Genomic DNA, 72,089 nt, shown 5'->3' on the forward strand with positions numbered 1-72,089 from the left:
AAAATGTTGCTACTGGGGCTGGGGAAGACCTTAGGGCGGGGGGGGGGGGCAAGCAGTGGACCACCAGCTCTGGCTAACATAGCCCATTGTAAGGAATGAGGGAAGTAGTCATCTGAAACATCCGGAGAGCTTCTCCTTGTCCGTCTGCTTTGAAACCAAAGTTTTAGAGCAGAGGGTGCCATTCCCTGGAGGAACTTTCTTCAAGTCAGTGCCTTCCAGAAGTTTTGAACTTCAATTTCTATCAGCTCAAACTAGCATCGCCAATGGTCAGGAATCCTGGGAGTTGTAGTCCAAAACCTCTAGAGGGCATCAGGTTGGAGAAGATTGATCTAATTCAGCAATCCAGTTGTCAAGATGGCCTCTGGGAAGACCACATGCAGGGTATGAAGGCACCAATCCACCACTGGTGTTTGTCTCCAGCATGTGCTATTTTGAGATACACCACCTGTGAAAATGGGGGTCATCTATTGTCATTACTACCAGCCTTCCATACACACCATCTGTGAATGTATCCAGTCCTTAAAAAAAAGGCCAATGCCCTTTCAAATGACCAGTCCTTCACATTGTAAATGCCCAGGTTATGCGGACGAAAGGAGAAGTGGGGACTGTTAGGGATGCCTTGCCTCTATTCTGTAAGCCGTCTTGAGACATTTAGTGAAGGACGGGATAGAAAAGTTTTATTAAATTAAATTAAATAATTAAATTAAATTAAAACCTCTAGCTGTGTGAGTTGGGCCCATGTTTCAATGAATCCCAAATACATGGAGTACAAGCATTGGCCCATAGTGGGCCCAATATCTGTTTGCCATCTCAAGGAGCTAAGCAAGAAACAGTGGATTTGCTGAAGAATGGCTTTGGCCATTAAGACAAAGTGCACATGGTTAGCAGCTGTAAGCATGAGGACACAGCAAGCATATAAATTTCAGGTGCCTTTGCAATTGCTGAGAGGATGCTAGGGGACAGCTATAGCTCAGAGGAACATGAAGACATTTCAGTCTCTAGCATCTCCAGACACAGCTAAGAAAGATGTCCTATCAGTGCTGTCAGTGGAGCCATTGGTCCGTTTGAGGCACCAGCATGGAAGCCCCATCGGTGAGGCTTGTCATGCACATGGCAGACATGTCATGAGTGGAGCTGCCTGGAGCTGGGGGTCAGACTAGATGGCCCGGGAGGACCCTTCTGACTCACTCTGTTTCTATGAAGGCCTAAACTTTGGAAACTTCCTGCAGTATCTCTGGATTCTACACAGTGTCTTATTCAGCAGAAACCTTTGTCTCGTATCCACTGGGCACCACAATGTCCCTTTAATAAGGGATTGTCTAAGAAGGCCAATTCCAGGCAGAGTAATACTGCGAATGCTCCCTTTAAACCTGCATCTTGGCAGTTTCCCATTGTTGCTTCTTTAAGGAGGAGGTTATTATCTGGATAAATTTTGTAGAGGGACAGTCCTTAATATTCATGGATGTACATGCTTACTTAAATTGTTTAAAGGAAATGAAAAAAAGATCCATGTAAAGGGATCTGCTCCCCCTTCCCTGGCCTTAGCATAATTCGAAATCTGTGATGTGACATCATCGCACCCCAGTGAAGCAGAGCAGCATCAGAGAAATTCGGAACATCTCAACACTGCGTATCGTATTTGGTGCTGCTGGTTGTTGCCAGAGGAAGAGGGAGAACTGACTTGCACCATTTGGTGGTGGCCATGCCCCTCTTTCCAGCCTGAGTATTTGTGCCAGAATTTTTTAAAAAAGTAATTTCCTAGCACTTATTGCTCAAGGGGTAAATTATGGCCTAACAGCTAGGCAACCACTTTTAGGAACTGGCTGTAAAATAATTCCAGAAATGAAGACATGACTAATTGTGATGGCTGGTGTTTTGTTGTTGACATTCTTGTCTCATTCTATTTCCAAACTATTTACATACAGCCATGAATGCTTAGGATGCCGTCTCCCTTTGCCTTCGAGCAGGTGCGTATTCTCTACTCTCATCATTTTGCTGGACGCGAGTGGGACATGTCCTCTTTTCTGGAACAGTTTCAAATCTTCCCTCTCCCGCTTCCTCCTCTCCCCAGCATTCCAGCCACCTGTTTAGTGAGTTCATACTCCAAAGGAGATCTATGCAATTAGAAACAAGGAAATGAAAATAAATGACCTTGTTTGTTATTTATAACAAAGGGAGTCTGCAAAATTAATCCAGCTGAGCTTGACCTTATGACCCAGGAGAAACAGAGAGAGAAAAACTCAACCTATCCCTTTGTGCCAACCTAACAATAGTCCAGCCGCAAAGCACCGTTGAGCAGCTCTTGCTCTTTATAATGGATATTGGAGGAGCATATTCAAAATATTAAATGTTTGATGAGTTAGACTGGAGAATTTGCATGAAAAAGCATGTCCAGGCAAAGTCAAGTGAGCTGTGATACAGCTGATCATGAGGCCTAGAAAATATAGGTTAAGTAACCCCTGTTGATGCAATTTTATTATAATCTGGATCCTAGGAGAGTTATAGACAAACTGCAGAATAAAACCAAACTTGTTCAAACCAATCCACTCCATGCTCTAGAATGCATTGCCCAAGATGCCAGAAGAATGGAGATGAAATACTTATTTTTATTTCTGTATGAAAAAATGGGTGTGAAATTTGGAGGGGTGTATGGAAAAATGGGGGAAGACAAAAATGGGGGAAACACTCTCCTAAACCTTCCATTCTGATTGTGTGAGTCCAGAAAGTCTTTGGGTTTGGTCTGTCCTCCACACTGTGCTCTTCATTTCCCCTCTTGTATTGTTGTGTTAAGATCATTAGCAATGTATCATTAACCTTAGTAGAATTTCTGTAAATAAAAGCCATTAAATCATTATCACAGAATCATGGAATAGTAGAGTTGGAAGTAGTCAGAGTGCCATCAGGACCACCTCCCTTCTCAGCGCAGGACTCCAAGTTGGCCCATCCCTCTCAGAGGGCTACTCATTGTTCTTGTTCTTGTTACCTTTGTAATATTTCATTGCATGCCTAGACTATCCAATAACCAGAGATCCCTGTGCACTTGACTGGTAATTTAAAAATACAGAAGACAAAACCATAGGTGGTATTGAAAAAGAGCACATGATAAAGGGGTTAAAACCAGTAGTGAAGGGCATACCCTGCAGCACAGAAACCAAACTGTTAAAACCAGCAGTAGAATAAAAGTGTCAACATTTAGCAGCAGTTGCTTTAAAAGCATTGCCAGCAAGCCATCTGTTAAAGTAGCTCCGTTCAGTCCAGGTGTTTGCTGAATGCTCCGCCCTTCTACCAAACCGGTGTGAAGGTTTGACCTCTGCCACACCCTGGCACACCCCTGGCACACCTCGAACATGCTGGCTTGGATCCCTACCTAGATATCGATACTGTCCATACTATTGTGGATTCTCTCAGTGTGCCACACTGTAGCCTGGACTGAAGGGTTCTGCTCTGGGCCAGAACTTTAGCAGGGCCAAGCTTTTCAGCAAAGGAAGACAGAAAATCATCAGCACCATGGATAGCAGATCCTTTACCTGAATGGAAGAGGCCATGCTGTTAGAGGACAAAAGCTTGCCATGGACTAGAACCAATTCTTCCTCATACATTTGGCTGGTCTATGTCACCGTGAGAGGGCTTTGCCTGCAACAACAGTCTACAGATTCCCAAAATCAAAAGAATTAATAAGCATGGATTGGAATGTGCATTTTATTGAATATTTTGATGTATAGAAGGAAGCCTGAATTCTTGGGACATAGAAGGCACATCAATCTAATCTGGGAATGAAGAAGTATGAATGATCTTTTTCTCATGTCCTCCTTGAAGTGTTGTGTTGTAAGCTGCCCTGAGGCTTCGGCAAGGGGCGGCATAGAAATGTTCTGATAAATAAATAAAATAATAAATAAAGTGATCCAAGTTTTACTCTCCATGCCTCTCTGGAAATTCCTTTACCGAGTTGCTGCATATCCCCACTTCCTCCCCTGTATGTTTTCCAGGTCTCTGTAGGTCATGCTCCTTTGTTCTTTATTGGAGAGGAGCTCAACCAGCCTTGTAACATTTATCTTCTCAATTCCCTCTGGTGATCTCTCCATGTCTGAGATATGCCCTCTTAATTTCCTCTTTTCTAAAGAATACAGAACCGGTTTCTATAGCCACGTAAATAACCAAGAACCTTCTGCCCCAACCACTTTGAAGTGCCCCTCTCATTGCACCTTTTCTGTTTGTACACGATCTTTTCCATAATAAGGTAACCAAAACCTTATGATAGTCTTGTGCGCCCTGACAGAATACCATGTTGTGCTGATTCCATGCTATTTGGTACTTCTGTGCTCAGAAGTGTTTGGCTTTATTTCATTAAGAGCTGCACTAATGACTTTACGTTGTGTCCTCAGCCATCTTCACCTTCTCCTCATCTCTCTTTAAGCCGCTACAGGTTGTGCCGCTTTGAAAGATCTGCTTTATTTTACTTGTTTTCCTCTCTAAGCAGGATTTTCCTGCTGTTGCTCAATTCTCTCTCTGATTAATGTTTACAGTAGCTTTTCTGTTGCAGAAGTCAAGATTGCAGGCCTACAGTGTTTCAGATGTGCCTCCTATCTATTCTTAAGTAGAGGTTATTGCCAATCCACCTGTACAGTCCTTTTTTGCAGAAGGGTTAAACATAGTTATCATATCGGAATCCACATAGAATGCTGAAAGGTTTTTAATACTGAAGATTAAGCAGGACTATTCCATTCTACCAAAAATGCCCTAGACATGGCCACTGTCATTCACCACTGAAGCATAAAATCATAGTAGGTGGCAGAGTTGGAAGAGGCCTTCCAACCCCTGCTCGGTGCAGCACTCCAAGTTAAACCATCCTTCTCAGATGGCTGTCCAGTTACATCCAGAATGTCTCTAGTGTGGGAGAGCCCCCACCTCCCTAGGTCACTGGTTAGGGTTCTTCCTGATGTCCAGCTGGAATGTGGCTTCCTTCAATTTAAGACCGTTATTCCATGTCCTGCGCTCTGGGATGATCAGGAAGTGACCTGGTCTTCTTTGTGATGGTCTATCAGATACTTGTGGAGAGCTATCACATTTCCCCTCGGTCTTCTCTTCCCGAGGTCGAACATGCACAGTTGCTTCACTCTCTCCTCACAAGGCTTTGACTTCAGCCCATGGATCATCCTTGTTGCCCTTCTTTCCTGCAGGCCTCCTGTAGTCCAGACAGGAGAGTTGATCTCCTCATGAAAGACCATTTCTTTGCATGTTTCCCCCAGGAGGTTACAATCCATATAGTTGTGGATTTGGGGTTCCAGCTAGTAATTTCAGAATTTTCCCTGCATCAGGGCACAATCTGGTATAACAACACTTGAGCCTGTCAGCAAATAGTGCCACAATCTTTTCCCCAGTGGATTTCAGGTTCAGGGAGGGGTTTGCTCCTTTTCCTGGCAATTGAAACAAACTAAGGTGACCTGTTGTTAACCTCACTTTGTTCCTGAAATATTTGGGGTAAAAAAATGCCCCAGTGATCTATTGACATGCAGATTGGAGAGTCGCTTTTTCTCCCAGACTTGTTTGAGTTACAAGAAGAAAACTATGGAAGGCAAGTGGCTGAAATTTGGGTCATTATTTACTACCCAGGAGAAGATGATTACCTAGGACAATTTTAAGTCTATTTATGCATAAATTAGGTATAAAATGTGAACCTGGGGTAAGAAAGGAACCCCAAGTTGTGATCTCCATATTTTCTTGTCTGTTGTTTTGTGATTTTTTAAATTATTATACATGCCTATAAGTTTTGGGACATAACCCCATAAATGTATAGAAAGAAAAGAAGTTCTACCACACCAAGCATGGTATAAATAACCTTCAATCTTATTTTGAAAATCTAATAAATTTTAATATCAATTACCATAACAGCTCTCCCAATGTTGCAATGGAATGCTCCAAACAGAAATGTAATTATTAGGGAAAAGTGGATAGAAAAATATGTAAGTTATATATTATGTTTCTCAGCTGCCCAGTTGGTAGAACTTTTCTAGGTAGCCCACAGCAATTTCAATATAATTTTAAAACATAAAATACAACATAAACATTAAATGTTTAGCACAATAATATCAAACAGAAGTAGGAAAATAATGTTCATAGTTATTAGGAAAATAATGTGCAACATGTACTATATTGGGAAAATTACATGCAAAAATGTATTGATTAGACAGAATTTCATACCAAATGAATATTAATTTTGATACAGACACTTTAAAAATTCTAACACTTTGGGATTAACTAAATTTAAGACTGGAAAATGAGAGCTGATAAAAACCAGAACTTATAGATTCTTCCATCTGTACAAGTGATAGATCTACTTTGACTCATGTGTTAAGAGACAAATTTTGTGATTCCCCAATTTGACAGTGAGGAGGAGAAGGTGGAAGAAGGAAGCTGGCATGTGACCTCAAACAGATTAATTCCTCTGCCTTGATGGACAATCAATCTTCATTTCGAACCAGAGCAAAAACAGTTAACTTGGCAAACACAAGAAATGAAGTAGGGGGATGAGTCAGACCCCTGTGGAAACAAACCTCCTGTTTCCTGTTAGAGAAGAACCTTGGTTCAGAAACCACCCCAGCCTGCATGGGTTTAAGCCTCCACTTTTTCCTGGTCTGGTTTACAAATTTGCTCCTGGTTATACAGCAAGTGCATGTGATATAAAAGACTCTTCCCACAAAGCACTTGTTGTTGTTGTTGTCAGTCGTAAAGTCGTGTCCGACCCATCGCGACCCCATGGACAACACTCCTCCAGGCCTTCCTGTCCTCCACCATTCCCTGGAGTCCACCCAAGCTCACGCCGACTGCCTCAGTGACCCCATCCAGCCACCTCATCCTCTGCCGTCCCCTTCTTCTTTTGCCATCTCTTGTTCCCAGCATTAGGCTCTTCTCCAGGGAGTCCTTCCTTCTCATTAGGTGGCCAAAGTATTTGAGCTTCATCTTCAGTATCTGGCCTTCTAAAGAGCAGTCAGGGTTGATCTCCTCTAGGACTGACCGGTTTGATCTCCTTGCGGTCCAAGGGACTCGAGGAGTTTCCTCCAGCACCACAATTCAAAGGCCTCAATCCTTTGGCGCTCAGCCTTCCTTATGGTATCTGCTTAAAAATAATAATACATGGATATGATTCTTGGAAGGCCAAAAGAACTGGCCTAGAAGCCAGATCAATCCATATTCAATGTTCCTTGAGCAAGAAAATGGAGCACTGAAATGCACTGGCTGTGGATACATGTCTAGAAAACTCTCCGTGATGAACGACATAATATTTCCTCCTCCAGATTTCACCTCCATCAAAGTTGCTTATTTCTTTATAAGTCCCAGACATTCTTACCCATTGCCAACATTGTGTGAGCCCATTTTCCGCAAGGCCTTTTACTTTAATGGAACTGTCATGCATTTGAGTTTTCAGAGTGTTTTCTTTCTCCTAACCTTCCACAGAACTCACCTGGTCAAATGGACCTTTCCCTTCGAACATGGTGCCATTACTTCTGTTATGAATGTTGGCAGATAAGAATCGGTGTCCACTTGGGCTTATTTTGTCATACCACAGCTTTGGTGTTATCTTCTTGGCAGCGGACCCTTGAAGCTTTGGAAAGGCAGAAGCAGAAACAAGAATGCATGCACCAAGAAATGTGCATGCATTCACACCAATGTAAGACAGGTGTGCCTTCGGCATACCTGCCTCTGCTACAGCCCTCATTCATTCCAACAGGGGGTTCATCCATGCATTCGCACAATGAGCAGCCCAGATTAGGCACACGACATAATTTCCATTATGTTAATGCTGCTTTAAAATATATTGTGCAAAGTGCTGCAACAATCAAATTATCAATTATAATGTCTGCTCCAAGTAGAAAAAGTGTTGCAAAACAGAGGGCTGATTATGGCTTCACTACTTCCAATCTGCATACTCATTGTTTAGTACAGGGAAAACAAATTATCTTGCGTTGGCCTCAGTTCAAATTTAATTAAATGAGTGCAAAGCAATTATAATAAAGTACAATGGTGTAGTAATGAAAGGAAAATAACTCATTAACCTATTAATCTTTATTTATGTTCCTCTCAAGTAAGTATGTAATTTCTTTATCACCACATCCCATAAGAAATTGCTGGCTTTCCCAGCACTCACGGGGTCTGACTGTGCTAAAGATCATCGTACAACTCCATGGTTACTATTTATATACATTTGATTTTGTGCCTGAGGTTATTTTTTCCTCCTTCCTTCTTCAGTCTCTCCATTTAGCAAGTGTGCTTTCAATCCACTTCCAAGGTATCTCTGTGATGTAGATTACAAAACTGTTCATTTGCCATCCCGGTCCATTCTTCTTCTTTCTCTTCCTGACACTTGTCAGTTCTGAAAGGTAAATCACACTCCAAACATTGGTATGTCTCAGTCACTGCATAAGGGGAAAAAGCTCTCCCCAAGCATCTGCTATGTAAGATAGTGTTACATTAAGACATAGGATGAAAGCATATTATTTTTAAGAGGACTTGACATAGCTATCACTTTCTAATCTTTCTAAACTGAAGGGCTATGACAACAAAACACCATCTTTCTCAAGTGGGCTGTTTAAGATTCTCCCGGCAAGTTCTCTGAAATTGCTTGTTTTCTGTTCAGAAAGAGTGGGGAGGGGGGAAGCGGGAGAGGGAAAGGGAGGCTCAGATGTTGGTTTTAAAGAAAGGCCAAAGAAGGTAAATGGTGCCTTTATAGCATCTTCTGCCAGGTATTCATCATGGCAGGTTTACGTTTCTGTTCCTGCTTTTCCTTAGCCTCTGGTGACACATTCAGAAGAAGACCAGAGCTGGGTTTGCCATGTTTGGAAAGTGGTGCTAATGGTCAGCCTTCAAACAGATAATAATAACAACAACAGTTTGTGAGATGGAATGGATGGATGTTCTCAAAGCCAAAGTTGCTGGAGTGAGAAATTTTGTGGGAGGGAACATTGTCCATCTAGTCAAGTTCTCTGGACCTGATGGTTCCCCCACCCAATGAGAAGTCCAAGTTAGAGGAGGCATCATCTGGTGAGCCCCGGGAAGTTATCTGAAGAAACTTCAAGGACAGAGGATGCAACTTTAACAGGTCCTTCAAACTACAAACACCCCTCAAAGCAATCCCCTATTTCTGCAAAAGAAATCAGGGAGTCCAGTGTAGAAGAAAGTTTGGTTCTAGCCTGGAAACCAGCTGACAGTTCATCCATCAAGTGTATCTCTGCCTACACAAGCGTCACCCTCACAATCTATACATATACATATCTATTAGTTTATGCGTATTTTAGGCAAAATGTTGCCCTCTCATTTGATAATACATCTTCTCTTTTGTACCAATTCATGAGTGGTGACATTATTCATTAGACCTCAAAGAATCTTTTGTCCAGACCTCTGAAGTCCTGGACCAACTTACCTCAATAATCTAATTTTTTAGATTTAAATAATCTAGATTAAAAAATAATCTAATTTCCTAATAATCTAATACCTAGCTGATAGGTCCTATTTTTCTCCACTCAAATACAGTTCATTAAAAAAAAATCTGAAATCTTTTGCTTCCAATTCTAACAAAATTGCAGAAACTGCTCAGATTTGAACGGGCAGGGTGACGGAGTAGTTAGGTGTTGATCTGGGATGTGGGGGACACAAGTTTTAGTCCCTACTCAGCTATGAAGTTTACTGGGTGACTTTGGGTGAATCACGCCTTACAAGGTTCTTGTGAGGGTTAATTGGACAACAGGGGGACCAGGTACACTACCTTGAGTTCCTCACAAGTGGGGAAAAGACAGATGTAAATGCAATACTAAATATATTAATATATTGCTAGGTTCCACATGGGACTGTTAACACACAAAACAGAAGTAAACTCTTAAACACGCCGCCTTCAAAGTCCATGCCATCACAATCCAATTTAACCTGCTTCCAGCAGGATGGGTTCAGGATCAGAGTGTGAAACAGCATCAAATCATGGATATTCAAAGCACCCACACTGCTTAATTGTCTAGGTGCGTCTTCACACATGGAACTCTTGCTGCAAATCTTGCTGCAGCACAACCATCTTCATAGCTCTATTCCCCCTGCTCACATCCCAGCCGCCTCTTTCCCATTTCTCTTCCACATCGGCAGTGATCAGGTATTAACATAAACAGTGAGAGAGAAGCTCAAAGGCAATTTAAGCCTTAAGTCTGAAAATGCTTTAAGATAATAACGATATAAATAGGCTTTCACATACATTAGAACTCATCTTGTATTTGGACAACCCCAGTAATTAAACTTGTATAATTTGCTTGCAGCAGCTACATTAGAATGAAGAATTTGTTGCAGCTTCTCTTATGATTCTCCTCTTTCCCTCCCACTCTGCTAAGAGACACACACGTACCTTTCATTTAAAAAGGAAGCTCTGTGACTATCAACAAAAAATTGATTGACATACACTTAAAACAGTAGGGATGTTTTTCAGCATCAGATTCTTTCCGAAGATAAAAGGGAAAGCTGAGAGCTGTTCTCTTGCCTGCTCTGACCTGTAGCAACTTGCCTTGAGCTCGTGAGTTCTTGGATCCTGTTCTTTTGTGGCATCCTTATTTCAGTAAAATACAGCGTGGCTTTGGGCGTGTTCCTATCACCCTCGCAGCAGACGCCCATACACATCTGGACTTGGGGGCTTACAAGCACCCGACACAAGGTGTGAAGTGTGCCAGGCATGGTCTTCACTGCTGGCTCACTGCATTCCCCGTGTTTCATCTAGATGGAATGTGTGGCTCTCTATATTTAGGGCTGGCGAGTGGGAGGGAAGCCGTCTGGACACCAACTGGAATGAACACAACTTTGTGGCCCCAACCTGCTCCCCAACCTTCGCCCCGGCATGCTGCCGTTTCCCCTCGGAAAGCCTTGGAATTCAAGCATTGAGATGAGAGGATGTCAGGCTCAATTTCTGAATAAACTGATGGCCTCCCAGAGGATGTGAGGAAGCCCCACAGCTGCAGCCAAGATGTTGTTTCACTGTTGTGCTTGAGGCATGGTTCAAAGATTGATAACTTCTCATTCCTGTCAACTTGATGTCTTCTTCTTGAGCTGTGGGTGCCTCCTTCCAGGAGCTTGAAATAGCAGGTGTCTGCTTGATTTTAACATCCCCAAGTGGGTCCCCAAAAGTCAGTGATTCCCTTGACTCAGGCAGAGGTGGACATGTGGGAATCCATGGACTGACCTGTTATCCCTACACCACAGGGACTTTGGGGGATTCCTTTCTTCCGTCACTCTTATTATCAACAGAAGTGCAATTTGATGGCTCATATGGTTGGAAAGGTCTACCACTGCATTCTTCTTTGCACCTAACCTGTGTCCTCAAGGAAGGTCATTTCTGGTCTGACCATCTGTTGCTGAAGATACCATGAAATGTTACTGCGATCCTTCCTCTGTGCCCCCATTCATCACTTACCTCTTCTGGCTTTTGATCTCTCTTTCTCTACACTGGTTGCTCGATTTTTGCTGCTCTGGAGTCTCACCCTTTGTGTCAGGCTAACACTAAACCATTCCAAGGAAGGCCAAGCAGTTGGATCAAGCCCAGTTGGGTCAGATGAGGACAGATTAATCTGCACTTGCCTGCCAATCAGAAGCCTGGCAAACCACCAAACTTAAAGCAGATGACCATCATTGTTATTAAATATTCATCCTGTGGTAGAAGACATCCTTCTGCCCAGATCTGATGAAGATTTCCAGGATCATGTTCTGTTGTAAGGATAGTTATATTATGATTGTCAGGAAGTGTTGAATCCCTGTTTGTTCAGCTCTTGGTTCAATTTAAATATGTCAGCTAGAAAACTAGCCATGGATTCATATGTATTATACTTATTTTCCCTACCTTTTTTCTGCAAGGAAATCAAGATGGGATATAAATCTTTAGTCTTTCTCTTCTCTGTTTGATTCTCATGACAACTCTGTGTGGCAAGTCAGGCTGAGAGTCTCTGACTGGCCCCAAGTTATTCAGTGAGCTTTGTGGCTGGGACTGGATCCCAGATCTCCTGAGTCCTAGTTCACCACTCTAAACTGACTTGCCAAGGTGCAAACTGGTGCTAGCAAAAGAATGCTCATTTCCCAGTCCTTGGGATATGATGAATGGGTTGCATAACTCCTTTAGATCCAGGCCACCCGTTCTTTGCAAAAGACCGGCCAGTTGCCCAAAGGATGCCTAGGAACTGCAGTGCCAGTTCAAGAGACCAGTCAACCTTCTTGACTCTACTGAATTAACTAATTCACCCTAACATCTAAATAGAATGGAAGACCGTCAGGGGTTCATTCCTGAGAAATGAGAATCATACAGATGTGTTGACTGAGTTAAACTGAATGCCTAGCAAACTCCAAGAATGACAGTTTCCAGGATTCTGTGTGGTGATGGGGAGGAAGAGACTCATGGTCATTAAACCACGGTCCACGTCTGGCTTGGTGCACCTCCGAGATGTGGATGCCGCAATTTCACATGGCATCTATATCCTCTTCTTTCATTCTCTTTCTCTCAGCTTGCTTTGGCTCTCTGTGGCCTTATCTTGACCCTATTTCTGTCCTCACACGAATGCACCATTAGAGGGAGTGATCTGTAATTCTTGGTTGATGAAAATGGTTCTACCATTGACCATGAAAAAAAAAAAAAACAACAACCAGGAAAAAAAGACTGGGTGTAAGTCCTAACTTGCATTTGCTCCCTGCTCAAACCCATTTTTGGATCACGTTTCGGTGGTCTTCGTGGCTCTAGAAGTGAGACTGCAAACAAGCATGGGATGTGGAAGAGTTTTCCAGCCTGTGCAATTCATGCCTCGTTGGTGTCATTTACAGACATTATTCCGAGAGATGGTACCACCATAGGGCATATGCCCTCGCGCCTTCTCATAAATGGCTGGTACCCCCATGGGATCTGACAACTTCCTATGTGAGAGGGGGCCATTTCTAGGGCAGGCATCTGCACAGATCTCTCCCCGATTGCCTAAGGGAAAGCACCAGCCCTTCCCATCGCCACTCGGAGACATCATTGCCTGTGAATTACATCACCTGACCTTGCTGCAGCCCATCTCAGCGTAATTGCCATAAGTGATACGTTGATTGCTGCGTACCACTTAGCATCTCCAGATGCTTCTGGTTTTGCTGCCATCATTCATAATGCCCCTTCTCTCTCTCTCTCTCTCTCTCCCTCTTTCTGTAGCTGAACAAGATCGCAAATGCAGAGGGACAAGGTCACATCAATTGTATAGTCGCTGATGTGATAGCCCTGTCACATATAAGCATCATGAGAGCAGAGTGAGGTTTGCCTTCTGTAGGAACCTAAAGGGGCAGGAAACACACCTGAGAGGCTGCATGACTGTCAGGGATGATATGGGCCAGGGATGTGACCATCTTTTCTAGGTACAGTTATGTGCATGAACGGTTGGGGGTTTTGCCCAGCCACAATTCTCCTTCTTTCACCATCCCCTTCTCCCACTTCAGTCAGAATTACTTCTCACCCTAGTGCAGAGGTGTGCCCAGGTGTGTGCACCTCTGCACTAGGGCAAGAAGTAATTCAGACTGAAGTGGGAGAAGGGAAAGGTGAAAGAAGGAGAGTTGTGAGATTTATATGTTGTGTGGGTTGGGTTTTATAAAGCAAAAGAAATCAGTTACACACAAGCTGAACTTGGCAGGCTAGTAAATGAATGTTGCTGGGGTTAGTTTGATCACTCAGAACAATTATTAAGAAAGCTTAGCTGGAACTGCCCCAGCCCCAAACCTTTCTTTATTAGGAAGGCCAAGGACAGGTGGGAATATTGTTTCAATCCAGAGTTTATTCAAACTTGCCGGGCTCATCCTTGGGACAAGAACTTGAAAAGTTAAAGCAATGAAAAACCAAAACTGAGTGGTTTATCTGTCCAAGACCAGGACTTACTTACTTACTTATTTATATATATATTGCGATTTATATCCTGCCTTTTTCCTACAAAGGGCTCAAGGCAGCTTACATCATTCTCCTCCTCCATCTTATCCCCACAACAACAGCCCTGTGAAGTAGGTTGGGCTGAGAGTCTGTGACTGGCCCAAAGTCACCCAGTTGGCTCCATGGCTGAGCGGGGACCAGAACCCGGATCATCTGAGTCCCAGTCCCATGCTCTTAACCACTGTGCCACACTGGTTCTCTTGTAGTGCTTAGCTCTTAAAAGTCTGGGTTTGAATCCCTGTTTATTCAGAAAAGTTAGCACCTAATGAGGGTGCATGGAAACAAGGAGGAGGGCCTTCTCTGTGGTGGTGCCCCGACTATGGAATACGGTCCCCAGAGAAGTTCGCCTGACACCAATGTTATATTCTTTTCGGCGTCAGTGAAAACCTTTTTATTTTCCTGTCATTTTAATGTTTAACTGATTTTAACTGGGGGTTTTTTATTTCAAATTGTCAGATGCTGTGGTGTTTTGTTTTATTCCACTTGTTTTTTATTGTAAGCCATCCCAAGACATCAGTGGTGGACGGGTTAGAAAAGCTTTTAATAAACAAATGAACAAACAAAACAAACCAGAGAGAGAAACACATTCTTAAAAGCCATGAAGTAATGCTTACTTTGTCCAGCTTTACTGAGAAAAAGAACGCGATATCTGGAACCAGGCAGATGTTCTGTATATGAGAACATTTTGTGTCCCACCATCTTGGATGATAGTGCATTGAAAGGAAGAGCATTGACTGAATTGCCCATTGCTGCTGGTGTTGTAGGTGAGTCCGGCACCTCAGTATAAAGAGCAGGGGGAAAGGAGAATGTTTTCTTTGGAAGGCCTACGGTGGGACCGTTATACATCAGTGCCAAGGATCAAGTGAGAGTCTTTGTCCAAGCATTGGGGTTGTTGAGGCTGTAATGGGACCAATGCTGCTTTCTGACCTTCCTTATTTTTCTAGCCCCGACTCTGCATCAGGAGCCATTCTTTAGGCTGCGTGCGGCAAGTGTATTGTAGTACAGCCAGGACCCCTAAGGACACAGTGAAGGGCTGACACTTCCACTTGCTTTTCTTCCTCTTCCTCTTCCTCTTTTTAGCTGGAACACTGGCACTTTATGATGCATCTTCAAGTTGCCTTTTAAATTATGTCTTTTAATGAATAAAACATGACTTGTAAATTACAGATGCAGACACCATGGATTTATATAATAGATAACTGCACTAGATGCTTGAATTATAGTATGTGTGCATATAAACTTTGTATTTTAAATACTAAGCCACTAAAGAAGACCTGTATGATTTTGATGCCTGTTGGTTATATAGCAATGATAGCACAGCCTCTTCTTCTTGTTGTTCTTGTTCTTGTTGTTGTTGTTGTTGTTGTTGTTGTTGTTGTTGTTGTTCTTCTTCTTCTTCTTCTTCTTCTTCTTCTTCTTCTTCTTCTTCTTCTTCCTTCCCCTCCTCCTCCCCCCGCCTTATTCTCGTTGGTAGATTTGCAATTGTACAGCTATACATTGTCCTGTTTAGACCTTCTCAGCAGGGGGAGGAGCGACTATTTCCACTGGTTAGTGTCCCCCCCCTCCTTTCACAGCATCATGCTGACATATCCAGGGTCCCACTCTTCAGAATCCCCTGTTCCATCTGAACTTGCCTGCAATGCTCCCAGCAACAACGCTTTGTCCATTCTTGAGACACAAATTATTTCAGGATGTCTTGGGCTTAAGTAGGCACTTAAGACCCAGTAGTTTTCCCTGATCCTGGTGGAGATGAAAACTCTCAGAAACACTCAGGTTTGTTGATATGGATCAACCCTGCTGCCTGTATTTTTGACCTGCCCTTTGGACATGGCCACTGGGACTATCATGAGTGCCTTTACTTGAAAATGTACAGATACACCACAGGCACTATTTTTCCCTTTCTTGGAAGCTCTTTCATAATAATGTCACATTATTATTATTATTATTATTATTATTATTATTATTATTATTATTATTATATACTGCCCATAGCCAAAGCTCTCTAGGCAGTTGACAGCAATAATCATAGAATCATACACTCAAGTCACCCATCCCACTTCTGCCCAGGCCTGACCCTGCTTAGCTTCCAAGATTAGGCAGGATCAGGCACTTCAGGCTACATGGAAGCTGGATGCACATGATTGTGCAGGACGAGTTCTCATGACCTGACGAGTCACCATGGTTTCTTGTTGAGCTTTCTTGTCATCTGAATTCTGTCATGGTATTGCAGCAGGGTGCATTTGGTTTTTAGAAACCATGATAAGAATCAACGGTCTGTTCCATGGTTTCTAAGCTTCACCGTGGTTTCTCCAGTCATCAAACCTGGCTTTGTAGCTTCCATGGTTCTGGTAGGCACCTGCCACAGAGTTGCCTGGAAAGAGTGGCAGTTCTCCAGCCATCCAGCGTGGGATTGAATTTTAGGCACAAAGGCTGATGGGATGCATACAAACAATAGGAAGACTGAGTATGGATGGTGGAAACCATGCTAGTGTACAAACCACTTGCTCATCTGTCAGGCACATCCAGGTAAAAAAACCATGTGCCATGGAAACTACACAGAGTTCCTTGCCTTGAAGGAACCAGACACAGTGTAATTCTAAGTTAGACCACTGAAACAGACTGGGTTTGGTCAAAATGGTTTAGATCATTTGTTACACATTAAGGGTTAATATATTGATTTGTAAGGTGTTTGTGGAAATAGGCCGTCTGTGAATTTATATTTAAAAAATTCAATTTACTTCTTTAACTTCACACATCACGACTCAGTAGTTGATGCCATAACATACACAGAAAGTATATGTAAACAGCTCATGATATATTTAACAGTTGAAACTGCTTGAGGTAATTTCTAATCTCAGGGAGCATTTGATCCAATGGGAGGTGTAAAATTATAATAAATAAATAAATAATAACCTTAGAGGAGCAAAGTCTGTAAAAACGAGTCAACACTGTATCAAAAATCCCTTATTAACAACTGTTTTGTGTGCTTATCTGTTACAGGTCATTTAATCCTTCCTTCGAACTACATGGTGACCAGTTCAGATAAATTAACCAGAATTATGCCAGACTTTATCTGGCTGGAAGGTTAACCATTAATTTACAAAATCAGTCCTCTAAGGAGACTGTGAGGTTAGGTTGATGGCTTCAGAGGAGCAGAGGCTATGGTTTTTAACATGCTTTGGAACTTAAATAGCAAAAACGCATAATTAACAGCCATAAAGATAACAGCGGAATCAAGCAAATGTAATGATTCTACAAAAGTCAGGGTGAAACGTAAATTAGTTTGTCAGTAGATCATGAGTCCCAGAAGTTTTGCACCCTGGCCATGTTCCTCAAGCAAAAATAAGCAGATTTGCATACTTAACTAGTATGGTTAGTTAAAGAAAAATTCCCCATCCAAAATAACAAGCTACTTTTAATTTTTTTAAAAAAATTGGCATAAGGGAAGAAGAAAAGCTTATTTTGGGAACCCATCATTAGCAATACCAAGCCAGGACAAGGTGCCCAGTAGCAGGTCGGTTCTTTACGGAATTGGTATAACAGAGGGGAGATCAACCAAACCAGGATTTCTGTTACCTCATTTGTGTTGCTGATTTTCCAGTGCCTGATTGGCATGCAACTTGCTGTGATGACTGACACCCTTAAGCGCTAGCTCTTTGTCTGTTGTGCTGCTCGGATCCCGTTAAACAGGGAAGAGCAAGTAATGGGGAGGGATTTACAGATTCTGGTTTTCTTATTACGGTTCCTTGCAGACCACTGACAACATGAAAAGAGCTCGGCACACTAGCACAGGGAGGGCCAGAAGCTCGGTAACAGAAGGTCTCCTTGGCGCACACGGCTTCCAAGGTTCCATCACCGATGCCTCCAAATGGCCCGGAAAGTCATGGAGCTGCTGCCAGTTCAAAGATGTTGAACTTCAAGTCCTTCACCCGGATATAACCCACTGGGAGCCTCTGGGGTTCTCAGTTAGCCCTATCCCTATTTCTCGACCTCCAAACGTTGCTTTGCTGGCTTTTGCAGAATTTTAAAATCCATTCTTAAGATTTATTTATTAATGTTATTTACTTATTTTTCGATTTATATCCTGCCTTATTTTCCTACAAAGGGCTCGAGGCAGCTTACAACATTCTTCTCCTCCATCTTATCCCCACAACAACAACCCTGTGAGGTAGGTTGGGCTGAGAGTCTGTGACTGGCCCAAAGCCACCCAGTTGGCTCCATGGCTGAGTGGGGACTAGAACCCGGATCGTCTGAGTCCCAGTCCCACTGCTCTTAACCACTACATCACACAGAGATTGATATGTTCTCTTAAAGCACAATCACTAGCAGTAAACTGCAGTCTGCTGTTCTTTGGAAGCAATTCTGACATTTTGGGTTCCACCCATTTCACTGCTCACTGGAAAGAGAGTATCTCTGAAACTGGATTTCTCCCTTGCTCATATATATGTCCCCTGCATGGTCATTTAGCATAAACTGAGACGAATACCTTGTGGCACCAATGCACTCACAGGGCTCTGTGGGACGGATCAGAGGCCTGGCGAAACGGACAAGAGCTGGAATCCGATGGATTCTAGGGCTATTCTAGGGCTAGAGTTAAGCACCAGGCTAGAGTTGCAGTGGCTAATGAATTTCATATATGGAGGTGGAGGTTGCACTGAATGTCCTGTTTTATAATGTGCCAGAATTTTAACCACAACATTCTTTAGTTTGTATTATATGAAATCAGAGTGTGCTTATCTGGATATTGCATTAAAAATAATGTAAAGATGGCACATAAAAGTAATAGCCATGTTTTTAGTAAATGGCTGAATATTTCACAGCATTCTCTCATCGTAGGACTGAGATAACGCGCCCACTTGAGGATTGTTGAGAGCAAGAAAATGTAGGATCCAAAAAGAAGGCAAAGCAGAATGCGGAGCTGCATTAACATTCCCATGCTATAATTTACATGTATATGGAAACATGACAAGAGATGGTTTGTTTCAGTTTCCTTAACTTTTGTGCCACAATAAACATATTTGGCACCTTAGCAGTGTTGAGTATCTTAAGCACATCAAGCGGCAATAATGTCAACTGTTGTGCATTGTCTTAAAAATCTGAAACCATTTAAAATTTAAATCATGTGATGTTTTTATTGCCTTGTATTAGAGTGCTCTTTAGGAAGTTTTGTAAACTGCTATATGGGGTATAGAGGCTAAATAAATAAGTGATGCCCATTAAGTGCATTTCAGTTCCTGATTGTAATAAACCAAAGCATGAAAAAGGCAAAGAGGAGTAAACAATTCTGCAAGGCACTGTAGGTGCAAATTTAGAAAAAGCTGCCAAAATACTTGCTACTTTAATTTCTCTAGGATACATTTCACCATACTGTGGGGGAGGACCCTTAAACAGAGTACAGATGGACAAATGAGTGATACGCAAGGATGCCAGTAAGCTCTAAGCATAATTTTACTGCTCATGTCATACCTTTTCATCTTGCAGTTTGCTCTGCACAAACTGGAAATTTGCACAAACCAAGCAGCGCCAGACAGGTTATTTGTCCATCTTTCCCCAGATGGGTGGAAATCTTCTGCCTGTACAAGTTGTACTCTACTTTTTCCCATTGGGCTGATCAGTCTATGGGGCCAATGTGTGCCAATAAGGAAATGTGTGCAACTCAACTAGGAACTGGGAACAGGAAAACACACCCATTTTTCTAGTAATTCATGAATATTTTCTGGAAACTGTTCTCATGCTCCTGTTTAGAGCTTCAGAATGGAATATGCCCAGATGTTTTGCAGACAAATCCAACATTCTTACACCACCCCAATAGAAAATGATATCAAATAAAGAAATGTCGAGGACCAACCTCTATAAAGTTGGACAAATGACCAACCTAGTACAGAGAAGAGGAAATAAAAGCCACCTTTGAATTCTAAACCTCATGCCAGGACCCCCTAACGCTTAAGCAAGATTCAAGCCAAGTGGTTTGTTTTCTATTCTGTACAGTGTCAGACAAACAATATCAGTCTTGACAATTCAGGCACTGCATTTCCTCAAAACCCAAACCCTTTCATAATCTACAGTCTTGAATGAAGGGAGCAAGAAGAAATGTAATACATGTTAATGCAAGATGACTTAAGGAATACGCTGCGTGACAATTTACTGTAATACAAAGCAGTTCCCTTGTCGGGGCTACCGATAAGATAAATCTTGTTTACAGAGCATTAATCCCATGTCCCAAATAGAGCCTGTATGAAATGGATTCTGTTCTTGCTCAGAAGAAAGAAACCTTCTTAGTGGAAAATGAAAAATAAAGCCAACTGCAGGGTATTGGAGTGATCCAAACGATTTCTCTCATGATCTGGTGTGCATTTAATACAGCCTTCTCTTCCACATTCCCTTAGCTAAAGAGACACTTCTGCGCACTCTTGGCTCAGTTTCCAGAGAGGTAGTTGTGTGAATTTGCTGACCCACCCATCCACAAAAAGGACTGGAAGGTGCTTGAAAACCAGTTTGTTCATCATGGCTGAAGCTTTGATGGGCTACAGACCACATCTTAAGAACATCAATGCAGCCTTTCTGGATCAGACCAAGCCTGAATCTAGTCCAGTATTGTGTCCAAACAGTGGCCAATCAGCTGCCACAGAATCTCACAAGTAGGATATGAATGCAATAGCACTGTCATGCCCATCTTCCCCAGAAACTGGTCTCCATAAACATATTGCCCCTGGTAGTAGACATACCATAATCCTAGTCACCAGTGATAGCCAGTGGATCCGTAAGGTAATACTTCAGAGGCTACTTCTATATATACAGAGAAGTAGATTCAGGCTTAGACATGTTTATGGAAGGCCCATGGAGGCCAATGAGCTAAATTAATCATGTCTAACTCTCCCCCCAGAACAATGACTGACATCTGGAAAACCATAAAGCACCAAAAAAGATCTAATTTTCTCATTTCAAAGTTAAATGTGATCCTTCTGGAGCACAGTACCTCCTCCTCCACCTCCTCTTCCTCATTCTTATTCTTATGTAATTTGATAATTTTTGGGTCACCTTGAAGACTTCAGCGCACAGTGTGTCCCAGGATGGCAAATGGCCCTCAGATCTCCAGAAGCAGGGCCACATTTGGTTTAATTTATTTCCTTGTTACATTTATTCCTTTCCTTTTTCCCCCTGCAAGGAGTCCAGGGCGGTTTACATGGCCACCCTCCTCCTCTCCATTTTATTCTCACAATAAACCTCTGAGGCAGGCTACGCCGAGAGCCAGTAACAGGTCTGAAGTCACCCTGTGAGCTTCATGACCAAGGGGGAATGAGAAATCAGGTCTCCTGAGCCCAGTTCCAACCTTGTAAGCACACTGACTCAGATAGGGCTTGCATACGCCTGCCTCCATATACCTGTGGTGCAACGGTTAAGACAAATGAAGCTCAACAGAGTGGCAGAAAGTAGCAGAACTTCTGTGTCCATACTAAACCACTGTTGGGGTTGCGTTAGGCATGGTTTAGTACAAGTTCAAGGAGAAGGGACTGCAGAGACTCCTATCTTCAAGTACACGATTTAAAAAAATGCTTTCAGTGGAATTCATTCTGGCAGCTATGACTTGGTATGAAATGTTCTACTGGCAAGGATTCAATATGTCCTCATGCCTTAAAACTGGCAGATGGCTTCTTGCTTTGCCATCAGACTAGAGGCCAAGTCTTTGGAATGTATTTGTAAATCAATAGTGCATTGATGTTTAGCTTTCGTGGCACATCCTCCTTTCAATGGACCATACTGCAAAGGCATAGACGCAAAAAGGAGACAGATATCTGTCATTGCGTTATGCATATACCCTGCCTTTCTTGCCCTTGTGAAAACTTGCCTTTCTATTTTATCTTCACAGCAAAAGCCCAGTGAGGTGGGTTAGGCTGAGAGTCTGTAACTGACCCAAAGTCACCCAGTTCGTTCCATGGCCAAGTGAAGACTAGAACTGGACTCTCCCAAGTCTTGATCCAAGCATGATTAATTCCCACATGCAGGGATCTGGGGTTGTGTTGTGGGAACACTGGGGAAAAGCTTTGCTCCACAAGATCTAATGCCTTCCTGGTCCACAAACCCTCTCCCAAAATGCTGTACAGTATTTCAGCCTTGGGAATGGTGTACATAATTCCTTTCCCTTCAGGTCTGATAAGAGGACAGGAAATGCAAGGGAGACAATCACCTGCCCTCCCTCCTCTCTCCCCATGAAGTCTCAGGGCCTCCAACATTGGCATCCACTTCCCAGCTCGCCCACTCCACAGGGAGGATTTCTCTGTAGTTCCAGAACACGTTCTTCTGTCAGTCCCATGAGAAGGACAGATTGACATTGCAGGCTGAGTCCTGGCACCAAGACACATCCAGTCGTGCTTCCTCTGCTACTACCTACCCCCTACTCAGCGGATCTTATGCCCAAACTGGCATATCGACCTGCAGGTTGTGTTTTCTGGCCCTCAGGTACACAAACATCCCTGATCTCATGGCCAATTGCTTCCCAGCTCCTTTTGCTTTGTGCAAGTTGCTGGCCAAACAGTAAGAAAGGGCTATATTCCCAGTTAAAGATCTGAGAAAGAAAATTGCTGTGTTCCCTTTTTTTCTTTCCCTTTTTTGCTTCATGCTGAAATAGTTTGCTGCTTTCTTTAATACTCAGGGAAGAGTAAGTGGTAATCAATAGTGATATCAGCTTGAATCTGGGGACCTTGATGAAAGTGCTTTTGAAACACAGCACTGTCTGATTCTGCTATTATTTAGTGCCAGGAGTTATTACCTTTGCACCAGCACTGCATCTAATTTATATACCGAATTGATAGCTGGATTCTATTAAAGTTTATTAGTACCATTTTGGAATACCATATTATCTAGTTGGTTCTCCTCTTGTTAAAATTGGCCAGCTGGTTTAGCTCTATTAGGCACCGAATCTGAAATGAACAGGCACCTGCAGTCCAGTTCCTTTAAAACATTCACCATAAAAAGAGGCACCATTATTGTAGGATGTGTAGGAAAGGGACAGTGGCCCTATGGCTGGGTGCCGATGTTGCACGCAGGACATCTCAGGGTGAACCTTCGCTAGGCAGGGCTGGCACTATTCTCAGCTGAACCCCTGGAAAGCTGCAGTTGCACAGTGTTGACAACAGAGGGCTGGATCAACTAATTGTCTGGCCAAATAAGGCAACTTATCTTCTGTGGTTGAAGTTGCATTGTTATTTTGTAGTGTATTTATATTGTATCAGTAGCAAAATATGATTAAGTATAATAATAATTTCTGATTTTCTGTGTTGGGTGGCTATTGCTCAAACTTGTCTGACTCTCTGTATGTTTTTTCACCCTCCAATGAGATGATGTAGTTCCTAATATGCAGACCTAGGGAAACCACTGAGGGTGGCCAAATTCAGAGTGTGAAGCTCACTGGACTACCAAGGAGAGTGGGCCAAAGTTCGGACTGTCAAGCTCTGTTCATGCTTGGCATGCATCAGTTTCCAAGGTTGGTTCTCAGTGTCCCAAGTTAAAGCAGAGAAGGTGGATCTCCTTCACACTGAGTTCTGAATTCAGCATAAAGTTGAGCGGGGGCTGCACTCCAGAGACCAATGTGGCCAAAGGCAAAAGGGACAAAGCTGAAAATAAGAGCCTATTTTAGCTTGGAGCTTTTTCTTCAAGTAACAAAACCGCAAGAGAGGCACTTAAATTTGTTGTTGTTGTTGTTGTGTGCCATCAGCTTATGGCGACCCTAGGAATGAGCATGCTCCAAGATGTCCTATCCAAGACAGCCCTGCTCAGTTCTTCTAAGTTCAAGGCTGTGGTGTCCTTTAAGGAGTCAAGCCATCTCCTGTTTGGTCTCCCTCTTCCCCTTCCCCTTCTTCTTCCTCTTCTTCTTCATCTTCCCCCCTCCTCCTCTTCATCTCCTCCTCCTCCTTTTCCTCCTCCTCCTCCTTCTTCCTTCTTCTATCTTTGACTTACCCAAGCATGATGGTCTTCTTCAGTGAGTCTTGCCTCCTCATCATGTCTCCAAAGTATGACAGTCTCATAAAAGTTTCCCCATTCTAAAACTGTAAACTATTAGAATGAGGGGTGGTGTGCACAAAAGATGAGAACATTCATATGTGCGATTGTAAGATCTAGTAATGGACTATATCACCTTATGAAGATGTGGCCAAGCTGTGATGAAGACACTTCAACCATACAGTCTGTGCTGTACTTTTTTAATCGTTGCATATTTATGTATTTAATACCACAATGTCACACACAAATAAATAAAATAAATATATAAACTCCAGATTTCTCACATTAACTGAAAAAATCTACTTTTAAATTATTACACATATTAGTGTAATTTATAATTATTATATTATTTATAATGTCATTATAAATCTGTCCCTAAGATTCATTGGCACTCAGTCTTCAGCTTCACTGTTCCAAATGATACTGCTGAGATGTTAAATGAGGAGCTACTTTTATAAAAGTTTCAGGCTCCCTGGGGATCTTTCAGAAGAGGTTTTCAGTAACCAGCTTTGTTAATATCTGATACAGTAAAAGATGATGAGCTTTTCATATATCTTTGAGGATTCCTGTTTCTCCAACCTGTACCTATCACAATAACATTCCAGAATTCTCTGCAATGGTTTATCATGACAAATATTTAGTGAGTTCTGTATAAGACGAAAGAAGTATTATAAGAATTCCCTGAAATTCAAAAATGGCTGCTCTCTGGCTTGAAAGGTATAATCATTCTTTCACTTTCCGTATGAGTGAAGGAAAACAAAGTAACCCACAAAGCTAAAGGATGAACCTAAGTTTTAGATGTGCTAGCAACAATGGACTTTCCTGTCTGTTGCTCCCCAAAGTGGTGCTTCTGGTCCCCTGAAAATGCTATACATAGTCAAGAGACCCTGATGAGCTGTGATGTGGGGGAGCTGTGGTATCCCCCAAAATCTGGGTGAGGAAAGAACCTTTCCTCTTGAGACAGGCCTATAACTCACTAGATCCAACCCACTGGGTCTACTATTAGTCAGAAGAATGCACTGTTTGTACTTTTCTCAAATCTTGTTCCCTAATGCTAAATACCCAAGGGTTTACCTCAAAACATAACTTCAATGAATATGAATGTGTGTGTGTGCGTGTGTGTGTGTATGTATATGAAGTTCTGTGTCTCATTAGATGGCTTTGAGTCTCCAACTCCATTCCAAAAGTGTTGTAAAGTGTGCATTGTTGTAGATTAATGCACTGAAAGCATTTCCACAGAGCTTGATGTGTTTCATAAAAGGTCCATTTCAAAAGTGTGCTGTATTATAGGTGAACAGTTGCAGTAAATAATCTTGTTACAGAAACCTAAGCAATTTTTACAAGCCGTATTTCTGGCTGACTGAACAATTTATTCTCCAGATGTCACATTGTATTTTTCCAATATAAGATGAAACCAGGGTTTTTTGTTTTGTTTTGTTTTGTTTTTTAAGAGAAGGGAAAGGGAAAAGGCAAACCATTTTGTACTGAGAGACAGGAACAAAGCGGGGGGGAGCTTTCTTAAAGAAGAGAATTTGTCTGTAGAACTACTGGTTATTTTTCAAATAGACTCACCTGATGCCAATATATTTTTAATTTTCATTCTAAATAACAATGACTGAGGTCAGCTCCTTTTTCTGAAAGACAGCGGCACTGCTGGTTGGCTTAATGCAGAAAATAAAGTCTACCTCTGTATGTGTGTCCATGCAATCAGGCATCGTTCACGGCAGGGAGCATCCCATATCCAGCCATCTCCCACTTCTCACCACACGTTAATATGGTGAAGTATATTCAGCATGCACACTCTAGTACCGGATATAAACATAGGGAGTGCCAGCCACCTACGATCATTATGAAGGAATGAGTAGTATGCCTATTAACAAGGGAGGGGCGAAAAAAAATCTGTGTTCTAGAATACTTTCTACAGATTCACCGAATGGGCATCCCAAGAGCTTCAAAGCACCACCCTCTGTTTCCCCAGCCACTGATGGCTTGGCAGTTTCCCCAGTGTTTCTGTAATTTTTCTCCTAATCTGAAGTTTGTAATAGCTCTCCAAAGTCTAGCAGGAAGGGGGTTAGGGAATAGAGAAATATCCATTTCTGGTCATATCCCAAACATGGATTGTGGTTCCTTGGAAGCTTTTCCAAAATGGAATTGTTGAGTGAAGAGATTCTGGACCCCTTTTTGAAATGAGCCAAGAATTCCTTATTGGAATAACATCTTTAGCTCTGGGGACTCTACACCTTGTGGGGTGGGGGGTAGTGGGTGGGAACTATTTCTTGCTCTGCCTCGGGTAGCAAAATATCTTGGGTTGTCCCAGTCCTCTGGAAAGAGGAAAGGATTCCTTAGTAACCTATGTAAAAGAAGTGCTCTCTAAAGGCAAATGCTTTGGATTTCAGCTCCCAGAAGTCTTTGCCAACATGGCCAGAAATATAGGGAGTTAAAACTCCAAACATCTGGAGAATGTTTTGTCCATCCCTGAATATTTCCATGTAGCATTTGAAATGCACTGGAACAAGGAGATAAGCATAGGCAATTAATATACAGAGCTCACAATATACAAACTGCCATTTGAAAGGGGAATCTATGAGGTGCTCTGTGTTAGAACAGATACTTTGCAGAAAGTTGGAGGTTCTCCAGTAATTTCATAGGTCCCTTGTGTGGAACTTCAGGGAGCTGCTGTAAATCAGTGTCAGAAATACTATACCAGTTTAACTGATGTTCTGTCATGGTAAAGGTATCATAAAATCATAGAACCCTAGAATAGTAGAGTTGGAAAGGGCCATGAAGGCCATCGGGTTCAGCCCCCGGCTGTTGCAGGATACCACGTTACACCATCGCACTCAGATGGCTGCCCAGTTTCTTTTTGAATGTCTCTGGTGTGGGAGAGCCCCCCACCTCTCCACTGTGGTATTGCTCTCACAGTGAGGAAACTTTTCTTGATGTCCAGCCTGAATCTGGGTTGTCGCAACTTGAATTGATTATTCATGTCCTATCCCCCATACCACTTTTTATTTTGACGTTCAAGAAGACCATCTGGCTTTGTACAAGCTCTGGGAGATCGGAATGGGAGCACAACAAGGGCACACTGGATCTGCGCCCTTCCCAGTTCTTGATATCCAAGGGAAGACTTGTGTTATGTGGCATCAAGCCATCTCCAACTTACATTGACCCTGTGAATGGAAGTCCTCCAAAATGTTCTCTCCAAGACATCCCTACTCAGATTCTCTAAATGCAAGACTGTGGCTTCCTTTGCGGATTAGATCCATCCCATAATTGGTCCTCCTCCTCTTCTTCTGCCTTTGACTTGCCCTAGCATGGTGGTCTTCTCCAGCCCATTGTGCCTTCAGGAGGAGAGCTGAAAGGGACAAAAGGAAAGCCCACAAGTCTTGCTCCTAATTCCACCCACAGTGGGTGGAAAATCAATCAAACCATTCATGGCTGGGGAAAGGAGTGGGTCTGGCCATTGGAGAGCCGTATGGGGATATTAGGTGGGTCACAGTGGCTGTGAGGTTCAGCACCAAGGCTTCGGGCTCAGTCTTGCCTTTTCTTGGTGGAACTTTCTCTTCAGCCTAACGGGAGCTAGGTGTGATGCCAGGCACCCACAGTCTGCACAGGTATGAGGCACAAGCTAACCCTATCCCATCCACGAAGACTTTCCACAGAGATCCAGAGAGCCACATGGAAGGTTCATGGAGTTCAATCCTGAGCATGCTCAGTAGAAGTCAGTTCACTCCCAGGGAATGAGTGCTGGATGGTGGTCCTTTGTGTGCTAGTGAAGTCAGGGCTGACCACGCACGTCATTTCCTTAACACCAGGAACTATTGGGCCATGTAGTTTGGACCTTGTTGCAGTACCTAGTGGAGCAGGAGCATCCATTATGGGTCTCTATTCTGTCCTGTTTCTTCCTCCTCTGGCTACTTAGTCAATGCTATTAATCAAAATCCTATAGCAGAAAATGCATGCATAAGTCCAACACATTTATTGCCATGGCAACACTTCAGTCTCTTGTTCATATGTCAAGCTACATCAGTGGAGATAAATTCTTTTGTTTTCACCCTAGCAGACTGCTCTGTTTTGGTTTTAATCCATGGCCAAATAGAATTTTTGGGCTTCCTCATTTTAAAATAAAAATGTGGGCCACCCAAATGCATCTTCTTCTGCAAAATGTCTGCTGAACACTTGTAAAATTACAGTTTGATATTTAAGGTTATAATAGCAATTAAGGTATCGAGACAGCCTAGTCCTCATGATATTGTTTTAATCCATGAGATGGCTTGGGAATTTAATTCCTTGTGAAAAGAAGAGATTACTGAGGTGAATATAAATCATTATGATACCAGAGCATAGCGTTCTTGAATTAGATTTCAGTATTTCAAAGAGAATGCCTCTAAGCTACGACAGAAGTTGATCTAATTCATTTTCCAGCTATGATGTAGATAGTGTATAATTCTCCTCCTCATAATATTGAAGTTAATCTTTAATGTACAGATTTGCTAAGCGTACTGCACTGGATGATTTTATCCTTCGTTGTGATTGTAAGAGAAAGCCAGGCTAACGTATTGGTCAGCCATGATGATGAATAGGAGGGAAACATGAGCTTCTGCCCAGCTTTCCTCAGCCCAAGGTAGCCACTTAATCTGCAGAAAGAGATGAGGAAGGTGCATATAAATATGCTAATTTATAGCTATAGATCCGCATTTACTGATTTATATGCATGGATACATGTAATTTAAGTAGAAATGTATCTCACCTTCATGGGGAAGATTCTGACCCGGTGAATTAAGTAACTCCTCGGCTTTGCTGTCCAGGTGCTCACCATTCTTGGGTCCTGTCCATGCACATCTCCTTCCTTGGACTGGACAGCCCTACAAACAGAGGACAATCCCCCATAAAGTAAATCCATGGCCACCCTTAAGGACTTGAGAGGTTTAAGCCATCTTGAGATGTTTTAGTCAAAGATGGGGTAGAAATGTTTTATTAAATTAAATTAATTAAATTAAATTATTACATTAAATTAAATTAAATTAAAGCATGTAGCCATGGAAGGGGGTTTGGGGATTCTGGTTTCTTCAGAGAGATACAGTTTTTGCTCCAGACTTGATGTGGTATCCAACTGAAGTGGGGCCCCTTCCTCTTTTCCACCCTGGCCACTACCCATGGGTTTCCCTTCTTCCTTCAGAAGGAAAGGCCAGAAAAGTGAGAGCTGCTCATTTATTTGTATTATTATGATACTTCAGAAGCATGCTTTAATAATTGAATTTGATCATCATTCTGGTACATTTTGTGCTTACTCAGCAAGAAGAGGTGAACAGGTATTTATTTATTTATTATTTAAAACATTTTTATGCCGCCCCCATCACAACGATGCTCTTGGCACCATCGCTGTGGATCTGCTAGGTTTTCCACTGGAATGTGTGCCTTTCATTTTTTTAGCACAACAGAGGTCTCTGGGCCTTTTACATGTAAAGATAGAAATTAAGAAATGCAGGGAGAATTATACCTACTTGCTCACTCGTGATTAACCCTCATGCAAGAAGGCCAGGTAGTCTGCTTTGCATCTGAAAGCCCTCTATCTGAAAGCCTTCTCAATTCCAGTTTAAAGAGCAAGAACTATAAGATCCATTGTCCAGCCAAAGACAGGCACATGGGTTACTGTGTGGCACCAATTGGTTCAGATATATAGTCATATCAAAACCACAAAACTTCTAAGCTAAATATTTCTGGAAGTTGGTGTATGAAGAAAAACATACATACCAGCAGACCGCAAGAAACATACATCAGTGAAACAAGATGTCCTAGTCATAAAATGTGTCCAGGATCCAGGGAATCTTAAGAGCATGTACCAAGTACGAGAAATAAGCACCAGTGAAGAGTTTGGTTTTCAAGATCCACCGAAAGATCAATAAGCCGTCACCTGTCTGAGCTCAGGATTTCTACACCTGGTTTCATGGTCTGAACTTGTTTTATGCATGCAAATTATATCTGCAACCATTGAGCTATGGCAAGCTTATTCATTAACCCTGAATGTTTCCCAGGATGAGATCATTCTGATTAACTGGACAATTCACCTCTCAATAATGATTTGCTAAATGGTGCTTATCGTCGCCATGGTCAGCATCATCTGTAACATTAATATCATGCTTTCAAGCGTTAAAATTGCTACACATGGATATTTAGTTGTAATCTTTGCAATAACACTGTAACTTATCTCAGCATTATGATCTCCCATATCTTAAATATGGTGTGGGTGGAACTTAGGCAGAGAGAAAACAGTGTGTCTTTGGCCATGGGCATTATGCTGCCATACATGTCTCCTCAGACATAAATCCTATTGACTCCAGTGAAATTTAGTCTCAGGTAAACAGGTATAGGGAGAAGATTGAAGGAGTTTATACCAAAGATTAGAGTTGAATGAGGGACTTTTGCTTCACAGATCAGTGGAAGCCAGTGCGGTATGGTTGGAATGGGGTTCTGGGAGATCGGGGTTCATGCTCAGCCATGAAGCCAGCTTGTTCTGAGTTTCGGCCAGTCATAGACTCCCAGCCTAACCCACTTCACAGGGCTGTTGTTAGGAGGATAAAATGAAGCAATGTGAGTTAGAAACATATAAGCATTGTGAGTCAGACGGGGCCTCCTGAGCCATCTAGTCTGACTGCCTGAACCACCCAGCTCTGCTCATGTAATACCTAACATGTGGTTGTCCAATCTTTCCTCTGTTTTTCATTCTGTGTTCCTTTCTGTGAAAGGTCTAAGGAAGACTTTCCCAGTGTGGCGTCCTCCCAGCCTGACCACTGGCCATGTTAGCTGAAGTCCAAAATGCTTGGAAGGTACCCGGTTAAGAAAGGCTGAGCTAAAGGCTCTTTGCCTCCTCTGAACATGATTTTAATTTTGGGAATTAGTGTGCTACTTTTCAGGTGGACACAAAGATGACTCACTAAAATTAATGGAAGCTAGAAAAAAGACATATTTTCCTTCTAGTTCATTGTTCAATATTTCATATTATTAATCAGAATTAATCACAGGATTAATGCTTTGTTTAATAACGTGTTTAATGTAAATTAAAATGTAAAAGATCCATGAGTCAGGCAGTGAAAAGACTATTAAATCTTTCCTTTGTTCCCTTAACTGCTTTAGGCTTCAAACCTCAGAATCATTTTCTCTGGAATGGTCTCATTGACTTCAATTAGTCTAATAACCCTTAGTTAATTTTGATCTACTCCTATGTATATCATATGCATTTTTTGGTGATTCGTTTCCCCCCACCACAAAAAAGAAACCCATACAAACAAAGAATATAAATTTATTAAGCATATGTGCTGCAAAACTAAATTACTGTCAAGAGCAGATGTCTGTCCAAAATACACCCGGAGAAAGGAATGGGGAGGGTTCCCAGGTCTGGATCAATGCACCCTTTCCTCATTTCCTCACTGTCTTCTAGAGGTGTGGACATTGCACTAGGCCCATAAGCCAAGCAAAAGTAGATGTCTCTACTAGACCAACCTGCTTCCTTCTGGAGACGGTGGACCACAATTCCTGTCAGCCAATGTTCAAGGATGATGGAGTTAGTCATATTTAACATGTGGAGGGCTCCAAGTCCAGGAAGACTTAAAACCCAAGAAAAAACTAAATGTACTTTGATTTGGGTTGTTGCTGGTGATTTTTATGCAAGGTTTAACCATAACAAAAGGTCTCTTCGGCAAAGCGACCTCCACTCCTTATGACTTGGAGCAGATCAGATACGCATTTTCTTCACCCTGAAGTAAGTATGACTTGCATCTGTACAGACTTTACTTCTGGAAGGAACTGTAGCATGCAGAATATCCCAGTCGTCTGAAATTCAATTTCTTTTCCAAGAGTCAGCCTCTGAATTCAGAGACTCATTTCAAGTGTCTTATAATCATTTAAGGGCACCATGAGATAAATGTTTGGACAAAAAGGAGTTTGAAGACGCTGGCCAATTGGGGTGCACTGGAAATTGTAGGGCTTTTCTGCCTAAATAATCATAGGACTGTGCCCTAAAGAAATCAGGTGAGGAAGGAGTGTGTATGTAACACTCACACACATACTAGGTAACAAAGATGTGTTACATATAAGCTAGGTCTTACTCTTCTTCTTTACCCCTTTTTCCTGTGGCATATGAGAATGCTCAATGGGAAAAGCAAAACTGTGAATCTCGTATTTACTGCTAGAGATCATTACTTACAAAAGTAGAAACCGTCTAAACACTTGCAGTGTAGCATGTGAGATGCATTCAGCACCTATCACTTTGCTGCAATTAGAAGCAAGCATAATCACTTTAATTAGCTCTAGGCATAATCTTCATAATCTTTCCTCTCCAATTTGGATCATATATTAGCTTCACTACATCTTGTACTTGCAACGAGTCTATGCGATTCCTGTCCTATCTTACAATTTAATTTTCCCATCTTCCACTGCCTGTATGCCATGATAAGCAGTTAAGAATGTGTTTCATTTGATACCCCAATAATTATTCCTATATTAATTGTGTGCTAATCCTTCCTTTCTAGCATGCTTGCTAATCTTAAATACATGTCTGCACATTACTGGTTTCCAGTTTTGTGGAACAGTAAGTGGAGCCATTACGATGCTTGTTTGTGACAATGCCATTAAAAATGATGGACTGTCAAACAGACCTTATAACGATGCTGTAGAATATGTGTTTCTAAAGATGTTTAATGAGTGTAAAGTTTTTACATGGCTGTGAAACACTTTTAATGAACTCTGATATAATAAATCTATTACAGCTTACTTGGCTCAGGTTTCAGTCCCTTGCTCTCCACAGGCCAAAGTGCCTCCACTTAACTCAGTGGGACTTATCCATAAGTACTTTGCCGATTATAGCTCTTGGGACATTATACTCATAATAAAGGCACTTAAGTAAGAAAAAAGAACATCAGTGTGAATAATAATTACGAATGATGTGCGGAACTTTCCAGCCTCTCGTTCTTTCATCTTATTTTCCATGTTAAGTTAAAATGGCTGTTGCAATTGTACTTGCACGGTCTTGAGTTGCTGAGAACGGTGCGTTGCCGTTCTTGGCATCATTCATGGTGTGATGGTGTCATGTCAAGCACGGTGACAGCATAAATCTATTGAACCATGTTGGTCTTGTGTAGAAGACTGGATGTCTAAGCATTGACCCACTGCCGCTATGGATGGACAAACCTGTCCATGTTGGCTTGTTTTATCTGTGTTAAGATCAGTTCATTCCAAACCTTTGATTTTTTTTTTTTTTAAGTCTGGGTTAGGACTTTGATCTTAGATACAGGGAGCAGAATTTCTGATCCAAAGCTGGTCCACCTGATGTCCAAGCTCAACCCAAGAGGGCACATTTCTCCAAGTGCCTGGGGGTTTCCCAGCTTTTGTGCAGGTCTTTCCCCATCCGAAAAGGTCGAATGCTTTTCCTAAGGCTTAGCTATCAACCTTAACAGCTACAAGCTAGAATATACTTGTATATTTTGTAATGTTTGTTCTCTTTCGTTTGGTTTGGTTCACTACTGAAATGTGGCCCTCAGACTGAAAGGACAACAGCTCTGCTTTTGATTCTCAGTCTCTGTGAAACTCTGCTTTCTGGTTGTCCCCACGTGGGTCACATTGGTCAGGTATGTTGAGCCATACACCTTGTGCCTTAGTTTCATTTGCTGTCATACCAATTCTTTTTCTTCAGCCTCTTACCTAACCCTTAAGTTCTTCTCCTCTGTCCATAGCACCACCCAATGGACCTCTGAGGGTATAGCACCCACCCTATTTATTTTCTGTATGCCACAGCACATGGGCAACACCATTGGGCAAAGCAAGAGGTCTGTGCAGCCCTCCAATCAGTCTTGCTTCATTTCTCAAACACCGAGGCTCACAAGCAGGACCTACTTTACACATTAGCTTTATTACTTGACTTGAACAATTGTTATTCCACAGAAACTTTTGAGAGCCAGGGTGGTGTAGTGGTTAAGAGCATGGGAGTGGGACTCAGGCGATCTGGGTTCTAGTCCCCGCTCAGCCATGGAGCCAACTGGGTGACTTTGGGCCAGTCACAGACTCTCAGCCCAACCTACCTCACAGGGTTGTTGTTGTGGGGATAAGATGGAGGAGATGTAAGCTGCCTTGAGCCCTTTGCAGGAAAAAGGCAGGTTATAAATCGAAAAATAAAATAAAAATAAAAAAAATAAAACTTTTCAATCAAAGTCAACGAGTCCAAGAACAGCCATTGTGTCCTATTGGGCAGAGAGCTGCTTTCTGATCACAGAAGGCACATGTTTCTGGCATGCACTCGTGTGTTCCCTAGTGATATATAAGCAATGGAATATGTTCATGTTGTGTTTGTTTCAGTGTGACCATCCCTTGCACAATCATAGAGTAATTAATGTATTAACAGGGTAATTAACTGCCTAGTCTTTCAATTGACTTCCTCTAAAGTCAGGCCATGAATAAAGTAATAGGAAAAACGGTGGACAGAAGTCATTGAAGATGAAGGCCATTGTCACAACACCTTGATCTTCCCCTGGCTTCCACCTATTTATCCCGGGGCTCAGAACAACTTACCAGCCTGCCCTCGCTGCTTCTACAGTGGAATAACAATGACAATCACACTGGCACATGGTTTTCGATCAGAAAATTGACCTTCTGACAGTCACAAGATCACTGTTACTTTATCCCCAGCAATAATTACATAATGACTAAAGCAGGTTAGATTTATTATGGAGATAGGATGCAACCAGGAATTGCAGGGTTGTGCTCCCAGCATGGTCTGATTTTCTTTCCTGTTCCTGCCTGGAGCCATGGGAATATTTAGGGAAGCCAAATAATGGATGGGCAGGACCATGGAGAGCTCCCTGCACTCCAGCACTGTTCTGGAGTTGACTGAAGCTTTAGGTAGTCCTACAGAGAAAAGTGTGAACAAAAGATTCTAAAGGGACACAATTATGAAAGATGCAAATAGGGCTCTTGCATCCTTTGAGCATGATGGAGGATTGGGTGGAGAAACGAGTGGGATTGCAGGCAGTTTATGGAAGATTAGCCTGAATCCCAGGAAGAAAACAGAATTACCTTTTCTGGAGGCAGGCATGGAAGCTTCTCCATCCACTGGCATTCCTTCTGCATGGAACCCTCTGATGGGACAACCACTTTGGAAACCACCTACTGTAGACCTCCAGAGATCAAATCATTTCTGTTATCCCAATCTTTGGCGCTCTTCTCTCTGAAGAAGAGGAGACAAGGGCCAGGCTGTGACATGTTCCAGTGTAGTTATGAGATACTTGACATTCCTAGCTGTACAATTTTGGAAAGACCTTTTCCCCCATTCCAAGTATACTGAGATAAACTTACAGTCTTTCTACAATCTTAAAACTTACAACCTTTATTTTAATGAGCAACCAATCTTCATATTTTAGTATATAGTTACTGCACAGATTACAAATATCTTTTCACCATCTTGTACCTCAGCAGTAGAACAAGCCCCACATATTTTTTGTGGGTTACTTAACATGGTATCCATGCTCTCCTGTGCACGCTGGACACCAATGTAAAATAAGCTCAACACTATTTTGTACCATCAAAATTGCTGAGAGTCCTGTAAATTGTTGGTGCTGAAAATTGTGGCTTCAAGCAGTTCTTATGTCAGCTGAAGCTCAGCCCACACCTCCGATTTATATTCAGTGGTAGGGCAGGTTACTTTTCCTTCACCACACCTCTCACTGTAGCTGTTTCATGGTCTGCCCAGGACAGTTTCTTTGATTTCCCAGATGTTCCCATAGCCCAAAAAGATGGCCTACCCTGAGATACAAGGCACATCAACATGGGTGTGATCATGAGAGCCAGCGTGGTGTAGTGCTTTAAGAGCACGGGTCTGGGACTCAGACGATCCGGGTTCTAGTCCCCACTCAGCCATGGAGCCAACTGGGTGACTTCGGGCCAGTCACAGAATCGTGGCCCAACCTACCTTACAGGGTTGTTGTTGTGGGGAAAAGATGGATAGCACAACTGGAGAATATGGCAAGCTGCTTTGGGTTCTTTCTCGGAAAAAAGGTGGGATATAAATCTACTAACTATTAAAATTTGAGAACTCATAACCATGCCTGTATAGTAATTACAGGCCAGATCTCCATTGCCATCATGAGTATAAACTCTACAGTAGCTTCCTTGTGTAATCATTTTCAGGGAACCTGGCAGTGCCCTTGCCACTGGGGCTTCTTATCCACTGCAGCTTTTATCAACACTTTATCGGACCTCTCCATGGTGCTGTGCTCCATCCACGAAGCAGATTCTCCACCACAGAATGCCAGTCATTTATTACACTTGCATCTTCTCAGACAACAATGGCCATGAGAACAGCTGTATGCTTAAGGAACACTTTGGATTTTCCATTAGCTGGGATCTAGCTCACTTGAGAACACTCACAAATTAAATGCAGGTTGGATACATGCATCTACATATGTGTGGAGTAAGGATCTCTTGGTCCTTGTTATTGTAAAACAAGGAGAATTTAATGTAGCTCTGTGTGTGTGTATTATAAATGTCTTTGAAATATTTTGATCAATAACACTTTCAAGAACAGGCACAGAAGAGAATCAATGTCTCACTGTTGTTTTTAAGAGGGACACATTATTAGCTCAGTAACTATGAAACTGAAAGAGATGAAAGAGTGCCCATTTTATATTAAAAATGAGCACATCTGCTCAGTTACATAATGATAATAAACTACTCTTAGTATCCATGGCAATGGAGAAGTGATAGAACCAGCAAAAAACGTATTTTATAATGCTAAATAATGATGGAAAATCCTTAATTCAGAATGGTTATTTTTAAGGGTGCCTTTGTAGAGGAAGTTTCAGGGTGAGGCTGGCCTTGTATGTGTTTTGTTACACATACAATACACATGTTTACAGTGTGAGTGCATCCTCTCTTTTTCATCAGGCATGCTGAATAAAACATGCAGAGATTCTGAATATTCAGATGCAATTTCCACTTTGCTGAAAATATTCTTTGGCATAAAGTGCATTGTTGCTTAAAACCGAGGCCGCTGAAGCTCAGAGAAGCCCTGTGTTTAAAAACACAACACAATGCAACACAAAACTCAATTTTAAAATGTATTTATGGTCCAATCCTGTGGGATCCAATGGTTGTTGTGCTGCCAATTTCACATTACAATTTGGGGCATTGCTTACCAACCTCGGAGCCAGGGCATCGCACAGGCAAAGCCAGATGGAGGTGCCCTTCTCTGCCAGATCTCATCAGCGATCAGTTCACTTGCAGGATATTTTAGCAACCACCATGCATTGGAAGCCCAGCAGATGCATCGCATGCTAAACCAGAACGGATGTCAAATAGCTAAAAGCATGACCCCGAAGCTCCCTGATTAAATCTCAACTTGAGTATGAACTTGCTAAATACATTGTCCCCAGGTAGGACACTACAGAGTCCCTATCCAAACATGACAACAGTCATGCTAGTTCTGGGGTCTGCAATATGATAGCTCTGGATGTGTCTCTTGGTGTCCACCAGGTTTCCACCCCCTTTTGTCTTTCATTGATTTAGGATGGGAACAATGAGAGTTGAAGTTCCACACAACCACGGGTAGGCTGAGGTAGGACATGGGAATGAAGCTGCATGGAAAACATGGTTTTGGAAATGAGGATTGCAGGACTTCGAGGGTTTGAAGTGGAACTCAGGAAAGCTCAACAGGCTCCAAACCCGAGATATGATATGAGTATGACCTCAACAGGCGATCTGAGACCAGGGATGGGCCGGGGTGGCCCCTCAGATGCTTGGCCCATGGTTTCCATCAGCATAGCCAATACCAAAGGATGATGGGCATTGTAGGCCAGGCCATTTGGAGGTCTACAACCTCTTATCTTGGCCTCAAGCAAACATCTCTCTCTCTTTCTCCCCCCCAACTTCTGTCCAACTGCCATATGGGGTAGTACCTGTGAAGTAGGTAACCTGTAAGTCTGTGACAGGCCCAAAGCTACCCAGTAAGCTCCATGGCTGAGTGAGGACTAAAAGCCAGAACTCCTGTGTCTCAGTCCCAGACTCATAACTGCTACATTTTCCAGTATAGCCCCTCTCCGTTTAAGACATTCCAGTGACACCCAGCTTTAAGATGGCTTCTTTCTACTCCTTCTTATTTAGACCAGCTGGCGGATCTAAATCAACCTGCCTGGCGGACAGAGTCCAAAAGGTACACATAGGTCCTGCTCACCGTTGATACATCAGCATCTGATACCATTTTGTCACCTATTTGCCTTTGCACTCTCAAATGGTTCCTGATGTCATTCCTTTACATTCGCTGAATACTTTAATCATATATGGTACATCTTTATTCATAGGCACATTTTAATTTTATTTTTGAAGGGATGCTAATTAGCAGAAAAACCAGCTCGACATGATTGGAGTCTTTTTCCCCACCTAATTTCAAGTCTGCAATTACATTTTAATTTGTTTGGACCCAGATAGATTTTTTTTTTTTTTTTGGCACCTCTTTTACTAACTTCAGTTTTGAGAGGTGTGGGGGGCTTTTTCTCTGACAGTTCCTGTTCAGTGATATGGACAATATGATTCAAAAGAGTATGGGGATTATTGTGGTTGCTACTGCTTCTGCTGAAAAATTGATATTCTCACAGGTGAGAGAAATCAAACTTGCAGAGAAGTATAGAAATCACGGCCATGTTGAATCTCTACTTGGAAGAGAGGGCTACAGTTCCGTGCATGTTTAGACAGAAAGAAATCCTACAGTTCCCAGCATTCCCTAACAGTGCATTGGATTAAGCCTTCAGTCACACTTAGTTCAGTGTAACTTAAGGTAGACTCCTATACTTTTTTTTTCTAGCTGGCTCAGGAATGGAGAGCCAGTGTGGTGTAGTGGTTAAGAGCATGGGACTGGGACTCATACGATCCGGGTTCGAGTCCCCGCTCGGCCATGGAGCCAACTGGGTGACTTTGGGCCAGTCACAGACTCTCAGCCCAACCCACCTCACAGGGTTCTTGTTGTGGGGATAAGATGGAGGAGGAGAATGATGTAAGCTGCCTTGAGCCCTTTGTAGGAAAAAGGCAGGATATAAATCGCAATATAAATAAATAAATAAATAAATAAAATGCTGAAAAGCTATAGGACTCCTGTGTGACCTACTAAAGGGATGCACCCCAACCGCCAGTAAATATGCTATGGAAGCTGCTTTGCCTCCTTCGCTGCCTCTGCATCTCCCATCTACTGCCAAAAAATAGCTAAGGATGGACAAATGTGCCTGTTTCAGAACTGCTTCGGTCCCAAGTTTGGATTAAAATTCATTTGCATTTTGTGTGCATTTTTCCAAATGTGCGCATTCCTGCACACAGTTTTGACTGCTGCACATATTTGTTGCAAGAACATCTCCTGACATGGCTCCTGAACATCTTTGCTCATGAAGCAGGACATATGCGGGTCCCCGTTGGGTTCTCAGTAACTGAACTTTCTGTTCATCCATGCAGTGGCGCAATGCTAAACAGTGGAATCCAGACACTCATTTTGACTCTGGCCCTTCTTGCACCATCAAGGAGTGTCCAAAATTGTGAGCAGCTGTGTTGATGGACACCAGTAAGCCAGTTTGGGGAGTGCTGGATTCCTAACCGGTAACCATCTGTGATATAAGGATGGGCCCAGTCACACGCATATTTCTCACCTAGTCATTTCCTTCCTCTCCAGCTGGGGAATGATTGGGCAGGAAAGATATGCATGACATGCCTTGGCCACATGCTTTCAATGCGCATATCATTATTGTCACAGCAGGTGATCTCATGACGGGGAAACTGGCTGTATGCACACCTTCACAGCCCTGATGCCTTCCAGATGCCTTGGACAACATCTCAGCGTTCCCGCCCATTGGCAATGCTGGCTAGTGTTGCTGAAATCCACATCTGGAGGCCATTGGTTTGGGGAAGGCTACACCATGAAGATGATGGTTATTTATTTATTTGCTTACTTGCTTCTCATGCTTCCTACAACAAGGCATCTAACAATACTAAGACCAAGATCAAAACAAAAACTTCATTACAAGAAGCAGAAAGAGAAATGTACAGTTAAAAACACAACCATGTGTTGGATCCAGATTTATGGTGGATCAAACGCTGCTGGGAGTGGACTTCCACAATCCCTCTTTCCCACAGCAGCCATTCTAGTCCCTTGAAAATGCCATGCAGAGGATCGGAAAGGCCTGATGAATGAGGCCAGTGGTGGTGTATAGGAGAAATCTCCAAAGCTTGGACAAAAGGGAACTTCATCTCAAGGAAAGTAGATGGTGGAGCCAACCCAGGAAAGGAAATAAAGAGCACCAAAGCCATTAGAATGCCTTCAGACATGGATCAAACGAGTTACATGCCACATGCGTGCCAGAATACAAATATGGTTTTCTTTGAGAAGAAGGACAACAGAAGTGAGCAAGGAGTCTAGTCTCCCTTGCCAAGGGGTTCCGCAGCCTGGGACCAAGCACCAAGAGGTCCGGGAGAAACTGTGTCCTTAATTAAAAGCATTCATGTAAGAGCATTGGTCCCACCGGCCCGTCACAGATCATGCTGCATTCTGATAGGCTGAGTGTGCTTTTTCCTGCTCGTGCAGGGATTCTGCCATGGGTATCACATTTGCTCCAGCTGCCTTGCTACAGCTCTGTCATTATAAGTCCTTCACTTAGAATTCCAGGCAGGAAATAGCACACCTCACCCTTGGAGAGACTCATAAATAGCTAAGTACCTTCTATCAACAAGGGATAAAAGGGGTGGGGGAATTGCCAATAAAAATACATAATGAAACAACTACAGAACAAACAGAGCTGTAGAACTCAAATACAGCCAAGTTATTGCCTGGATTATTACGTGGGTTTTATAGGAATATCATTTGATTTTCAAGCTTCATGGCAATTATTGCAAAAGGGTCTTACCGTCTCACTCACCATAGATCATGGCTTCAAAATCAACCATATGATAAAATCCAGGATAGGATACAGCAATGATTTCTTTAAAAGGAAAGGAAGACTTAATATTCTAAGCCATTCCCCAGCTCTGATAGCATAGCTAGAATTTATTTTTCCTGGTCAACAAATAATTAAATAAATCCACACGCGCCACTTACCTAGAAGGAAGTCTCACCGAGCATGTTTGGGATCTCCGTCCTGCTTAGATAAACCCAGCGGTAGGACATAAGAATGCCCGAGAAGTGAACATACAGGGTTACATTTCACATGCTGAAAGCCGGATCTGTACTACTCCTGGTGGATGTACGCCAACCTTTGCCCAGTTTTGGGTGAAATTGATTTTGGCTCCCTCTCCTAAGCATCTGAAATGGCACTGCTGTTTCTCCAATGCTTTCGGGACATAATTAGATAAATTCATAGATTAAGCTGCTCCTGGCAGAACCTCTGCACTTCTGTGAATAGGAAACCAATTCTCCGGCACATTGAAATACAACTAGAGTTGTGATACCAAGCTGGGGAGGGGGGGGGATTTGCTGCCAATTGTTGTGTACCATATGGACCCACTTAAGCCTTTTCCTCCTTTGGCAAGCAGGAGAGGAGCAGCCTTTGTGGCAAGCTATGAGGTCAGGTTGGCAACCAAATGGTCCAGGTGCAAAAACTTCAAAACAGGGACATCTGGATCCTAGCTTGGCTCATTGTCAGTGTCTGGGTTTTGGACAAGGGAACTGGCAGCTAACAAAAAGGCTGCCATTTTCTGCTAAGCATAATGATGATGATGGTTAAAAATAAAACCCAGAGTTCTGTTTACACAGAAACCTAAGACTCCATCTTATACCAGATCAAACCGTTGGGCAATCCAGCTCAGCATGGTTGACACCAATTGGGAGCCAGTTTCCAGGCCTTCAGTGGAAATTCTCCCAGGCCTATCCTAGGAACGGCTGGGGATCGACCTTTTTCCATGATTTTCCCGTGATTTTCCCCCCACTTCAGTGTTTTTTGGACAAAGGAATTGTTTAGCATTCAGGACGATGAGGTTAAATATTGTTGCTCTTGATTTGTTTTCTGCATTTAATACCTCTTTAGAGAAATAGGGAGGGTATAATCTTTCTACTGAGTAGATCAAGGGTGCAAACCTGTGTATGTTTAGAGAAAGGCCTGCAAGACCCACCATAGATTCCCAATAATAGATAAATGACAATCGATGACAATAAATAAAACACTTCCCAACTATAGATAGAGTAATCTCCTCCTCTCATACACAGGAGGGAGACACACACACAGAGTAAGTTTTTCCATATAATCTGCAGCTTACTGGTAGGCACATCACACAAAATTCAATCTGTTAATTAACTGATAAATGTCTTTAATATGGGGAGTACCCTAGGAATAAGCCATTTCTTACCAGGGCATTTCAAAAGTGTTTACCACACTTCTGTAACACAGCCACTTGCTTCAAAAGGCCAGAGAAGAAACACCATGGTAACTCAGCTTGTCGTTAATTACCAAATCTGTATATGTAAGACATTAATTGATTTTTTTCCCACAAATTAGAAACATAGAAACAGAGCGAGTCAAAAGGGGTCTCCTGGGTCATCTAATCTGACCCTCGTCTCCAGCCAGCTCCACTCATGACATTCCTGGAATGTACAATTGTCCAAATGTACAATCAGGCAAAACAGCAGCTTTAAAATAGGCTAAGGGGGCACTGAAATAAATAAAGCAGGTTTATATTGTAGCACTTATGAATAGTACATTAGTTGCTACTTGTTTTTCATTATTATTGACGTCGTTATTTGTTTTTCCGTGCCAGGCCCCAAGACCTTTTTATTTAAATGTAATTTTAATTAATTGTTAATTTATTTATTGGTTTTATTTATTGCCTGGATGTATCCAATTTTCATAATTTTGTATTGTTATTTATTTGTTGGAAGCCGCCCCGAGGCTTATGCGAAGGGGGTGGCATACAAGTTTTCCAAATAAATAAATAATAAAATACATGTGTAGGTTATTACACTCTGCTTTTGGTCTCTCAGTTTTGTCCCACGAATGCACGAAGTTATGATATTCCATAGGCAGTGATAGGATCAGCAAACACAAGGGCTCTGGGGTGCATGGAATCTGTCTGTCCAGAAATTCAATTTTTTTCCTCCAAAGGAAAGCTCATCACATTCCAAGTGGTGAAATACCAAGAATTGGATGACTTCTCTGTCTGAAAATATTAATACAGCTTGATTGCAAACCAATGATATTTTTGTAATTAATGTGCAGCTCAGATAAAATGCACATATGCTGTTTATGACTTGTGCAGGAACAGTCAATAAGCAACAGTCAAGACTCCAACGGTTATAATAGTACAGTTCTCATTATTTCCATGGACACAAAGAAATAATTATTTGAGCTTTTTGATATGATACACTGTAGAAGCTTAAGTACTTTTGACATGATTCAGACATAAAGTTTTGCATGCTATCAGTTGAGAACATCAAATAAGTTCACATTTATGGAGTGTGCACCAAGAACACCACTTGAATTAGTAAATTATAGGGCTAATAGATTAGTAAATAACTATCAGGCATAGTACTAATGGGAATATGTTGTTTTGCAGGGGTTGGAGATTCTTTCTTTCTTTTTTTTTTTTAATTGCTTAACATGGAAAAATGGGTCAAACTGTATGTTAGTGCCTGAGGAATCTGTAGTTCAATGGTTTGATTTTGAGCCATCTATCTTCCAGCCAAAGCTACTTTCATTTAGAAATTATAACAATGCACCGGTTATTAATTAAAAGCAGCAAATACCTTGGCTTACATGTTGACTGGTTGCTCTTACGCTCAGGAATCTTATTGTCACAATTTATTTTCGTCAGTGAATAAAATCCAGACCCCACATTCCACAGTGGCTCAGAAATGGTCTAAACAGCTTTCCCAGCAATCTTATGCTTGTGTTTTAAAGGTGGGTGTTTTTGTTAGGCCTGCAGCTAGACATTTTTCATTCAGAGGGTCAGAAATTATGCAGAACAGTCAAAACTAGAGCTAGGCTGTCATTGCACAGACATTTGCAATGGCATCCACAGAACACTTTCTTTTTTAAATTCCCCAGCACCACAAAAACCAAACCAAATCAGGGATAATTTCTTGTATGTACTGAATATTCACCATCATCTTTATTGGTGGAGTGGCTACTATTCACCTCCTCCTTTCAGATAAGCACTAAGTCCAGGGCTCATGAAAGGGATTAAAAATGGCAGCCAGGGTTGCAATGCAGAAGCAGGGCCAAAGAAAGAGGGGTTAAGGAGAGAAGATGCCCACAGCCAGAGCTAGTGATCAACTCTATTTTCCACTCAGCTCTTGGACAATTTTATTTGTCAGAGACTATTCTGTTAGATGCTCTCTTCTTCCCCTCAATTTTTGCAGCTAGGCCAGGGAACAAGTTTGAAAAGGAAGATGCTACTCAGCCAGAACTGAAAGCATCTTTGCTTGGTTACCATTTTTAAAATCCACAAACAGGAATATTTAGCATTATCACTTGGTTTTCTCATGATTCTTTCCCCATTTTCCCCCTCTGGAGTTGCTAATCTATACTTAGTACATACCTTTGAGATTTACATATGATTTTAGCAAATCTCCAAGCCCAGACCGCTATTGAATTTCTCAGTATGTGATTTAGTGAAGTGGTGTGTGAGGATTGTTTCTCATTTCTTGCTTTTTTAATGTGTCAAAAGCATATTTAAACAGATAAGCCCAGGCATAGCATTTTGTAGCCTACAAGAGATGGATCAACACTGCATTGTCTCATTCTCTCTTTCAGTCTAGATGATTTGTTGAAAGGGCTGCCTTCTCAAGTAAGTAAATACAAGGATGCAGCAATCAAATGCCACTTAAAAGGGGGAAATGATTTGTGAGACAATGTGTCTCACAAATTACAAATGATTTGTGAGACATTTGTAATTTGCCTCTCACACGGGGCAAATTAGGAGAGGCTCATGGTTTTGGGATAGGTCACGCTTTGGCTCCAGAAGGTCCAGATTTCTCTGCCATCACCAGATAAATGGATCCGGTACTAACACTAATGAATACCATAGCTGGGATCCTAAACAATCTCCTCCAGACATGCTACAAAATGCCGAACTTGCGACATAAGTTTTTGCACCCAGTATTCAACTGGTTTCCATGTTCCTGTTGGTGTATTTATGTATTTATTCAACTTATATTCCACTGTAACTAGTCTGAAGACTCTTTAAGCAGATTTCAACAATTTTGCATAAAAAACCAGCAAATTTTAAAACACATAAAAGCAACATACACTAGAACAGCAAATATGCAACTGAGGGGTTAAATATCAATCTTAAAATATATTAATACTAAAAGCAGTATAAATAGCGTTAACATGTCTGGAGAAGATAATTGTTTTCACCTGGAGCTGAAAAGATTGGTAAGATGGCGGCAGATTAACTAATTTCGGAAGGCGGTTCCAGAAATGGCGTGCAGCCAGAGACAAGGCCCCTGTTCAATTTGCCGTCCTCTTTACATTCTTAAATGATGGTTCTCTCAGGAGTCCTCTTCACTGGATCTGTCTGTCTGTGTGTCTAACTATCTATTTCATTCCTGCATTGCTCCACAGTCCATTCTACCCGGACAACTGACATCAGTCCATAAAACAGCTAACGGTGTAGGAGCAATGAGGCCAAGGGCTAGATTTCATGCATGAGGAGCATAAATTCACCATCCATGGCATCATTCTGCAACATCTTCAAGCATATACCCCCATTCATAAACATTATGGTGATCATGCTCAGCCTTGGACTAGGGATGGACAACTTGGTCAATGCTGGTTTCTCATTTTCCCAGGCCTAAGTTCAGGTTGCCTCAAACTGCCTGAATTTCTCCAGTCTTAAGATGGGTCCAACGTGAACATTGATGGGGTGAAGGGGGGTTTTGTTTGCATGAACACAGGAAGAATCTGCTGTGGCCATTTCTCCTGATGTGTCCATTTGTGTATGCATTTTGATAGCAATGTCTCTAATGCAATCCACTTTTAAACAGTGGGTGTACTTTTGCATTTCTTTTCCCTAATGTACCCACTATTGTGTGCATTTATTTGATGGGAAAACTCCTTTTGGAGAAGTGTGAATTTCCAAGGACAGCTGTGTTATACTTCTTATAGGGTTTCTTAAGTGCAAAGTGAGGTCAATTTGTATTAACATTCAAATCTGCCCATTGAGAACTGGGAATGAGGTCCTTCTGAAAGAGCCATCCCTAAAGGAAGTAAAAGGCAATTAGAAGAAGGGACTTCTCCGTGGCTGCCCCCCACCTCTGAAATGAGCTCCCTAAAGAGGGCCCCCTGGCTCCGTCTCTGCTTTCTTTTCAGCACCAAGCAAAAACTCTCCTCTTTCACAGATTTTTTGAGACCTGATTTTAACACTGATCATAAGAGCTCACTTTGCTCCAGCTTCCCCCCCGCACCTCCCTCTGTACTCGACATTGTAATGTTAGCTTGTATCTTGATGCTGATAGCCACTTAGAGAGCCCCATTGGGCTATTCAGCAGCATATAAACCTGAAACATACATAAATAAAAATAAACGGAATGCTTGTTTCTTCCACCACTACCTTGGACCTATTAAGCAAGGGACGCTCAGTTTTGGTTGACTTTAAAATGCTATATCATCCATGCATACAATCAATTTATTAATTAAAGGTGGCAGCTCTTGTTCAAAGCTCCTATTGTGTTCTTTTTCTCAATGATATATTCATCAAGAAGTAGGAGCCTTGGATAGTACGTATATCATTAGGAGATTGTGAAAAGAAGCCGAGCGAGATGCACATGACTGGTTTGATTTCTTGTTTCTCCACTTTTTATTCTTCATACGCTTCCTTCAACTGAAATGCATGCAGAGAACTTTCTGGAAAATTAAGCCACATGCAATGGCGCCCCTGCTTTGCATGCAGGTTAATTATCCCCTTTGCTCACCCCCCAACTCTGACTCCATCTTTGAATAAAGAATGCATAAATGAGAGGAATTCTGCGCATTTACCCAAGGTAAGTAAGTAGTAACAACGTATGGAGACGGACATTGTTTGGGATTAAATTAAAGCCGTTTGCCTCGTGTGTGCTCATTTCCTTTTTTATTGCTCAATTCCCTTATGATGCCATCTGATCATTTCTTCAGCTTCCCCATGCTTTTGCGTTAACAGTCTTGCCTGGTAGGCCATTCCACACGTTTGCAATTCTCGGCATGGACCAAAAAGTGATGCCTGACATCTGTTCTGAATTTGTTTCTCTTTAATTTCCATTTATGCTTCCTTATCCTAACATCTGTGTCATTCCAAAAATGGTAACTTCAGCTGACATTCTCCGTGCCATTTAAGATTTTATATTCCCCAGCTATCAGCTCTTCTTAACCATGTAGTGTTTGCCTAGCACTTACTTGGGAGTTGGTTTAGAATAGTTCCGGAGCTGCAATTCATTCCTTCCATGATATGCATTTATTATCAATTTCCCCCCTGTGATTCTTCACTGTGTATAAAATGCCATACGCCTCCAATCTCAGGGCAAGACCGTAAGCTCACTGGGCAGAGTGCTTGTGTTGACTGCAGAAGATCTTAAGGTCTTTCCCCTGGTTGTCCAGTGCAGCTTGGAAAGAATGCCGCCCAGATCCCTGGAGAGCTACTCCCAGCCAGTGTGGCCATTCCATTACCGGGCCAGCTGGAAAATGCTGTGGATCAGTATAAAGCAGATTCCTGTGTTTCTTTGTCCTTACAAGTCTGGGATCTTGTCACAAGGAAGTAGAGCAGATAGAAACCTTCTCTCGATTTTGCTGGACTTCTTTAAACAGAGAACTGTCCACTGCCAGCTCTCCAAAGGAAAGGACACTTGGACCACCCATAGCATGGTGGGAGGGGCTTTAATGCTTTGGTCCTGCCATAGCCAGAATTGGGGCCCTGCACCTGCCATTTGTAATTGGAGGAGGAGACGCAAGGGTGTCCGTCATGCTCAAGTATATTGCACATTCTGCAGGTACGAAATGGCCATGGCCTATGGAGACTGGTGGCCCCGAAGTTGGCAGGACTGTGTATCCATGCCAGGGTCTGCACTCTGGACATCCTCTCTGGGATCCAGCCCTCTTTGGTCTGTTGTCTCCGTCTTCACTTCAGGAAGGCCCTAAATCTCATGGTGGCCGTGCACCTACCAACCTTCTCCTGCAGCATGTGTGGCACGAATAAAGGCTGCGAGCCCTGCGCATGGAAGAGGAACGCCAGCTGCAAAGCATTTGGGCAGGGTCCCTTCCTGGCAGGGCCTGGGCGAATGCTTGGCATGGTGGCCCAGAAGTCAGGCTCACAGCCATGAGAAAGTGGGCTGGAATCCAAGGAACCAAGCCCTGCAAGCCCAAGATGCCCACCCCCAAAACAGAACCCTCCTACTCAAACCTTGGAGGAGCTCCCCATGACGCCAAGCACTGCCACCTGCCTCCCCTGCCTCATCCTAGAACCACTCAGCCAAAGGATCCTGGACGCAGGATGGGGCCCTGAGCCCCTTGGACAAGTAGTAGGGGGACTGTCCTCTCGGAAGTACAAGGCTGTGGCTTACTCAGATGAGTAACTTTTCTCCTGCAACACAGGGGCTGCAGCTGTCTCTTGGCAACCTGGCTCATTCCGTTAGCACTCCGTGTTACAATCTCTCAAAACAGAGCCATCTGGGTGGAATTAATCGGCTACCCAGAGAAATAGATGAGAATGGCCTGCCATAATTAACATGTAGGTAAAGTATATTTAACAGATTATTATAATTAATATGTCAGTTACTGATTTCATGCTAAATAGAATTGTGAACACAAGATATTAAGATTGGTTACTCTCCATCTCTCCCTCCCTTCCTCTCTCCCCTATGCATCTGGTAAAACAGCCAAGGAAAATGAGAGTTTGGCATCAATAAAATTGACCTTAACATTAAGAATATCAGATACAAAAACTGAGCAAACAGAGATAATGCTGGGCCAGGGCAGCAGTCGCAAATTACAGGTTTCATCAATTCAGAATTAATACCATGATATACTTCCTTCCTAGCAAATACATTTCACTGGCGTATTTCCACGCTCAATGTATTGTCTGTAAAATGAGCCAGGAAGAGTGGCATTCCCTCCCTCCCTTCCCACCACAGCTATCTGCTTGGATGTTTTGTCAGGAACATGCAAAATGCAAGCAAGATTGAGAAACCAACAAAAGGAAAGATGGATATGATCAGAATTCACGGTGCGCAGCCGGCATGATGCATCTTCATGTGGAATGGATATAGTTTTTATGTTGGCAGCTGTTTCCTAAGCCACAGAATAACACCAGTTTAGTTTATATAGAACAGGGATGGGAACACATCTCTCACTGTTCTTTAAAGTGACGTCCATGACAAATTTGCCTAGCGAGATTATTCAGTTCCATTTCTCCACTTGCCTCTGGGAAAGGCAAAATTCATCTTTGTTTGATGGTCTCATGGGCATTTGGCACTGAACTGAAGCTAACTGTACCAGTCAGGAGATCTTCTGGATACAATTCCAGGTTGATGGCATTTTAGCATGATATATTTGTGCGCCTCCTTTTACTGGTTATAGGACATATAAATCTTGAGGCATGTAGATAAGAAGAATATTAAATACTAGGAGAGGAGAACCTTTGCAGCAGAATAATGCTGGGAGAAGACCAAGTTCTTTTGTCTAAGTCCCTCGCTTCTTGAAATTCTAAATTTGCCATGTATGCCAGGTATTGTAAAACATATGTTGGTATTGTATGCCAGATATTGTAAAACATATGAGAGCCCTGGCAACAGGGACTTGACGGGCTTCAGAAGAAGCCATGATTCAGGCAATTAGGAAAAGACAGCTGATAGAAACACCTCCCCAAAGCTTCTCCAGTCTAGGTTGGCCAGGGCATAGCAGAAAAGTTCCTCTGTGTAGGAAAGGCGGGATATCAGTGAAATCCAGAACTTCCAAATGGATTGATCCTCATGGAAAACTCTGAGACATTCATGTCTGATGAAGCGATTGCTACCCCGTCACTATCCTGGACATTATTCAATCTTTAAGTTTCCACGCGATTCTGGGTTCTTTTCACATCATCTCCTTGATGACGTTCCCCAAGGAGAATCCTTTGGGCTCACAGTTTTGCAGTCCAAAAGCACAGAGAAGTGTCACAAAACTTCCGACCATTTCCTAGATGCTACTAAAGGAACTCCTTGCATTTTAACTAAGGTGCAAATATTTATTCTCTGGAAGCGTCTGTGATTTGCTGTCCTAACACAACAATCAAAAACAAGTATAGTACAGAACACTCTGGGCAGCATTAGCTCCATCTTTGTTGATTTTGTCTCAAGTGCAGGAGGTTTATTCACAAGCCTACTGTCTTCTGAATGTCTTGAAACAGAGGAATTGTCCACCCGCTGTGCTTACCCTCAGAAGGACGTCATGGCACTAGCTAGATAATCATTTCAGTGGGCCTCCTAGCACAGGCGTCCTAGAAATTTAAGCACAGTGGTTGTTTGTTCTGATTACTCTGTGTTTTGAACATATTTTGGTAGTTTAAGGTTTCTGGATATAAGAACAATGCCTGGTTTGGTATTAGATTACTTTAAATACCTCAACCATCTTTCCCCAACCTGATGTCCTTCAGACTCATTGAATGACAACTCCTATCAGTCCTAGCCAGGTTGCCAATAAGGAATGCCATATCCAGCAAGATCTGGAAGACCATGGATTCTCCATTCTGCCCTAGATCATTCTCATGACCTTCTCCCACTCCTGTGTGTGAGCAACTTGTTTGCTGAAAAGAAACCAGCAGTTTGGGAATGATGGGGTTGTAGTCCAAGATATCTGGATGGCAGAAGGTTAGGAGAAGCCTGGCCTTCATGGCATGGGCCGGAAGGACCACCCACCCATGCTCTGAGATCAATGTAAGGGCCCTTGCCTGCATGCTGGCCTGTAGGGATAACTGTGAAATTCTGTTCCAGTTCATGTCCACCAAGCTTTCAAGACTCACCTCTTTTGTCCTTCTGCGAAGTCTGAACTCTGCTCAGGCTGTTTTCCATACAGCGCTACTTGACCATTCACTTTGATCTTCCATCTTGATCAATTTTTAAAGGTTTTAAGCATGTTTTATCCTTAAAGGTCGTTCATGCATATTTTGTATGTGGAGTTGCATTCGGTCCTATGGATGCAGTCTCATATGGTAGAGCCCAGTCACAGGTTTAACTCACTGGTGAGGCTAGTCCCTGTTGTCTGCCTCAGTAACAAAGCTTGTCAGACTGAGACAGGAATGAGAGATGCTCCCCCTAATACAGAGAGGCCTGGCTTGGAGAATCCTTTACAGAAACAGGGTGTCCCTCTATGAATTTCCTGGGAAAAGAAAATCCATCTCCGATGAGAAGGACTCATTTGAATAAAATGTGCATTTATTTAACTGTGTTGATTTTATTGCAATCCTATTAATGCTCTTGGAAAATGTCTAAAGGAATTTATTGGATGAAATGCTTCATAAATGCAATAAATAAATAGAATTCATGCAAGAATATGCATAAATGTAGACTGAGAAATAAAGATTATATTTTAAGTAGAAATACAGCTTCTCACCATAGTGTGGAAGATGGTGACCAAGTGACACAAATACCCGCCTGCTAAATCTGCTATGTGGATGCTAACATTTGAAGGGACATGGTTTTGGTTCTTTCTATTTCAACTAGAATAGGCAGGACAGCCTCTCAGACAAAGGACCTTTGGGGTGAAGGTACGGTCCTCTGGCAGCTGTCAACCAAAGGGCTGTCACCTATAAAAGAGGACACACGGCCACCCTAAAAAGCAAGTAGCTCTGAGGACTGTCATTTCCACTTCCCACTGTATCCCAGAGAAATGCAGTATCAGAAGCACTGTGGAAAATTTAAAGGATGGTTGTCCCTCATTGCTGCCAAGGTCCACCAGGTTAGAAGAGAGTTCCACCAGACCATTTTGCCAGGCGGCCCGTAAAAACTGGAGCTGACCTTTGCTTGACCCATGTCCCTGAAGCCCAAGACACAGTTCCCCTTGCTCAGCAAGCTCCAGAACCCCTTGGACAAGAGCAGAAGCCTCTTTGGATTTCGTTCAGGTTTTCCACACAATAATCTTACCTTCTGTGACATGTCAAAGAGCATGTAGAACACGCCTTCCACACCATCCAAGACTCTGCATGTTTTCCAGTCTTCATTTATGGAACATCCAAAATAACCCGAAACAGAACAGAAGAGCAGCATTGTTTGAGCCCATGAACAATCCCCACTTAACTGAAGAGTTTCATAATCCCTGGGAAGATAGCAGCTATTTGCCTCCCCATCTCGAAATGCTATTATTAGAAAGAACAGAAGAAGAAAACAAATAGTCAAGATAACAATTAGACAGTCAATAATAGCATGTGAATAGCAGAATGCCTTGCCATTATCAAGTTTGTCTGCTAAGCTATACAGCATCTGGAAGTTGCAGGATTGTTATTCTAATCACCCCTGGATTCCCATATCGTTCCATCAAAACCTCAGTAAAAGGACATACTTTGATTAGAGGAAAAGCAAGCTTTGAACGGGCACCTGCATCGGCCAAAAAAAATTGCCATTATACAGAAATACTGAACTTTTGGCTCCTCAACACAAGACACGATTCCTAGGCTGAGCCGATGCTGGCAATGAGGAGAGCATGGTTTAGTTTGCATGTTAACATGCATGTGCCTAATTTCATGCTTTCCGATGAATGCGGATTTCAAAAGAAAAAAACGTTTGTCCTTTGAACTGTGGCCTTTTCTAAATTTTGGAATGCAACTCTTCAAGCTGCAAATTAGTGAGAAATGCACACAAGAATGTGCATATTTGTGAAAAAGTTGTGCCTTCCTGCTCTGGTCTGGGCCTTTATTCTTTGTGTCCATGAGCATTTAGGCTGCTGCTTCTAGAATAAAATAGATTCTGGAGTCAAGCAATAAGGTTGAAGTCAGCAAAACACAACACCGAATTCTGTGTTCTCATAGAAGCAGTGGATCTGAACTCTGAACCCCCCTGGATGTTGAAACCTTCCTGTAGTGTAAATCTTGAATGACTTTGTGTGGAAGTGTTGTATGGCGAGATTTTACGGACGAGACCAGAGACGGGTTGGAATTATCGAGAGAGATTTATTTTTACCTGCCGGCAGGGACCATGCACTCGTGAGAGTGTGGTCGCAGGCAGAGGGGGACATTTGATTTTTATACTCTTTTACACTTATGCTTGAATGACAGCGAACAATAGGGGAACAACAGAGAAACAATAGGGGAGAGCACATTTGGCACATTTATCATGCAAAAGCAAGCAAGCGTGGGTACGAGGGCATAACGTCTGCGGTGATGCTGGTAATGCTGGAGTGTAGCCTGCTTTGTCGTCAGCTTTGCGTAGCGTGCACATCTGTGTTCGTGTCCTTGTTCTCATGCGAACAGGACACCCTGATACTCGTGATGAGCCATGCCCTGGCTACGTGCTTGATTATGAGGGGGGTTACAACAGAAGTTCATTCCACATCCACAGGCCTTCTGCTTTGGCCAAAAGGTGGGATACGCAAAGCTCTGGAATGCAAGGTAGGAAGTTTTCAATGATTCATCACCCAGAATTGGTCCAATACAGCAAAGACAGTCCAATATAGTTTCTATCCCATGAGCTGGCCCCCTTGCTGTAATTTATTTTGCATTCATGGCATATTTGGTCACAATGGCATGAGACCAGGTACCAATCTCGTTTAGCCCAAGATCGGGGGTCATTTTTGGAGATGCCCTCAGGAGCCTTTTTCCAGCCACGGTGGTAGCCAAGAGCAAAAGAAATGGGGGCAAACATACTAAACATTTCAGCATTTTTTAGTTTAAAACTGTTTCCTGCCAGGACACAAACCTTAGGAGAAGCACGTTGACCATGTAGAAGGGCAGGACAAAGAAAGAGGGCAAAGCAAGGCAGGGTTGATGCCTCCAGGGCAGTAGAAATGGTCTCACCAATTGAGCTCTGCATTCGGTCATAACTAGGGTCCCTTGCTTCCCTCGGGCATGGATTAAAATGGAACATACACAGAGAGAGAATAATGTGCTTTTGTACTATCAGGACGGTTTGCTAGAATCCCTCCATTGGGTTCAGTGTTGCATGGACAGTAATAAGCACTATTGGGTTTCTTAGTTTTCCATTGCTGCTGTGAAGCTCAATGCAATGGCAAGTTACAAAGAAAAAACATTGAAAATTACAGAAGGAAAAAAAATCTTTTATTTTCCTGCATCTGAAGAAGGGTCAGAATAGTTTCCAGCAGAAGACAGGAGTAATTTCAATAGAAAGAATAATAGGAAGTATATTGGATGACACGGGAGGTGGAAAGCCACAATACAATTTAATTAAATTAAAGAACAATCCCCAGCAGTGCTGAATAGGTTGGTTCATAATAGTTCTCTTTTTTAATGATAAGGACAGGCAAGTTGACTTGCAGTTTTTGAAGATAAAAATATAACCAACAGATCTCCAACTCAAAAGCTGATGCTCTACTGAATATCTTCTCCAACAATGAACACTCTATGAGTAGAAATCAAAAAGCTACAATAAATTCTGCAATATTATTTCAGCTTATGCAAGGTGTCTGATGCGAGATGAATCTGTCGATTTCAGTTTCTCTTGCTTTCTCAATTGCCCAAGGTTCATTCCAAACTTTGAGCATTGGACCCATCTTAAAAGTGGCTCCGTAATGACACGGAGAGTTTTCAAAGCGTTTTCATAGAAATATGCATGCATTTTAGGCGCATTCCTCCTCTTAGCTGATGCACACATTTTTGGCAAAATAATTTCACCTAAAATTACACATTTTCCAATGATTTAATTTCCCTAGTTTGCTCACTGGCCTGGATTTCACAGAAAACTGCAGCTTTTGAGAAAGAACTGGGTTCTGTTTTGGTGGTTGGTTGGTAAGTGCAGAATAGGAACATTCCCACCCAAGTGAGAAATGAACAGTCTGTCTCCCATTCCTATGCCCAAAGCAACAAGCAGGCTTGGAAGCCAGTGGGCTTCCGGAATGCCCAGGGCAAGCCACCTGGGTGTGTGTGCTCTGTACCTTTCTGCCTTCCACCTCCAGTGGCCACACGTAAGCACAGAAATTGCTGCTCCGGTTTCTGCTGCATTGCAGCACTACCAGTTTGGATGGTGTCCAGCAGCTCCCATCCCAAGAGAGACCAACAGACACAAGGAACAAGAAAGCTCTACTGATCCTATAAAACAGCCAGTCTTGGACACACGCCTCAGTCATCACTGAGGTACTGAAGGACCTACCACTTCAGCTGGAGCTCCAACCCGTTTCCCCCAGGATGACCCAAACTTGGCAGAAGCAAACTCTCTGAAACATGCAGGAAGCACCAAGACCTCTCTTGGAATATACTTGTAGCCCTTTCCTTGGGCATGTGGTCAAGATTTGTCAGGACTACTTTATCATCAACCTGCTACAGGCAAGTTGGCCATCGCTCTTAAGAGAACGCTTGTCCAAGTGAGCATTTCTTGGAGAAGCCCGTCCTTCAGTAGGAGTTGACTATAATTGCAGTTACTTTATTGTTCAGACATTAATGATTATTTCTCTCCTGAGTTCATTGACTGATGTGTTCCTTAGAGTTTAGGTTACTTTTCAAAGCAGCCAACTGTTGGGACACAGTAGTTAAATAATGTGAAATTGCAGTGATGCCAGCGAAATAGGAGTAGAGTTTTACAAAAGCAAGTTCCTTCTCTGAACATAATAACAGTAAATTTCTGGAGTCCTGTAGTGCAATATCCATTAGATTTATTATGTTGCAATTCCCTATCCAACTAGTTCTGCCTGAGGGTGAGTATATTACATTTCATCACAGTTTCATTTTCTCCCACAGATGAGAAATGGGAATGCTATCGCAGTTACGTAGCATGCATGTGTTAAATCTGATCTCTAATAAAATCAAACACATCACAACTCACAGCACTTTAGCACAGCGTCGGCAAAATGAAACACCATCTGTCATCATGGAGAGATTGCCTTATTATAGCATAACCCCCTCCCCGACGGCTTGGTGTGAACTTTGTGATTTAATAAATGGGTAAATGGAAACTGATAATTACAATCTTATTATTTTAAGTTATTAGTTAAAGCTGCAAAAAAGTGCAGTGTATTTTAATCAATTACAGACTGGAGTGCTAATGTTATAAAGCAAATATTTAGAAGGCAACTCTACATTTAAAAGGGATCCAAAATGGGGGAGAGGGGGAGAGAGAGATAGAGAGAGGCATATGCATGCAGAGGCCTGCCAAAATCTCAAATAAAGATGGGAGCTAGGGATAGGCAAACTCACTGCCAGCGCTGATTAGGCCATTTTAGCATCCAGCAAATAACAGTTGAAGTACACATTGTTAAAAAAATAGCTACTGGTGTCAATCTAGGAGGGTTATGACAAAACAATCATGTTAAGTTTTTACAGGATCGTTGGTTTGATGTGCCATTGTGCAGCAGAACAGAGCAAGGTGCTTCTTAATATCATGTATATTTTCAGAGTTTCTACAAGGATGGGTTTCTTGCATGCCAAAATGAAATACAAATTGGCATGTTTGTCATAGCTCCAGTGAAGAGTCCGGTGCTACAAAGGGGCTCTGAGAGAGTCTACAGCTGAGGACAATCTGTAGCAAACGGCAGCACTTCAAGCACCCATTCACTTCAATGGTTCAACCAGAAGTTCCCATTTCATGTATATGCCATGCAAATTTTTTGGAAATTAACGTGCCTTGGTAAGGGGAGCAGAGCTCAAGTTGAGAGCTGGAATCATGTCCATGAATGCTCATGAACACTCGTGAGCTCCTCCCCTGTGCGCAGGCCGTGATGCTTTGCAAGCTGCATGGGCCACAGAACTGCTGGCCCACGAGGGAGTGGCTTGGACTGTCTTCATGCTGGATCCGTGGTTGCACACTCAGCGGGACAAGGACTTACGGCAGAGAGAAAGTGGGTTGGAGCCCAGGGAGCTGAGCTGAGGAGATCTAGCAGATTCTCACTCCGATCTGGATTCCTTACGCACCACTAGCCACAAAGTGGCTTTGTTTCTGTGCACCACCAGAAACAAAGTATATTCGGTCAAGAAGTGTAGCTGCCATGCACAATGGTGGATGAGCGGATGCATGGTGCCTGCAGGGTGGAGGCCTTCAGTGGGTGTTCCTGAGCCTGGCCATGACCCCCTGCAGCCCCCGACCCCCAAGCTGGCATCACGCATAGCCCTCTGGGCCAAAAGATCCTGCCCCCTACTTTAGCATTCCCAGTGAACCCAGCCACTCTCCCCCGCCCGCTCAACCTCTTTTCCGTTTTCAACATTAAATAAAGGAGGGACCATTTCACAAGAGAAATTCAAAAACTATTTAGCTTTAACAGCCCATCTTAAAGAGGCAAATCATTATGTAAATGTGCAACAGTGGATTGACTTTATATGTAACCCTCATTCAATCTGCATAATAAAAGACAGGAGCCAAAGGTCTAGAAAAAAATTACAGCCAACATATTTCCACTGAAAGCAGAGCTGGAAAAGGCAAATTAAGATAACTATATTGCCGTAAGGAATTATTTTGATCTCCAAATAGTTTGGGAAATTAGATTTTTAAAATATTTATTGTAGACAATAAGATATGCCTTCCCCTGCAACCTCCTTAGCATTGAGAATGTTTCAGTATCTGATGAACCCCTCCCCACGCCCCGACAGCTGCTCAAATTATATTTAAGGGATGACAGAGTATGTGCTAGTTTCTGAAGAAAGGAAGCTATTTGACAGGGTACATTTTAACTTTAAACTGAATTTGAGAGCTATAAAAAGAATAATTAATCAGCTGTGATATAATTTGTACAACCATCCATAAAGCAGCGCTAGGTATCTTCAAATTACAGTAATATGGGGGAAACCATTATCCTTCCATGAAATGTTATTACAATTTTTCTAGTCGTCTCTGTATTCCTAAACCACCTGTCTATTATATTGTAATTTATCCTCCTCCTGAACTACCTGCAAAGACTATAAAACATTCCTCTCCAGACTAGATTGCTAAACTAATGGCACGATCCTATCGGCAGCAGCAAATCAGTATGTGAGATCAGCTGTTCGAGGGAGGCTAGCTTAGCTCACCAGCATAAGTTCAATGGCATTTGTTCAGGAGACCTACCCCACCGGCTCTTGTAGGCCTAACCATGCTTATTTAGGAGCAGTTCCTTTGTGTAACCTTGGGGAATCTGACTAAATAGGGGGAGCAGGATCCAGAATTTTCCTTCCAGCGAAGGTACCTTCTGTTCCTTGGAGGTATATCCCTACAATTTTCGGGAATCGTATGCACACACACCACAAGTCCCCCATTTCATCAGGGGCCTTCCTTGCAGCATTTTCGGGAGGAGCTGCTATGGGGAGGAAGCAGTGGGAAGGCATAGAAGCATAGAAGCATAGAACTATAGAGTTGGAAGGGGCCATGAAGGCCATCGAGTCCAGCCCCCTGCTGTTGCAGGGCCTGTCCTTGTCCTCGTCCATTACGCCACTTATGGGGTTGTAAAAAGGGCAACATGAAATTCTGCTACCTCCCTGCAAGCAATGTATTTTCAGTGCTATTTTCAGCTTCCCTTCTCCTTGGAATCAAAGAGTAGAGTGGGAAGAGGCCATGAAGGCCATCAAGTCCAACCCCCTTCTGTCACAGGACACCAAATTACACCATCCCACTCAGATGGCCATCCCCCTCCTCCTCCCCCTCCTCCTCCTCCTCAATGTTACCTGGGTCTTTTCTTTCTGATGGTGAATATGACAATCTATGACCAATATGAACAGATAAAGGTGAAGTATGAATTCTCAACAGCTAGTGACAATTCTGTGACCCACTCTCAATTGCCTCTCCACTCCCAAGCCAGTCGTCTGTGGAAAGAGGCCCTCTTCTCCTAAAAAGTAACATTCCAGGGTGGTTGCTTCAAAATCTGAATCAGAACTGGAAGAAGAGGTGATGCTGGAATGTCAGGACCAGCAGAGTCAGCAATGGGCCGAGAAGCTTGGAAGAACAAGAGCACATTTGGCTCAGTGGGAAGCACCAGTGAACAGGAAGAGGTAGAGAGGGCCGGGGTCCTCTGGTCGGTCCCATATTCAAGTGATAATCAAAAGAGTGACTGCAGAATAGCGTCCAACGTTCCTGCCATCTGGCCAACCGGGAGCAGGAATTTTCCTGGCGCTGAATCCAACTCCTTTTAGTTGAAAAGGTAGGGAGATGGATCCATTGTAGAAGCAGCTTCTGAGCATTGTTTCCCTAATAGCTGCTCTTCTAACTTCACTGGTGTCTTTTGCTAATGCCTTCTCCAATGCTCCTTTAGTATCACAAAGTCAGCTCAGCTGGGCAATTTTCACATAAGACCATTGTAAGCAACTTCATGATCTGAATGGCTTGGAAGGAGAAGGGGCTGAAGAAAGACTTGCCTCCAAGATCTCCCTCCGCAGTCACTGACCCTGGCTGCATCAGAGGAAAGCATGAGAAAGAAAGACCTGCTCCATCAGTACGGCCTACGTGTCACTTGGCTCCTCCTGTGCCATAAATACCTCCGTCACCAGACCTTCCACCCATTATACAACATCATTATGAATGTAACAGTGAGCTGATGGCAGGTTTTGTTTATTTTTCTCAGTGTGTATTTTCCGTCTCTTTCCTGGTTCCTTTTCGCACAGTGTCATTTTGCAAGCAAGCTTTTATTGCACAGTGCAAAACACCTTGGGCATTCTTTGCAGAAAGACTCAAAATGGATGTAAGGAAGGGGGAAAAAACCTTACAAATAAGAGTAAACAGGTGGTTGGCTCTCAATATTCAGCATCCTGCATTCCCTTTTGGAGAAAACAAGTGGAAATGAAAAGAAAGGAAATGTAGACATTTCAGACAAAAAGAGATCTATAGATTTTGCATAACTTGCATCATTTGGGTTGCATAATTAGGCTCTTCTTGGCAAAAGATCTGATTTTGTTTACTTCTGAAGTACAGAAAATGAATTCCAGGCCTTCCATTCATATCTGCTAGGAATAAAATTTGATTTTGAAAGAACAGAGTAGTAATATTAGCAATGAGACACAGATCTTACATCCGAACATTTATCTGGGGAAATATTGGTATGTATAATTTTTAAACAGCTAAGCCATTAGGCAAAGTGAAGCAAATCACCGTAAGTGGAAGATGCTTGACTTGACCTGAACTGAGCCATGTTGCTGAAGCTGCTCTCATGCCTTCAAATGCATTGCAGAGGCTTCCTCATTCCCAGTTTTGGAGAAAGATTCCACAGCCAGTCAGATTTTGTATATGGATTGGGAAAGGGCACTTCCTAGTCCTTTTCCTCCAGGAGCGAAATATTTCTGGACCTGTCATGGCTTGGCACAACACCACATCAAGACCCAGGCCATGAGTAATAACCAGCGATGAGTAAGAGGGTAGGGTTAGATTTCTTGGATAAACGTCCTCAGTTTGTTCTCTTGCTTGAGTGGATGTTGGAAGACATTATATTAACAGGCAGTAGCAGGAGTAATAAAATAAGAATCCATTTCTTGTCTGTCCTTATTTTTGTGTTCCTCAAAAAAGTCACAAAAGCTGTTTGTCTGTTATTCTCTTCACACTATGAAGCAGCACAAAAGAAACACATCGCTTTGTGTTCCTACAGAAGATAAAGGGGGAAGCAAGAGCATTCCAAGTAAAACAGGGAAGAATGCATCCCCACCGAGGGCTGAAATTGTAAAAGATGTTTCCCAGGGATTGCATTAAAATGTCCTCCTAGAGGATTTATCTTCTTTCAGAATTATTGTGCTTTTTTTGAGATACTGTGCATAAAACCAGGATGCCCCTGTTTCAAATCTCAGCTGAGGCAGGAGCTTGGCAAGTTGTTTCTCACATGGGCTCAATCATCCACCCACCCAGTCTGCCCAACAGTGGTAATTAAGGCACCGGGGGTCTTGAACGGAGGACCCTGATGGCGTGGTCATGAACTGCATTCCCTAGACCTCCGTAGCAACTTGCCTTCAGTGGGAACTGGAAGTGTGTACCAGTTCCCAGACCAATGAATAACTGAATCAGGTGGGGCCCATGTTCCTAAATGAATGCATGGGAAAGAAGCAGGTGTGAATGGGTTGGCTTCTCCTTACCCAGACGTGTCCTTTCAGTACTCCCACCGTGCTGCTAGGAGAGCTAATGTGCTGGATGCCAAGACACTTGGAGAAAATGGTGGCCATTGGTGACTACCATCACCCCCTCTCAGATTCCCCTGTGGTGATGTTGCACCCTGGGCTTCAGGGAAAAAAACCCTTAATATTTAAAATTAAATTACAGAGTGCTTTAACTGCTTCATATGTTGATGGACTGTTTGAAGATGGTGGATGAAGTTAAAACATGGCTTGTGTTGGTTTGAGCTTGCTTTAGGGGGTGAATGAAATTGCTGTTATTCCTCCTTGTATAAGAGATCATCGAATGCATTGCTACAAACTGTTGCATAGGATGAACTACGGGGCCATAAATGTCAGCGTTCCTGAAAACAGAGGATGTGCAGAACAGGGAATGGGGGAACACAGTGTAACTGTAAATTTTAAAGGATCTGTTTATTAGAGAATCCAGTTCTGGTGCAGCTCCTTGGAGAGACTGAAAATGAAAAGAGCAGGCCTAGAGCCCAGCTTTGTACAGCATAAACTGCTTTTCAAGGGTGTTTATTCTTTTTTCGGATATATATAAGAAGCGCTTTCCTCCACTTATGCTAGAGAAGATGCAGCAATGATATGCCATGGCAGTGTGTGGCGAAGCCATTGGATTAATGCAGCGGGGCAGACTCTCAGGCCATGGGCCCGATCCAGCCCACCTGGGCCCCAGGGGTCCCTTGCTTAGCTGCACGCTCTTCCCCAGCCATCAATTTTGGTGGTTTCCCAGCTTCTACACAGTATTCTCCCATTCCCCAAGGATAAAATGCTTCTCCTAATACTTACTGCTAGTGGTATTTGCTACAATCTGCAGTATTCGTCCTTCTTATTGCAATCCTTTGCTCTTGGCCCCATCCACACGGGAATGCAATACATGCATGTGCACTGAGAGCTTTCCCAAAGTGGAATTTGACCCTCTTGCTGGAAAGGATTACAGATCCCTGGATTGATGCAATGCAGAAGAGCGATGCCTGGAGGTAAAAAACGGATGCTCAGTCCTTACTTGCCGCAGTAGCTCTTCCTTTTGACCTTGGCTTTTATCTATGCATAGAAAATTGTCATAGAATCCGGGAGTTAAAGGGGACTTTTCAAGACATCTGTCTGTCCCCTGGTTGATAGAGGAAACCTAGAGTGAGAATATCCCCCAATAAATACAGGCCACCTCTCTTTGGACACCTGAGCTTTCGGACTTGGGGTTCGTGGATGCAGAGCAACATTCGGCAAAGCCCCTCCTTAACTTCCACTGGAATTCTCCGCATTCCCATATGCTGACACAGCCTATGTTCCACTGTCATACACAAATCAATTTTTTGTCAGCCAGGAAGATTTTTCACTCACAATTGCGGCAGAAACCCATTAAAACAAACCAGCCAGAAGGAGAATGTTTTGCAATGGACAGATAACTGGTGAGAAGCCAGCGTTTTTCTGGTTTCACTTCATACTCCCTGTATATTTTATTTTACACTGCTTGAGCTATATAATTACATTTTATATTTCCTGTATCCTATATATACATGGCTGCATCCGGACGATGAAATGCAAAGCCAATCTCTTTTCTTTTAGACCAAAATAAAATAAAATAAACCATGCCTCTCTGCTGTTGGTTTCCACCTTGGCATATTGGAATGTACTTAAGATCACGACCACAAACGATTGGTACAACCACAACCACTAAAACTCCTTTTATGCAACCTTCTCTCATAAGATGTGTATTCACCTTCAAGGGCCTTGAATGGAAAGAAAACAGGAGGAGTTTGATCAGTTCTTAACTTCTCCCACTTCACTCGTGGACACAAACTTGCTGTGCGCTACATAGGTCAGAATGCTGTTCAGGACTCTCCCTTCTGCATATCTACGTAGAAAAAGGCATGGATAAATCCATCCATTTTGCCTTCCTTCTGATCCTCAGTTTCCCCAGTCACAAATTTGGTTCATCTCAAGCTTTGAGAATTTGGTTTTAAAGGTGAAGATGAGAATGTATGTGCATTTCTCCTAAAACCTAAAACATTTTTTAAATTTATTATTGCTTTCTTAGATTTATCTACAAATCAGCCAAAGCTCTCTGTGAGGTCCACAACTATTATCCCCTTAAAGTCCAACATAGGATATATTATAAATGTTTAAAAGGTTTAAACTGAAGTCTAACATAAAAATTAAAACTGATATAAAACCTAGAAGTGGAGCAAAGATTTAAAAATCCAATCCTGTGTATGTTTAGACAGGGAAAAAGCCGTAGAATTTTCAGAATTCTCCAATTAGCCATGCTGTCAAGGGAATGTTGGGAACTGTATTTATTTATTTATTTATTTATTTATTTATTTATTTGTCTAAACGGAACTGAAAAACCTGCAAGGAAAGATTGCTCCAGATGATCTTTTCCCTTTTTTTAAACTATCACAAACTACAGGAAAAATACAGTCATAACTATAGCTCTCTTACATAAATTGACAGAAGTCTTTCAAATTTGATTAGAAAAAATCCAAAGATGCAATATGATTTTAATCCTCATAGTTCATTTCAACACAAAACTTAGCTCAGTGCAACCAAAGAGCCAACAAAGTTCTATCAAAGATCACCATAACAACATATCAGCACACACTTCAGTTCCAAAAGATTTCATTTTTAATCCAAACAGCAGTATCAGTCTAACCCTGTATTAGATATGACAGGGCCTAACAGATGACTGAATTATTATAATTCTACAACAGAGCGGAATTAACAAGATAAACTCCAAAGTACCTAAACTACAGTGACAGCCTTGCAAGCAGTAAATGCATGTAACAAATAAACTGAAAGTTGATATTACTTCAGTATTCTGGAGACCCAAACAATTTCCGCCTTTCCAACACACACCTAGAGTGTTAGAAGAACCAAAGCTGTACCCCTCATTTTCCTGGGGAAAGCTTTAGCTCATGGAGAGTGGATGAGTAATACTCCAAATTATTTGGAATGAGTCCACTCTTCACAGCTCACACCTTTTCTAATCAAATTTGAAAGACTTCTGTCAATTTGCCTAAGAGAACTATAGTTATGATTGTGTATTTCCTGGATTTTTTGATAGTTGAAAAAACATTAAAGGAGCAGTGATCATATGATGATAGAGGGTATAAAGTGATGCATTACGTGGAGGAAATGCGTAGAACAGAATGTGTTTGTTTATTATATTTATATTCCACTTTCTCCCATTGTGGAACTCAGGGTGGCTCCATGCAGTTCCCAGGTGGTCTCCCCTCCAAGTTCAGACCAGCTCCAGACCTGCTTAGCTTCAGCATGGCAGATGCTTTATGTGCCTTCAGACCATCCTCTGGACCAGATAGTAGACAAGGGCTCAATAAATGAAGCTGAATGGCAGAAGATTCAAGGAAGTTCCAAAACCTCCCTTCCTCACACAGTACATAGATCATGGCACCCACTTCTGCAAGATGGAGTGACACTATCCAGGTTAGTGGCCATCCATAAATGTACAGAAGAGAAGATGAGGTGCTACTCTCCATGGTGGTTATTATTGCCTCCAGTTATCAGAGGCAGTAAACTTAGGTATGCCAGTTGGTAATAAACAGGAATGGGAGGCTGATCCTGCACCATTCTCCTCCTTGCAGCCCTCCCACAGGCAGCTGGTTGGCCTTTGTGTGCATAGAGCGCTGGACTTGATTGGCCTTTGGTCCGATACCACACAGCCCTTCTTACGATCATGGGATTCGCCAACAAGAGCATTCTCTGCCATTGAAGAGAACAGGAAAGCTTTGTGAGTGCATTGGAACCCCTCCATGCACTGGAGGACATGAGAACCCATAACAGCGATCAGCATGCTCCCTGCATCGCTGTAGCCAATAATGAACTCATAAAAGAAGTTAGTGGCTTTGGGTTGCTTCCAATATTAAAGAGCATATAAAAGAAGTTAGTTCATTATACAACTGGTGGACGGGGACCTGCTCTTGGCTTTGATGCAGCAGAGTAAGTTAAGGTGACTATTACTCAAAGGCAGTGAAGGCAATAGCATTTAAGAAAACAAACTAGTTACGTTCCAGAATTAGCTGGGCTGAAATGGGAATGAACTGGCTGAAATAAAAGCCCTGAATTTCAGCTGAGCCAAGTTCAAAAGAATGCAAGCGGTGTTGGATGAAATCTAATCAAATGAAGTACTGAAGGAAAAGGGCATTAAGGAGAATGGAAAGTGCTCAGCAAGAGATTAATGTATGCCAGGAAAAATGTATCCCTTCTAGCAATAAATACACGAAGGATCAAAATCAGCATGAGTAAACAAGAAAACATGGGATCCTTACAGAAAGAAACATATTTGTAATGTAAATGAAGCAAAAATTCATCTGCACACCCCCAACTCAAAAAAAAATTACTGGATAGAGAGGACGGAAAGAACTAAAGAGAGTGTAAAATATAGAAGGAAAGCAGAGTTGAAGAGTGAAAAGCTGATTACAGGAGTGGTTAAGATAAAGAATAGGACATTTTTCCAATTACAGCACATGAAAAACAAGAGGTCAGTGAAGGAGACAGCCTGGCCTCTGAGGGATAACAAGGATAATTTATTGACTGAAGAAATACACTTTGCCGGAAAATATTAAATGAATTCTTTAAATCAATGTTCACAAAGGAATATTGGAGGCAGATGCCATAAACTGCCATCAGCTTCCATTTGATGGACAGGGGGAGGCCGGTCTTGAGGGAGATGAGATGAGTCTGGAAAGGGGATCGTGGAAGAGCATTTAGAGGGTATTGCTGCCAAACATGCAAAAGATGTCTTTGTTGAACCACCTGCAACCTGAGAGCAGAAGTAAATTCAGAGAATTTTGTGGGAGCACCACATTCCAGGCTGGACGGTAGCGGGGCAAAAGTACCGGGTCCAAAATGATGGTTGCCAAGTGCCTCTGATGTATGGCGACCCTACAAATGAAAGCTCTCCAGGCTTCCCTATTCATGACAGCTTCATGCTTATAAATGCCAGGCTGTGGTTTCCTTAATTAATTAATTTCTATACCACCCTACAGCCAATGCTGTCTGGACGGTTCACGAAACACATTAAAAACCAATAAAAATACACTGTATTAAAACATATTAAAATATCATTCAAAGTTTGCACAACACAAACCTTTTTCAGCCAATCCGTCTCAAAGTTGGCCTTCCTTTTCTTCTTTTGCCTTTCATTTTCCTTAGCTTGGTTGTCTTCTCCAATAACCAATTGCCATAGACCTTTGATCTGTATGTTTTACTGCATTTTATTGTTGTTTTTAATGTGCAATATGCTATGGTTTTTATTATGTTTCATTGTGTTTTTATCTCATGTTGTGAGCTGCCCAGAGGTGCTGTGCCTCAACTGGGTGGCATACAAGTGTTTGAATGAATGAATGAATGAATGAATGAATGAATGAGGAGTTTTGCCTTCACCCAAAATGGTATTTGAACATAAAGCTCTTACTGTCGGTAACAAGTCCATAAAAGATGGATTTTAACCTTACTGAATGGCAGATATTGCACCAAAGCCAGGAAACTACCAAACTATTGATGGTTGGGGTAGGGGATGGGGTCGTGGGAAGGGGCACGTCCTTCTGCAGAAACCTGGGGAGTCAGATGGTGCTGCATCAGGTTGAGGAGAACAGGAATGAGCGCTATGGGGTGAGGATGGAGAAATGTTCATCAGACTTAGATAATGACACCAGCATTTGGAAAAATCTAAACTAAGGATGGATTGTGTTGATCTGACATTGTCAGCAAGAACAAGAAATGGGCAAACATGCTACTCTCCAAACTGACCCTCGTTGAGGTTTCTATGACTGTGGAGAATGGTCTAAAATTATGTCAACTGAAGCAATTGCAAGTTTGGGGAAAGGTTGTAGATGGCTTTCTGAGCATGGCTTCAATGTGTTCTTGCTTTAATTAAACAAGAGTGCTGCTCTGTGCTGACTGGGAACTACTGGGAATTGTAGGAATGTTTCTTTCACCAACAGGCAAGCTGGTGCCCACCAGATATTTTGGATTGCTGCTCCCATCACCAGGTATGACCAATGAAAAGGAATTATGGGAACCATAGTACAAAAAAGATGCAGGTCACATGTTTGCCCACTCCTGGTTCAGAAGAACTACATCAGCTTCTCTGGACCTCTTGAGGGTGCTTGTTAGCTGCAGTTTTTATATAGACTTAAAATAGTTCTTAAAATGTAAAAAAAAATATTCTACCTAACTGTTAAGTTCTCTTTTAATAGGTGATAGGACTACTAAGACTATTTAATAGTGATTTATCATCATATTCTCTATACTGTTTTGCTACAAGAAAAAAAAAAAAACACAGGCCCAAAATATTATCTACTCCGAACTAGAAGAAGGACCACAAACATCAGTGAAACTTCTTTCTGAACAGCAAATCACCTATGGAGAGCTCTTTAAAATTCTGTATTAGGTCCATTTCCATTCCTTCCATAAACTAGCTTCCTGACACATGAAATATTTATGTGGTTGAAATCTGCTGAGGAAACAAAACTGGTGAATGGGGCCAGTAAAGACCAAAAGGAGAACAGCAATAAAATCGTGAATGACAAATAGGCAAAGAACTAGGCTGATACTCTTAGAAAGTTAATGGCATCTGAAATTCACCCTGGGAGGGACTCATACAGTTTCTGAGATTAGCAAAATAGTGATGGAAAGTATTTGGGATAGGAATGGCCATCCAAAGAACATTCCATGCCAAAATAATAGGCTATTTTCCATAGGGCTAATTTTGTGAGAAAGAATTCTTAAGTAGCTACAGTATATTCGTAGGGACATGCTAATATCTCCTTTGTTAAGGCCTGTCAATTAAAAAATAAGAATTCTGCCATGGAAAAGGGGTTGTCATTCTAACCCTTTTAAAACTGAGACAGGCCCCCCCAGTTTCACATCCCTGAGAACTTAGATGAGAACCTTGAAGGGCATTCTTTAACCAGCTCTTCCCCAGCAGTTCAGATCTCCCAACACACTAAATAACTGTTTGGTTGACTAGTGGGGAGGTGGGTGATCCTGCTATAGTCTTCTGGATTTTGTTGTGTTTAATACAAGGTGCTGACAAGAGCTAATTTTTAATATACTTCCACCAAAAGTACAATTGCAACTTGCTAAGATTAAGCCCTAGATATGCCAGATGTAATATACTGTAATACAATCTCCGTGTTTTTATGCCACTCTTTATAAGCTTCCACATGACCAAGATCTTGCTTAGCCACCAGAAAGGTGGGAAAGAATCCCAGATGTCTGGGTACATCAGAACCAACATGGCAGAGTGGCTTGGAGCAATCTGGAGCACTTGAGCAATCTCAGGCTGATTCCATGGCACAGGCATAATTCTATATGTGTTTTGCAGGGTCGTTTCCAAGGGTGTCCTAACTGGGGACGGAGGGAGATAAGACATCACAGTCTTCCACTTAAGTAGAGTGGAGATGACTTGTATAGAATTGCAAAGGTGACACAGTGTGGAAATAACCGAATGATCAAATAGGTACATGATAAAATTCTGCAAAGCAAAGAGGCAGGAGACATGGAAGAGCAAAGAGAATGGGAAAAAAGTCTCAGTGCAGCCCTGGGTTACACTGCATGTAGAGAAGCCCAGAGAAGACCAACGAGAACCCTGATCTACCAATGTCCATGTTCGAAATGGATCCTCTTGCATCCAGATGTCTTACCCAGATGTTTATTCATACTTAAGTGAGCCTAACACACCAAGGAGGCAATCCTAAGCATATTTAGACAGAAAATAGCCCTAGCTGGAGCATGTTGCAGAACGGGGAACATTTTCCTGTCAGAACATGAGTACGATTGCATTGTAAGTAGAACATCATGTTTCTAAAATAATAATAACCTCATCTGCACATTCAACCAGAAACTGATAGCTTGATAGCAGGATGCCTCTTGTTCTAAACTGTATGAATAAAGATTTGTTTCCAAAAATACAGAGGTTGCTGTCAGAAACTTTACAACGTGACAACAATGAGATAAAGGTCCCTCAAATCTTGACTAGGCTCTGCATATGTTCCCTTTGCTTCCTATACTGTGTTAGATCCAAAGTCTCTTCAAAAATAGGGTTGTTCTCTACAGCATCCTAATAGCAACCTTCCACTCACAATGTGGAAGTGAGATTTTGTCCAAGCTCTTACTTCTGTGCTCCCAGATTTGCAGAAAAATGCTCAAGCCTGCCATTCAACTCCTATGTCAATCTTCATATCTCCAGAACTTCCTCTTATCTCTGGTTAAGATGCTTGGATTTGGAATCCATTGAATTACTAACCAATTACCATATGAAACCATTGCTTTAACTCTTCAAAACACCTCTTTGTCTTTACATCTGAAGGCTTTCATTGTGGCTTAATCAGGCCACCTAATGAACATATAACAATTCTGATGAGACCCTCCTCCTCCTCCTCCTCCTCCTCCTTCTTCTTCCTCTTTTTTACTCTTAGGCATTTCTATGCTGCCTTTTTTCCTCTTGTGAGGAACTCAAGGTGATTTATGTAACTCCCCTTGATGTAGCTTCCCACAATTTTTATCCCCACAATAACAACCCTGTGAGATAAGTTGGGCTTAGAATCAATCTAAGTGAACTCCATGGCAAAGAGGGAACCGCAACCTGAATCTCCCAGGTCCCCAGATCACCACACCATGGTGGACCCCACCATGTGACCCAGAATCCCACAAACCTGCTTACAATCAATCGTAAGGTTAGCAAATTATCTAACTCAATATTCTCCTTTAATTTATTTCACTTAAACACACAACTGAGTGCAAAAAATTGTGCAAGGACTTAGGTTTGACTGGACATTTAAGTGAAAGCAGAATTTTCCCAAATGCCAAACACTTGCCCAAAGGGGGAAGAACAATGGAACGTTGACCCAAACATTTAAAAGGAGGATAACAAGGGGGAGCCAATCCATTTTCCACTGCAGAGAAGGATGGACAGAAATACATCCTCCCCACTGACTTTTTGGTCCCATTTTTTGAGATAATCCTTGCTATCAGAATTTACTAGTCACCTAGTTATGACTAAGCTCAAGACAATTTCAGTTCTCTTCAACATCTTGGATAAGCCAGTGACTCAATATGCCAGCGTTAGAGAGTGATAAATTTCAAAAGCTTCAAAGCAGATCTTCTGCTATAGTATACTTGTCATAACAATCCCACACTCTCCAGAAGATGCTAGTCATGGAATACATCACACCATTTGACAAGTAACCCTCAAACGCAAAGACCCCCCCCCATCTCCTGTAATGCACCAAAGTGATTTCTATCATAACAAATGGAGACAGCCCTGAACAAGGCAGTTCAAAGGGAAACTGAGACGAAACTAACTCCATCCAGCCTCAGGGGGACTATGGAAAAGGACTCAAAATACATATCATTTTTGTGGTGTGAAAAAATACTTCCAGTAGATCAGACTCATGCCTTCCCATACCTGCTTCACCAGGAGGCAGAAGAAAGGGGAGGATGGACAGGAAATGCATTGTTCTTGAATCTGTTATCTGCGACACAGTTTGATTTTTAAAAGCCTACTATGAAGTATTCGTAACAGTGTTGGAGTCATTGCATTGTAGGCCAGCGAGGGAGCTCAACGGAGCGCTCGGCTCAGCCCCCGCATGTACTTCCCCCGTGATGACTATATTGACAACTCCTATGTGGATCATTAGAACTTGCTCTGTTACTCGGATGGCAGCGGATGCTAGTCCAGGAAGTGGTCCAAGTTTCTCCAGCTGTGGAGGTCTTCTGCCTATGACCATGGGTGGGAATTCTACAGCAGCAGGCAACCGTTTCAGAGCCTCATGTGGCTGCCACTGGGGGCTACATGCATGCTTGCACGTATCCGAAGGAGCTCAGTGAGTAGAAAGTTGCTATGGAACCAGCACTGACTGGTGGCTCTTATAAAGGGCATGATGGAGCCACCCAGGGCAAGGATTGGGATCATGAATGGTGCAGGGATTGGGCACATTCTTCTCATGAGAGAGTTATCAAAGGCTGTTGAATCAGATCAGAAGAGGAGGAGGAACCAGAATCCACAGCTGAATTTCCAAGGCCAGTGGTCTCGAGACAAGCCAGATGGTTACTGTCTGCTCAGAACAGAGTCAGCACCCCAATCTAATTGGTGCTCTTCTGATCTTATTCAGTACCTTCTTCCTACCATGCTTTCTTTGCAAGCGAGAATAGTTCCCTGCCCTTAGCAACAGCAAAGGTGGCCAATCCAAGATGTCTGCTTTTTAAAGAAGTGAAGTACAACCAACCTCACAAACATACATAAAATAGTTATTGCATTATGCTTATAAATAATAAACAAAAATGACAGAGGATATGCTATTTATGTGTTTCTATTTAGACTTTGTGATGCATAGGATATAAGGAACTATAATTAGGGTTTCTACATTTTTGGCAAAGAGAACAAAACTAGGAGCAGGAAGAGCATGCATTGCTTAAGTTATTTTGGAACAGAGAACAGGAATGCCAAGACCTAGCTTGTGATGCAAATTCATTAAACTACATTGGGCATTTTGTGGTCCCTTTAAATCCAACCACCTTATGCCAAAGTATTTCCTTAAATGCAAAAAAAAAAATCTGCACCTAGCAACCACCTAAACTTCTCCCTGCCTGCCAGTACGGCCAGGTTCTTTCATAGCAATTCGCTCTGCACATGTGTGCATTTTGACCTGGAAGAGACACAGAATTAAAATCTGGACCTAAAGGGGCATGAAGAAAAAGTTCCTCCTGGGTGCGAGTGCTGGGTGTCCTTAAATTGTGAAAGTCCACACAAATAATGGAAAGAGAACCACAATAGAGGACAACAATGCCGACAGGAAAAGGGGAAAGAGAGATTGGCTTGGTTTTGTTTCAAAGCATGCGAACTTAAAGAGGAAAGCCGGGCGTTAGAAGGAGGAGAGACTCACATTACTTGGCTTTTTTTTTTTTTTTGGCCTAATGAATAAATTATCTAGGCCCCATTTATGCACCTGCTGCT

The sequence above is a fragment of the Varanus komodoensis genome, unplaced genomic scaffold (assembly GCF_004798865.1).
Source record: "Varanus komodoensis strain SLA01 unplaced genomic scaffold, ASM479886v1 scaffold19, whole genome shotgun sequence".
In the NCBI taxonomy this organism is placed as follows: Eukaryota; Metazoa; Chordata; class Lepidosauria; order Squamata; family Varanidae; genus Varanus; species Varanus komodoensis.